The sequence below is a fragment of the Cornus florida genome, unplaced genomic scaffold, assembly GCF_030987335.1.
Source record: "Cornus florida cultivar Cherokee Brave unplaced genomic scaffold, ASM3098733v1 CherokeeBrave_3.0.0_Hap2_Chr02, whole genome shotgun sequence".
NCBI lineage: Eukaryota > Viridiplantae > Streptophyta > Magnoliopsida > Cornales > Cornaceae > Cornus > Cornus florida.
Window position 1 is genome coordinate 27,344,310 of NW_026775572.1, and position 72,089 is coordinate 27,416,398.

The following is a 72,089-nucleotide window of genomic DNA, read 5'->3' on the forward strand; positions in this document are numbered from 1 at the left end:
GCCTCCATCTCTATTCTCCTTCTCGACTCTGAACTTGCCCTCTTTCTCTCTCTCCCTCCCTCTCCAACTGCAAACTACAAAATCTAAAAGAATTAGAAGTTCAAAACCCATATATTGCAGTTTATCTAAGAATCAAAAGTTCAAAACCTATTACGTATATAAAAACCCATATCGGCATATCATTTCAGATTGTTCAAAAAATCAAATCCCATATCTTTCAGATTCCATCGCCCGCTGTTCTAATTCAGGTTCGCCGTTCGCAAGCTTCAGCCGCTGTCCCCTCCCCCCCTCACTCTACAACTGCTAACTTGTATGTATGGGTTTTGTTTTAATTTTTGAAAGTGACGGCGACGGCAGTGGATCAACTTTCTGGCTTGATCCCATTTGAGATTGGAAACTTGAAACTCTTGTGGATGCTAGATCTGTTAACTTGGCCGGCGGAGGTGGCAGAGGGACGGCAGCAAAGAGAGAAAAAGAAAGGAGAGAGGAGAGAGAAAGGAGAAATAATAATAATAATAATATATTTTTTTTATTTTGGGTTGGGTTCGGGTTGAGCCCAAGCCCAACCCGAACATGAGCCCGATTTGTGAATTTAAAACCCAAATTTCAAAATTTCTAGGTTGAGCTAGGTTAGTCCGCCCAAGTTATCTTCACTACATGCAACTTGAATCTCCTTCTTCACTGACAACTTCTTCACTTGCTCGAGAGAACAAAAAATGGGCAACATTGCATGGACAAAGATGGAAACTGCAGGCAAGGATATAAAATCATTCAATACATCAAATACATAACAAAAAAACACTCAGGTACCATACAAAATACAACATTAGTTTAAATTATTGAAAGAATCGAATTTTAGGGGGGGGGGGGCGGCCGGGGAACACCATTAGCTGCCCGCTTAGGTAGAACCGCCATGTTCAATGAGATCACGGTTTACCACGCACTTGGATGCTCTTCCTATCATCCACCAGTCATCTTTTACCATAAAGGACATGTTTGCTAATTTTGGGAAAATCATTGCACATAATCCTTAAAATTTATTTATTTTCCTGCATAAACACTTTTGATGTCATTCGCACCATTATGCATTATAACAAAAAATAAATGACAATGGGATGGAAGTACATTTGGAAGAGCAAATGCCAACTGCCTAGTCATAGGGAAAAATAAGGTTAAGTTTCTTTTTTCTACCAATCAACATGGATAAGACCATATTAATGGAGTGTGACAGATGAAACTTTGGAATTAATGATGCCTCGATAATACGTTCGAACATCTATATTTTAAAAAAAAACTCTTCCACAAATACATATAACAAACAATAACCACATTGGCCCTTAGTTTCAACACATGTTTTACTAAATTCTATAGCTTTCAAGTCCATCTTCAATTAATATGCAAATGCATTGGCCTTAAGGATTTGTCCTTGCAATCAGCCACCTCCCTGAATTGCACAAGCAAGATCAATATAAGAAAACGAAACTGACTGAGATAGGAAAGCACGATTCAAATTACAAAATGAAACTGAAAATCATGAATCAAATTACAAAACGCAACATAAAAGATTCATTTTCTTTCACTTGACAAGAACTAGTAAAAAGTTGTGGATAAAAGTTATTCAATACACCAACCATTTACAATGATAAAAAGAGCATATAAATGAGCTTTAATACAACATTATTCAAAGAGAAATAGTATAGTACGAAACACATCTATTTATCCTCCTAAAATTGTCAACCAAAACAAGTTACATTCTCCAAGAAGATCATCTAGCATACAAACACGCACATTAAGGTCCTTGGTATATCAGATCCTACTCAACAACAATAAAATTATGGACCAGTAAATAGACAAAATTTTCCAAGGCTTTCTTATGACATAGTAAATGTAAATTTGGAGTCTTACCAAAATACAAAAGGATATCAACGTACTTGTTTAATGTTCTGAACTTGATAGGTATATCTTCACTACATGAAAGAAGAATCTCCTTCATCACTAGACAATTCATCTTCCAATTTCTTCATGTGCTCGATATCTAAAAGAAAACAAAAAAGGATATATTTAAATAACGGGCAACATTGAATGGACAAAGATAGAAACTGCAGGCAAGGGTATAAAATCATTCAATACATGAAATACATAACAAAAAACTCATGCACCATACAAAAATACAACATTGATTCAAATTATTGAAATAATCGAATTTTACAATATGTATATTCATTTTTTCTTTCTTTTAATGTTGGGGCGTACAGAGAACGCCCATTCGCTACCCACAGAGGTAGAACCACCATGTTCAATGGCATAATGGCCTACTAAGCACTTGGATGCTCTTCCTATCATCCACCGGTCATCTTTTAACCCACATGTATGCTAATTTTGGGGAAAATCATTGCACATGATACTTAAAAATTATTCAATTTCCTGCATAAACACTTTTGATGTCATTCCCACCATTATGCATTATAACAAAAAATAAATAATAATGGGCTTGATCATTTGGAAGAGCAAATGCCAACAAGAAATAATAATGAAAGTTTCTTTTTTCTACCAATCAACATAGATAAGATCATATTAAAGGAGTGTGACACATCAAAGTTTGGAATTGATTTGGTCTCGATACATTTTTGAACATCTATATTTAAAAATAAAAAAAAATAAAAAGCTTCCACAAATACATATAACAACAATAACCACATTGGCCTTTACACAGCTTAGCATTTGCCTGGGTCGATGCAGCCTTAGTTTCATCACTATTTTTGCTAAATTCTACAGCTTTCAAGTCCATTTTCAATTGATCTGCACATGCATTGGCCTTACGGATCTCGTCCTTGCAATCAGCCACCTCCCTCAATATAAGAAAACAACGAAACTAACTAAAACAGAAAAACACGATTCAAATTACAAAATGAAACATAAAAACTTCATTTTCTTTCACTTGACAAGAACTAGTAATTAGACAAAATTAGTTTCCTGAATAGTAATAAGATGTAGAGAAGACTTGAGCAAATCAATAATCAACATGTGATGTCTTTTTATTTCTTTTTTTTCGATAAGTAAAATTACATTAAAAGCCACTCAAAGAGGAGCACACCCTAAGGATAAACTACACATAAAAATAAAAAATAAAAACAAACAAACTACACTGTACCCTCGAAGTATCCAAAATTTCAACAAAATTCTCTGCAGTCATAAAAAAAAGATAGAAAAATACCTGTTTAAGGCAGTGAACTTCATAGGTATATCATCAGGACAGAAAATATCAGGTATGTCCTTTGTCACTAGCTTCCACGCAGACAATTCAGCTACCAAATTCTTTTGAATTTCTGACGATTTAGATAACTCCATCCTCGCCTTCTCTCTCTCTTTCTCCTTCAGTGATTCGACGTTATCATTAGAATATTTTAACTTTCTTTGTAGCACTTCAGACTCCATAATTAAGTTCATGCAAGTCAAACTAACACTAGAAATTTAGTCAAAAAAAATTCTACAAAACAATAACAAACTAACTTATACGCCATGAGCAGTTGGTGTAAAGTCCACTATTTCAAATAACATACAATCAAAAAAATCTAAAATATAAATAGAATGGCATTTAACGGATCAACATCATATGACAATGTAGATAATGTTTTGAAAAGAAAAAACATATGGGCAAAACATCATATGACACAAGGAACATGAGCACAGTAACTCACATAAAGAAAATAAGATAGATTTATAGGGGAAAAAAAAAAAAACACACAACAGTTCAAATAAAAAATTATAGTACTTACCCTTAATTCAGCATTCGCCTTGGCCGATGCAGCCTTAGTTTCAGCACTTTTTTCACGAACTTCTGCAGCTTTCAAGTCCCTTGTCAATTCATTTGCATGTGCATTGGCCTCAGATCTCTTTCTTGCAATCAGCCACCTCCCTGAATTGCACAAGCAAGATCAATATAAGAAAACAACGAAACTGACTGAAACAGAAAGACATGATACAAATTACACGAAACACAAAAGCATCATTTTATTTCACTTGACAAGAACTAGTAAAAAGTTGTGGATAAAAGTTATTCAATACGCCAACCATTTACAATGACAAAAAGAACATAGAAATGAGCTTCAATACAACATTATTCAAAGATTATTCAAAGAGAAATAGTATAGTAGGAAACACATCTATTTATCATCCTAAAATTGTCAACCAAAACAGGTTGCATTCTCCAAGAAGATCATCTAACATACAAACACGCACATTAAGGTGCTTGGTATATCAGATCCTGCTCAACAAAAATAAGATTGTGGACCTGTAATTAGACAAAAATTTCCAAGGATTTCTTATAACATAGTAAATGTAAATTACCAAGGAAATATTTTAAATAACGGGCAACATTGCATGGACAAAGATGGAAACTGCAGGCAAGGATATAAAATCATTCAATACATCAAATACATAACAAAAAACTCATGCACCATACAAAATACAACATTAATTCAAATTATTAAAAGAATCGAATTTTACAATATGTATATTCATTTTTTCTTTCATTTAATGCTGGGGTGTACATAGAACGCCCATTAAATGCCCACTGAGGTAGAACCGCCATGTTCGAAAAAAATATTAAGCTAATTAAAGTTAAGCGACACTATACTTTCATTCATTCCTACCAGGAGATCAATAATTGTGTTTGTCCACAATGTTGCCTGCTTACACTATTTGTAGGTTTGGCTGAATGGACATGATACAAAACAAACATATTTGGAATTTGAGAATTATTGAAATGTTTGATTCAAAAGTTTTTCAATTGAGAGTCATAGTTTAATTCGTCCAAAACATGAAGTAAAAAAAGATTGATTAATTAATGCAAAAGATATTCAAATACATGATAAAGACAACAAATACAATGTAGCATCCTTAATTAACAAAAGAACAGTCCCAAAAACATACCTATCTTTTTCCAATTCCACTCGTTTCAGTGAGATTTTTTTCTTTCCCAACAAGTAAACCTAAAAATTGATTGATAAATAAATAATTAATTAATATTTTTGAAATATAGACATTAGAAGTTGAAGTATTTTTATTCATGGCTTAAGCTAGCTTAACAATAATAAGGATTTGTAACATAGTACTATGTAAGAAAGAGAACCATACAACTAAAGAACTTGCTCAAGATGATTTCAAATAGTACACAAAATCAGAAAAATAGATGTCATTATAGACCTTAAAAGACCAATTAAAGAAAGAAGAGCATGAATAGTAGTGTAGTTAACTACCTGAGGACTGAGGAGGCATATTGTTGGATGACCCTTTGATTGGTAGTCGTTAGAACCAAAACGTTAGTCTATGCCGTCCCAAAAAACATAGATCTATGAGTATAAACCAACGAGTTGAGAGAGAGACTGGTGCAGAACAGGTTTGGCAAAAAAACACAGAACTTCTACAAACTATGTCCTTCAAACGTCTACAAAAACCATATAAAATGCATAAATTCTTTAAAATATGATGACCTGAAACTCGTAAATCTGCCGAACCTGTAATGTGGACCAAAGTTTATCTTTCTTAAAAAAAAAAACCACAAAAAAACCAAGAATAAGAAACAAAAAAATAGAAACAAAAACAAAGATTAATCAAAGTATATTCTAAACATGCAATTGGAAAACAAAAACAAAAAATAAATAAAAATTGTCACGGGAAGCTTTTAGATAATGTGTCAGTATATTTAGAGAAAGATTGTGGATCCTAAGGTAGAACTATTTTGCAAACACATAATATGTACGTATATTCAGAGAAAAATTAAAGAGATGTGGAGAGTTCTAACTAGAACTCCAAGACATTGATCCACAAGATAGAGAGAGGTAAGGCAATAGAGTACACAAGAGAGTACATTCACAGGAATAGAATCACTGTAGGGAGAGGCGAGTGATTCAGCAGTAACTTCAGATCTATAAGTCTCTCTTTGTTGTTGATATCTAGAGATGAAAATAACACGAAAGTAAAAAATCAATAATAAATAAATTATGAATGCTAGATTTTGATAAGCATCTATATTGATGCATTTACTTGAAAATAATTGAACATGTAATAAATAGTCAAAATACAAAAGAAATGAATATAAATCAAGAGAAAGTCTATTAATCTGACAACTAGAAACTAATTAGTAGGAGGGAGTTTTTTATTTTGCATATGGTTCTCTTAATTTTTATATTATTTGTTTGCTTTAAAATAAAAAAATTGACTTCAATGAATTTGTTACATTTATCATCATTCATTTTTCTTGAGAAATAAAAATTAAATTCTAATTTCATTAGAGGGGTGATTAAATTATGCACCTGTCAAGGTCAATGAAGGAGAAGAATTGGGTAGAATAGGTGTTTGAATATAAAGATAATTAAATATTTATAAAAATATTAGCAATTTTTTTTAGTAAGACCTAAAATGGAGCAATTGTTAGGATAAAAATTTTAAACACTAATGCTGCGTTTGGTGTGCAAAAATGGAATGGAATGCAAGTGGGAATGAAATGGAATTGTTTGGTTGTAAATATGAAATGTGTAGGAATTGAATGATAATAACCAATCTAGTGTTTAGTTGGACCAATTTAAAATTTAGAATAGAATAAATTTCAAATTGAATTCTCCAAAATATCCCTCTTAGAAACAAATAAATTAAATTAACAAAATGAAATTCTTCTATAATTTTTTTTAAATAAAAGGTGGCAGTGGCGGTGGTAGATGGTGGTGACGATAGAAAGGTGTAGATGGTGGTGCTGGAAGGCGACGGTGGTGGCAATGGTGGAAGGTTGCGGCGGCAGTGTTGGTGGAAGGCGGTAGTGGTGTTGGTGGAAGGATATATGGTGTAGGTAGCGGTGGTTGAAGCGAATGAAGGTGACTGTGGTGGTGGTGGAAAGCAGTGGAGTTGGCGGCAGTGGAAAGCGTTGAAGGTGGTGGTGGTAGAAGGTAGTGGTGGTAGAAGGCGGTGGCGGTAGCGGCGGTGGAAGGCGGTGGCTCTGGTGGTGGCGGTGGTGGAAAGCGGTAGAGGTGGCCGTGGTGGTGGAAGAAGATGGCGGTGGCGGTGGTGAAATGCGGCAGCGGCGGTGGTGGTAAAAGGCGACGGCGGTGGTGGTAATAAAAGGTAATGGCGGTGAAATGCGGTAGCAGTGGTGAAAAGCGGTGGCAGTGGTGGAAGGTAACGATGGTGAAAGGCGGTGGCGATGTTGGTTGCGACAAAGGAATGTGGTGTTGGTGGTGAAAGGTGGTGGCAGTGGTAGTAGTGGAAAGCAGTGGGCGGTGGTGGTGGTGAAAGGTGGTGGTAATGGTGGTGGTGGTGAAAGGCGAAGGTGGTGGTAATGGTGGAAGGTAGTGGTGGTTTTTGGACTTCGAACATAAGAGTTTTTTGGGAAGTTGATTTTTAAAAAAATTTTACATGGGAATGGAATGACCATTCCATAGGTTTAGTTGTGGAATGAATTTTCATTCCAATGGAATGGCCATTCCCACTTTAAATTTCATACCAAATAAAGGAATGGTTGAAATGGGCATTTCATTCCATTCCATTCCTGCACACCAAACGTAGCATAAGGGAAATGAATGTGTGTGTATACGTACATACGTACATACATATATGAGATACAACTGATTAACGGGAAAGTGTCATGTGCTGATTAAATCACACGCACTCCCATTTTTTGAATCTCAGCATTCATAGCAGTCCAAAGTTCCAAACAGTCCCTTATTTACTTTTCATGAAAGAATCAGATTTGTATGTTTAATAATTACATGTCAACAGATCAAAAAAAAAATGTGAACAAATATATGTGATATAAAGCAATAGTAAAAGGGACGGATCCAGAAAATTAGGTGTGGGGGGCCGCGTAACAAGAAGAAGATAATAATAAATATATAAATCAAACCATTATAATAAGCAAAATAACTTTAACATTCATTCATAATTCCATTGATTACATTCACAATTGTCCTAGACGACTTTCCATATCTTGAAAACGTCATATGATAACTTCATTATCTAAGGTAATAGACATATCTTTTTCAATATAGGCTATCAAACTATCACTAATCCATTCATCTCTCATCTTGTTGCGCAATCAATTCTTCACGATTTTAGCAAAAAAAATGGTTATGATTTGCAATTTATAATTTGATCTCATCCATAAACAAGCAATACATTCAACTTGGGTCTTCAGTTGAACACACAATAGTGTGCCTGTGAATTGTGTATAACAGTTGAACACACAACAGTGTGTCTATGAGGCTGTGAAGTGTACGCTAAGAGCCTAGGCTTGTACTTTCAAATTCTGGCAAATTAGGACTCCTGATAGGAGAAATTAGAAGAAAATTAAGCTTGTTAGAATCTAGAAATTAGGAGAAAATTAAGCTTGTTAGAATCGGCGCACAATCGGCAAAACACATCTTATAGAAACAAAACAGAACAATAAAACTTATACTTTCAGGCCAAACTTTCAATTTATCATAGTAATCATATAATTCATATTCCCAAAAAAGAAAAAGAAAAAAAAAAATAAGAAACATACCTTAACTGAGTTGGGTGATCTACTAATCTCAGAAGTGAGAACTACGGCTGCAACTCGAGCGGGTTGGACACTCAACTCGGGCTCGGCCCAATGTACAAATCTTCAGCCCAAACCCGAGGATAATTAAAACTAGTGAGCCCAAGCCCAGCCCATACTTAATTTTTACAACGCGGGCTGAACTTGGGTTCTTAATTCAGGTTATATTTTCGGGTTTTCTTGGGCTTTTAAGTCGGGCTCTCAATTTGGTTCATATTTCTAACTGTATTAGTACTTTTCTTTTGAACCTGCTTTGTTGTATGAGTTTCAAACTTTGAATACAACGCCAAGAATAACAAGCCTCCTAACCAACATTAACAATAATGTTACTCCATTAATTTAAATTCCAATCAAAATCATAGAAGTTAACTTTAATAATAAATAAGTTCAAGGTTAACCAAAATAACAAGCCCTCAAAACCAACATTAATAATAACACTACAAAACAACAAAAGCATATAAAAGCAATAGTAGGTTAAGTTGCAAATGTGTTACAAACAATATGTTAATGCTAAGAAAGTATTAATTGAGAAATATATATATATATAATTAGGTGGTCAAAAAATTAGGTGAGTTGTTCATGCTAAGAAAGTATTCATTAAGTATTCATTTTTATAATCATAGGAACCCACCATTTTTACTTCAATAATAGCAAATTGTGTGTATATATAAATTTATCCATGTATAAATATGCAAGGCAAAACAATAACAGAGACAGATTGAACTCTCTAAAAGAAAGATGCACAAAAGGTATTATAGTTACAAAGAACAAATAAATAAATAAAAAATCAAAGTTAATGAACATGTCCACCAATTGCAAAAATTGAAGAACGATCAGAACTTTAGCTATGAAGGCGAAAAAAGAAATGAGAAACATCATGCTGAAGGTTTGGAAAAGAAAAGGGGATTTCTAAATAACCAAAAAATAAACAAATCTGCAGTACCGATGTCGATGATGGCAGGATGTCGATGACTGCAGAATGATGTTGATGACGGTAGGATGACGTAGAGGACGGCAGGACAACATCAATTGCAGAACGATGTCGATGACGGCAGGATGACGTCGACTGCAGAACGATGTCGAGGACAGCAGGACTACGTTGACTACAGAACGATGTTGATGACGGCAGGATGATGTCGAGGACGGCGGGACAGCGTCGACTGCAAAACCAAATCAATCGAATGAGAGGAAGGATTTGGAGGCGTTGGTAAGGATGATGTGCAGAGGGGAGTTCAGAACAATCCAGAAAATAGAGTTCCGCAAGGCACACCTACGACTGCTGCGAGATGGGTAGTAAGAATTTCGAGACCTAGAGAGCGGCGATATTCGCCCTCCTTCCACTATTTCTTGTTGTATGTATGGGTATCGGCGATTTGAAAGCAAGGGTGGATCCAGGATTTCTAAATGGGGTGGGCTAAATCAAAATATATCAACCAAAATCAACTGTTGTTTAATTCAATTTTAATTAACTAACAATGTTTCTTTAGACAATTGACTGATTAAGGCATAGAAAATCCTATTTGGGTAATTAATAAAAAAAAATTACCAATTTATTTCTGAACAATTCACCACTCAGCACCCTATCTCTTCTTTTGACCAATTTACTAATCCTATTTGAGAATCTACTAGTGGAAGCAGAGTGTGAGGTAGTTCATGGCAAGCCCCTTACAACACTATGGAATTCACTCAAAAGCATGCTTTTTGTAAGTATTTTAATTTTCAAGAAGTAGCTTTAGAGCTTTTACCCTATATTAAGTACTTTTGCTTGTCAAAGTTCTTGCTATTATTATTTTTTTTAGTTCTGAAAAGATTTCCATCTTCAAAAAGCTTGGCATGTTGATATAAATTGTTTCAGATTCAATCTCTGCATATTTTTAATGCAATTCAATCCAATTCAGACTCTTTTTTTTCTTTTCTTTTTTTCTTTTTTCACGCCCAGATTCAAATTTTCTTTTAGACATAATTGACAACCAAAAAAAAAAAAAAAAAAACAGAAATAGAAGTTATAGAAATAAAGAATATATAAATTTGTTTTGCTGAAATAAAATGTAGATTACGGTGATTACCTCAAAATGCAATGCAATGCAATGATTACCTCAAAATGCAATGCAAATTTTGTTATTTTATATTGTAAATATATATATATATATATATATATATATATATATATATATAAAAGATCATAAAAAATTTCACCAAATAGGATTTAGTTTGCAAAACAAGAATTACAGACCTTGATTAGTTGATCTATAACAAGAATTAGAGAATTACAGACCTTTTTTCTCCTTCAAGTGTGGTTACAGCAGCAAGAAGTGTCCCTCTTTCTCCTTCAATTAAGTGTCCTTTTTTCTCCTTCAAGTGTGGTTATAGCAGCAAGAAGTGTCCCTTTTTCTCCTTCAAGTGTCCTTCCTTCAAGTGTGGTTACAGCAGCAAGAAGTGACCCTTTTTCTCCTTCAAGTGTCCTTTTTTCTCCTTCTGTGCATGACTATAAGAGTGTGGACTAAATCAATGGGTTATACAACCTCAGAATAATAAATGTTCTAAATGGCATAATCCAGACAAAATAAAAAGTTTTAAGGTTGGGGTGGGCCATTAGCAAGCCACTGTGACCATAAAATTGAATGGGTTATTGACCTACTAAGCAGTTGCCTATCGTTCCTATCATCATGCACTCGGTGAAAAATAGAAGATAATAATATATACTCTTACTAACATTAATAGATAAATAAAAAAATAAATATACACCTTGGCAGCACAAAATGAATGATTTAAGTAAAACAAAATCTTTTACCCTTAGTAATTATACACCTAAGGGACATGTATATCTGTGTTTGATCCTTAGTAATTATTGATTTTCTGCCTAAATACTCTTAGGAAGAAAAAGAAAAAAAACCTAAAATAAAATTTAAAAATTGCTAAAAAATAAATAATAATGGACAGGAAGTTCATCTGGAAGAGCAAATACCAATAACCTAATTATAGGAAGGAAACAAGGCTAAATTTCATGTTTCCATTCGGTTCTATATCATAAATTATTACTATTTATTTTGAAAAAAAAGAAAGGAAAGAAGGCTAAATTTCATGTTTTGGCTCTATATCACAAATTATTACTATTTATTTTGAAAAAAAAAAAAAACCATTCTATAACTATATAATATAGTATCAACAACAATCAAACTTTTTAAATTGACTGCATAAATCTTATGTTTCCATTCCCTTCTATATTACAAATTATTACAAATACCTACCAAATTGAGAATTCTAACACTTTCTATTGCAAATTGCCCATCACCCACTATATGTAGATTTCCCACGTTACCCACCATATGATTCATCTATATATATATTACCTTGAAGAGATGTGAGATTTTGGTTGGAGCCACGTTATTTGCTCTTGCCCTCTGACAAACCTCACACTTGAACCCAATCCTTCCGAACAGTTTCGCCGTTCTTCTATATAGGGAGGTTGACTGGACTACAGGATCTCCCGTGTGATTCGCCATGGCTGTAATATGTTTTCTCCAGTAATATCAGGCAAGTGACACCAGGGGATGAAATATATTTTCTCCTGTAATATCAGGCAAAAGGGAGATCTTCCCGTGTGATTCGCAATGGACGAAATATATTTTCTTCTATATACGGAGGACAGAGGTTGACTGGACCAGGGAGATCTCAACGTAATTAAGATGACAAACACAGCGAAACAAGAACAAATCACGAAACACGACAAAAAAGTAAACATGCCACACACAATAAACATTATAAGATTGGGATCAGCTCTGTCCCACGTTGGATTTGTACTGGGTGATCTAAGGGTTAATAGATGCATGTGAAGCCACAAGTGACTAGTCCTTTTGAATATGGAACCAAACTATTATTTACATTAAGTTAACTTCTTCTAAACTTAACTCAACATAGCTCATAATAGGACTAATGGAGGAGATAAAAGCAAATAGCTACAAAAAAGCATAGAGAAGTAGAGGAAGGAGCAGATACAGATTTCAACCAAGAATCCCCCAAGATGCATTAAACCATTGATCTAAGCGTTCAGCAGGAGCTGTTAAAGGAGCAAGCTACACATGCACATTTCTGATCAGCAATGTCACCCAGAATTTTCAACAAAATGGTAATATGGGGAGAACTGTAGAAAAGTCTTCTGATTGTGCTACTACCTCTCACCTCACATCGGCAAATGGTTGACCTTGTAAAGAATTACAGTCTTGTTGCCTCAAAATTCAACTTGAATTTTTCCAGCCTTGCAACTAAGAAGAAAATTTATATGGCTGCTAAAATGGGCATTACCTTTTGGGAAAAAAAATAAAATCCCTCACACTAACTAAGCAAAGCAAGCAAATCATCTATCAATTGGGCTGTTCAATCATCGAAAGAAAGGATATTCCAAGAGTGGCAGGGCTTCTTGAATCCGGAAGACCATTCAATATGAAGGGATTTATGGGAAGTCCCTTGTTGATTATCCTATAAAATGAAGATGGCATTTGGTGAATGTGCTTTTGTGGTTTTTCCCAAGTAGTATACATGCAACGATTTCATGATGTTATTATACTTCATTCATTTGGTTGAGACCAAACACAGCCAAACAAAACATTATACATATAAAATCCCTAAGACCAAAAAAAATACCTTAATAAAACAGTAAGTGTAAAGCTAATATAGTGGCCTTGGTTTGTGGCAAACACCATACTTTCACTCCTACAAGATCAATGCTTGTGCCTCTACTTTATAGTCTTGGTTGAACGGACAAAATACAAAACAAACATATCTTATACTTGCACGTCGAAAAGTTTGAACCAAAAAATTTTCAAGAGTCATAGTTTTAATTTGTGCAAAATAATTAAAAAGGCCTGATTAATGAAATATTTCAAATATATGAGAAAAACAGGCAAAAACAACATGACATCCTTAATTATAAAAAGACCAGTCCCGGAAACATACCTATCTTTTTTCCGATACCACTCAATTCACTTGGACTTTTTCTCTTCCCAAGTAAACCTATAATTTGGGTGGGGGAATATTTATATATTTTTTAAAATATGGACATTAGTAGTTGAAGTATAATTAATCATGACTAAACTAATCACAATCATAAGGATACATAACATAGTACTAACATACAGGTAAACAACTTGCTCAATATGATTTTAAATAATACAGGAAATGGGAGGAACAAACATGTCATTATAGACCTTAAAACAACAATTAAAGAAAATAAAATAAAATCACAAATAATAGTTGAAATTAACTACCTGATGATTGAGGAGGCATATTGTGCAAGGACCCTTTGATTTAGGAGCTGTTAGAGCCAAAACCTTAATTGAGAGATGAAAGAGTTATCACAAGATCTCGAAGCCACAGTCAGAAGAAGATGGAGAGAGAAGAGAGTGAACAACGGCTGCGAGACAAAGAAAGAGAAAGGAGATAAGATTCCAACACAATCTTCGTTTATCACTTGCTTGGTCACAAAAATAAGACCACCTCTGCTTGGTTATAAATAAACCTAAAATTGCCATGAAATGGGTTTATTTTTCTTTTTCCTCTCATCTATATATATATTAATCCCAACTTTTTTTTTTTTTAGTTCTGAAAAGATTTCCATCTTCAAAAAGATTGGCATGTTGATAAAAATTGTTTCAGATTTAATCTCTGCAGATTCCTAATCCAATTCAGATTCTTCTTTTCTTTTTTTCTTTTTTCATGCCCAAATTCAAATTTTTTTGCAGACATAACTGACAACAAAAAAAAAAAAAAAAAAAAAAAAGACAGAAATAGAAGTTACAGAAATAAAAAAATATATATTTGTTTTGCTGAAATAAAAGGTAGATTACGGTGATTACCTCAAAATGCAATGCAAATTTTGTTACTATATATGGTTAAAAAAAAAATTATATAAAAAAGATCATAAAAAATTTCACCAAATAAAATTTAGTTTGCAAAACAAGAATTACAGACCTTGATTAGTTGATTTATAAAAAACATTAAAACAAACCCATACATACAAGTTAGCAGTTGCAGAGAGATTGGGGGGCAAGCTTGAGAGTTGAGAGACAGCGGCTGAAGCTTGCGAACGGCGAACCCGAACTGGAACAGCGGGCAATGGAAACTGAAAGATATGGGTTTTGATTTTTTGAACAATCTGAAATTTATATGCCTATATGGGTTTTGAACTTTTGATTATTACAGACAGATAGATAAACTGAAATATATGGGTTTTGAACTTCTGATTCTTCTAGATTTTGTAGTTTGCAGTTGCACACGGAGAGATAGTAAGTTCAGAGTTGAGAACGAGAGTAGAGATGGTGGCGATTGGGGAGGCCGAAATGATTTGCCCTAAATTTTTTTTTTTTTTTTTTTTTTTTTTTTTTTTCTCTGGTGGCCCACCGTCCATGAGCGTATAAATTTTGAGGCCTGGGCGACCCCTTTGTCGCCTTGGTCAGGGCCGATCCTCAGCTTATTTGGTGTGAGTCTTTATTTTAGTACGGTGGCTGAGTTGACTTGGTCTTTGTTGATTAGGCTAATTTTAGGGTGGGGCTAATAATATTAATAAAACAAAAAAAATATATATAATTGGGCGGTCAGCCCACCCCTACAAAACTGCAATTCACTTCGAGATTTAGGGTGGGTAAGAAAGAAGCCAAGAAGGTCCTCCTCGAACTTCTTTTTTACAAGGTGATTTATGTGGTATTTATTTTCTCATGTTTCTAAAACGAAAATCCAGAGAACACATTTGTAAAGACTTGATGAAGGATTAAGTGTTTTGACAGTAACAAAGATCTAAAGCTAAATTCTAACTTCATCTGGATTCCAAAGTTACTACTGTTTGAGTGGTTCTTCCGGTGCCAAAAAAGGTGGGAAGTCCCCATTCCAAGAACTAAAGTGCACATTGAATGGTAGAATTACTTAAAAAAAAAAACCCTTAAACGGGTAACTAAAGTCCTATCGTTAACAAAAATGGACACATGACATGTAAAAAATCTGCAAGCCTAATGATGCAAGCATGATATCACTAACAAAAATGGACACCGGACATGTAAAAAATTCTAACATAAAAGTTCTAGACAAAAATGGCCATTCCCACTAAATGAGTATAGCCAGCCTCGATTGGCCCCAGCCCCCTTCATGAGAGTTTTGGTGTGGAATTGTCAAGGTCTGGGGAATCCCTTGACAGTTTCCCAATTGAGGAGGTTAGTATCCCTCAACTCCCCACCTTTAATTTTTTTGTATGAAACTAAAAACGCCGGCGACCGAATTGAAAAAATTAGAGTTTTTAATACTCCTAATTTTAAAAGGGATATTCCTGGTATTTAATGGTATTTAATTTATTATTTAAGTGCATTTTATTTGATTATGTGTCATTATTTTTTTTATTAGGTGCTTAATTATTTCTTTTGTGGTAATTTAATTTATTTAAATGATATTTATTTTTAGTTATTTGATTGAAATTACTTGTTAGTATTTTAATTATTTAATTGGCATTAATGGTTTAAGTGTAATTGGTTTAATTATTCTATGTGTGTCTTATTTTATGTGTGTCTTATTTGGTTTAATTGGGTTTACTAATTATTATTTTATTTAATTAGATTATTTGTTAAGTATTTAATGGTGAATAGGGTAATTAGGTAAATACATCTAACTAGGGTTTTAATTACAGTATAAATTAGGGTTTTATATTATAGCCGTCGTAGGTTTCTACGTTAATTGGATGGGCCGGTTAGGATTGTGAGTTGGACTTAAATGAACCTAAGGTTTAGGAAAACTCTATAAGTATAAGGTAGACGTCTGTGTAGGGTTTTTTTAAACAAAGCACACGTTTTGTGGAAGTGGGAAGGAAAAACGCAGTTTTTCACATTCTGCCAAGGTTTGATCAAAGCTCCAATCCCGCTTCGTCCATGGTCCGATCGAGCTGAATTTTGGAGGAGAGGTTCACGACTCAGTGACGCACAATCTGAACGGTGGAGATCAGAGTTTGACCTCGGGAACAGTGATTCGTACTCGTGAACAGTAACTGGGTCGCACAGGTTTTTTCCATTCTGCCCAGATTTCATCAAACATCCGATCCCGCTTCGTCCGTGGTCTGATCGAGCTGAATTTTGGAGGAGAGGTTCACGACTCAGTGACGCACAATCTGAACGGTGCAGATCAGAGTTTGACCTCGGGAATAGTGTTTCGTACCCGTGAACAGTAACCGGGTTTTGGAACTCGCCGGGATTTTTTTTAAGAAGACGACGTTAAAACTTTGAACAAAAGTTTCTGAGGCAAGATTTTATCCTTACTCTTTCCTTTAGGCTTCATACTCTTTGCACTCTTAAATGATTCCAGGATTAATGAAGATTAAACCAAACTAAAATGATATCTGTTTTGCTATGAAATTGGTAGTTACAGTAGTGTTGTATGCTTGTTCAACCTAGACTAAGCATGTTTGTGGATGCATTGTGGTTCTGTGGTTCACGTTTTTCCTTACCACTGCTAGTATAAATTACTGGAAGGATGGGTCTAGATGATAGCTATCTTAACTTCTGTAATAGCAACTGTTGGAACTTAAATACTAGGAGGATTTGAGTTTAACACTAGATCGGTTTTGTGGAACACTATAATTTGAGCATGTCTACATACATACTGTGAATATTGTTTTGATGCTTACATTATCACAGTTAGTATCAACTGTGGAGGTTAGGATTTTGTGATACATACCCCACATATCTGTATGTCATTTGTAAGGTGTTAAATGGAAGTTTTAATTAATTCTATTTTTATATCAGACTAAAGGGAACAACTTAAATTGGGCATGTATATGTTGTTGTTGTGACCCTGTTTATCAATGCTTATTTTATCACTGCTAACATTGAATGTTGGATGTTGGAATTTAGTTGATATATACTTGATTTATTGGTATTATTGACTACTGGAGGATTGGAAAGTAGGCACCGGTATGGGACGGTGGCATACTAAGGATGGGTTTGGTTTTTAAAACAATACCATTACCCACCTACTTGGAATAAGGATGGGATTAACTAAAAGTTAAGTCTCGTGGATTTGTATTGTCATGGCAACTACTTGTTGAGCGGCAATACCAAGGATTTTGGATGGATTTTATATATGTACTGTTATGGTGCCTCGGTATGAGTTTGAGCCTCAGGACCGATGGCTAGGGAGCGTATATGCATCGGGATGTGTAGCTGGCTACGATGGTTGGAGGTGTACCCTGTTTAGGTATAGGTACATATGCCCACTTCGTGTGCGTTTTAACATGTTACCTCTATTCAGGTTGAGACCGGCCTGTAGTCCAGTGAGAGTTCTTTAGTGTGACTATATATATATTTACGGACTATTAGCTATTGTTGAATTGTTTAGGATGTACATGCGTATCGGGCCTCTGTTTGGATTGAAGTAGTATAGAATTTGCGCGTGGGCCTGACCCACTTCTATTTTTCAGGTACACGACAGTTCCAGGCTTAGACGTGTTCGTGCTGAGTAGAGGTCTCTATTCACTCTTCCGACGATGTAGGGCTCTTTCTATAGTTTTATTTCTGGACGTTTATTACATTTGTTTTATCTTCCGTTTGGATGTTTAATAGGGGTCCACTAGAGATGGATTCCCAAGTTATAAACTGATGGAGTTTTGGAGTTTGGGTTTGATGGATTTTAATAATTATAATATTTTGCGGATTCTATTTTTAGTTCCTTCCGGCTTTAATTTCATTTCTTAATTTATTTTGTATTCCGTATTCATTATAAAATATTAATTGTTTGATATTCCCTCGGGTTTGGGCCTGGGCCTGATCAACCCGTGTCTCGGATCCGAGGGGTATCACAGAGTTTCATTAGGTTAGTATGAATCTTTTGTTGTGCCCTCTGTCGGTAAAGCCGGAAGGTTGGCTCTTCTTTTCTCCCACGAATGGCAAATTTCAATTATAGATTTTTCCGAATTCCAGATTACATGTCAAGTGACTGGTGGCCGAGGTGATCAACCTTGATTTTTTACTGGGATTTACGGTTCTTGTCTTGAAAAAGAACGTGCTTATCAGTGGCGCTATATTCACAGTTTAATGTTCCAGTTAGGCCCGCGATGGATTTTGATGGGCGACTTTAATGCTCTGTTACACAAGGATGAGAAACGAGGAGGCCGTTCTAAAACCAGATGAATGTTGAAAGAGTTCAAGTTGTTCCTTGATGATTGTGCTCTAATGGATCTTCGGTTTAAAGGTTTTCCGTTTACATGGCGTAATAAGAGAGAAATGGGTAAACTCATCTTGGCTCGTCTTGATCGGGCTTTGTGCACTACTCAGTGGATTCAATCGTTTCCTAGATGTATGCTTCATCACTTATTAGTTCATGGTTCGAACCATAATGCTATCATACTGTGTCTGAATAATTCTATTTCCCATTCCAGACCAGCTTTTTTCTTCGACACTCGATGGGTTAAGGAAAATAATTTTAAGCAGACTGTTGAGTCTGCCTAGAATTCTTCTGGAGTTGGCCCTCCATTACACTCTATTTCTTATAAATTGGTTCAATGCAAGACTGATCTTATATCCTGGAGCCGTGGCCGATGCACCAATGCTCGAACCCGTATTAATTTCCTCGAAGCCAGATTGAAATTCTTGAAAGAGCAAGTCCATGATTTTGACAAGGCTGAATGCTTCAGATTAGCGAAGGAATTGGGTTGTGCTTGGCGTGATGAAGAGTTGTACTGGCTGTAGAAATCTATAATTGCTTGGTTGGAGTACGGGGACAAAAATACCAAGTATTTTCACAGAAGACTTAGATTTGGAGACGGAAAAATGAAATTATTGGGTTAGAAGACTCTACTGGTACATGGAAAGATTCTAAAGATGATATTCGGAAAGTTATGGAAGATTATTTTCACAACCTCTTCTCTTCCCATCTGGTTGGTGATGACTCTCAATTTTGGACTTCTATTCCTTCTAAGGTTTCGTCAGATATGAATTGGGATCTGTTGAAATATGGCACTTTAGAGGAGTTTTGCGATGCTTTAGCAAGAATGGGGTCATATAAGGCGCCAGGGCCTAATGGTTTTACTCCGTTGTTCTTTAAAACAAATTGGGATGCTATGAAGTTTGATCTTCTCCAAGGTTTTAATTCTTTCTTACATGGTGGTTTGCTTCCAATTAATTTGAAGGAAACTAATTTGGTTCTCATCCCAAAGGTGCATCATCCTACCCAAATGTCTCATTTTCGGCCTATATCCCTTTGTAATATGGTGTATAGATTATTTTCTAAAACTCTTGCCAACTGACTCAAAGTTTTTCTGCCCCTTCTCATCAGTGACTCCTAAAGTGCTTTTGTTCCTCATCGACTTATTCATGAGGATATTCTTCTGGCCCATGATCTTTTGCATGTTCTAAAATCTAAAAAGGACGGATATTCTTGTTCTCTTGCTATTAAGCTGGACATGGCTAAAGCATATGACCGAGTTAATTGGTCCTTTGTTTGTAATTTCATGAGTCATTTGGGTTTCAGTTAAAGGTGGGTGGACTTGATGAAAGAATGTATTAGTACTGTATCTTTTTTAGTGCTATTGAATGGTGAAAGGGGGGATACTCTTGTCCCTTTTAGAGGCTTGCATCAGGGAGATCCTCTCTCCCCCTTCCTTTTTCTCTTCTGTACTAAAGGGCTGTCTCTTTTATTTCATCAATTGGAAAATAGGAAAAAGTTAAATGGTTTGAAAATGGCTCGAGGGTGTCTTCTTATTTCTCACTTGTTGTTTGCAGACGATGCGCTTCTCTTCTATAAAGTAAAGATTTCTGAGGTTCGTGGCATTAAATCCATTTTGGATAGATATGCAAACCTAATGGGCCAACTGGTTAATTTTGATAAGTCCTCTATTTATGTTTCTCCTAATACTGATCTGGACTTGAAAGCTATGTGTCGACAGATCCTGTGCATTCACAATGTTGATTGGCATAATAAATATCTTGGGAATCCCTTAATCTTAGGACGATCCAAAGTTACTTCTCTAAATTTCATTTCCGATCGGGTTTCATCCAAAGTTAAGCTTCTCAAAGGAAATTTGCTTTCCAAAGCGGGTAGGGAAGTATTGCTGAAAGCTGTGCTCAATGCTCTCTCGACGTATGCCATGCAATGTCTTAAATTCCCTAAGCAGAATTGTAAGGATTTGACGAGCAAGCTTCTCAATTTCTGGTGGAGTGGGGAGGAAAAATCACATAAGATTAAATGGGTTAGTTGGTCTACTCTTTGTAATTCCAAAGTGTCTGGAAGTTTGGGCTTTAAAAATATTGAGGCTTTTAACTTGGCTTTGCTTGCAAAGATGGCATGGCGCATGGAGGTCGGAAATGAGTCTCTTCTTTTTAAATCTTTTAAGCAAAAGTATTTCAAAAGCTGCACTTTCGTTGATGCCCCATATAAAGCTAAAGCTTCTTGGGCTCAAAGAGGTATTTGTTCAGCTCAGGATATTATCAAAAAAGGGATGAAATGGTGAGTTGGAGATGGCACAACGGTTAACTGTTGGCATGACAATTGGCTCCCGGATTCTTTAAATAGTTCAATTACTTCTCAACAACGGGATACTCCCTTTTCCTCTGTAGCTGATTTAATTATCCACTCTTTTCATCGCTGGAATTCTGAGTTGGTGCAGCGGTTCTTTAATACATGAGATCGGGCTTTAATTCTTCAAATCCCTCTTAGTGTTGTGGGAGGGAAAGATTGCAAGGTTATAATACCCCTAATTTAAAAAGGATAGTCTCGGTATATTTTTAATTCTTTTATTTGCATTTTTAATTTATTTAATTGATGTTTTGATTATATGTTTTAATTTATTTTTAATTTATTATGATTAATTGATGATTTGATTATATGTTTAATTTAATTAAGTGGTTAAATGTCATTTATTGGCTTATTTTAATTTACATGTTTTAATTGAATTATTTGTATTTGTTTATGTGTACTTTGTGTAGCTTAATTATTAGGAACTAAATCATTTAAATGTTTGTTTTATTTTATTTTAAATTTTTATTTAAGGATGGACTCGGACTGTAATAATGGATCAACCGTTTGGGTCTCATAGACTACATGGATAGAAGATTAAATGTGTACGGTTTTATCCATGGAATAGTTATATATATATATGTGTGTGTGTGTGTGTGTGTGTGTATGTATATGTATATGATATCACGTTGGATTAAGGTGCCGATGTATATAATATTATTTATATTATATTTTCTTTTCCTTCTCTTTAAGTAATTAGAATTAGGTTAAAGTATTATTGCCTATAAATATATCATATTATGTCTGCTAAGGGTTAGAAACCCTATTCACGTATACTTAGAGGCCGAAAAATATACAGAAGGGTTTGAGAGAAAAACAGAGAGAGAACAGGGCTAGGGTTTTGGCCAAAGTCAAATACCAGACCAAGGAGGAAGAAGGGGAGGCTGTGCGTAGGTTAGAACAGTACAGTAGAGAGCTTTGACGACAACAAGAGTCACCGAAAAATCTAAGAGGAAGAAAATTAAGTTTCAATCTGAAACTGAAGACAAGTTCTTTCTCTTACTCCTTCCCTTAGACTTGTGTTCTGTGCATGCCTAGGTAATCTCCAGGATTTCATCGGACATTAAAATTGGTTTTATATGAGTGTTAATTCAGAGTTGATGCTTTATTTTGTATTTTTAATTGAAATTAATTTATCGTATCAATTGTTTCAGTATATGTGTTTTAATTGTTGTTAATGATGCATATTGGGTTTATATGAATTTCTTGGTTAATTCGGGACTTAGTTCAGACTCTTAGGACCATCAACAACGGAGAATAGATGGATTGGAACTCGTCGGAGATGAGGAAGATGATGCAGAACAGGGAGAGAGCCGGCTCCCAAGGGGTGAGAGCCGGCTCCCAAAAGGGAATTATTTTGATGACTCGCAAAGGGAGAGAGCCAGCTCCATGAAGTTGAGAGCCTGCTCCATCAAGACGAGAGCTTGCTCTCACAAGAACAGAGTTTGCTCTCAAGTGGACAGAGCTTGCTCCATCGCTGTTACTTTAATAATTTGGGATTTTCGGCTATTGTTTTAAGGTTTGGGATGTTCCAGAGCTGTATAGGATATTATGGATGATTTAAATGACTACAGTGAGCATGTTAAATACCAAGATTGCATAATTAATAATTATATGCTATGGAACGATGAACAATATGAAATTTTAATTAAATTTACATATCGTTAATGGATGGTTTAATTGCCTAGTATTATTCTAGCAATCTAAATTGATGATATATGATTTTAATCATGCATTGACAGTATAATATGATCATGCTATTATCTGATTTTATTATGCTTGTTTCTGGAATTAATTGATGTTTTATTTTAATTATTTCATCAATTATTGGACTGTATGGATGTAATGCACCGGTATGGGACGGTGGCATTCTAGGGACGGATTAACTAAAAAAGTTAAATCCTACCTATTTTTGTATAAAGGAATGAATTAACCATAGAATTAAGTCCTCCTTATTTATGTCAGGCCACCTATTAGATGGATGACATTTTTTTTATCTTATGCTTATACGGACTTTATATATATGATTATGGTACCGTAATATGAGCTTGAGTCTCAAGATCATAGTTAGGGTGCGTATGTCGCCTACGATAGATAATTGGACATAGTTGATATACCCTGGTAGGTCTAGGTATACATGCCCACCTTAGGTGCGATTTGCATGTTATCTTCTATTTAGGCTGAGACAGACCTATGGGCTAGCGAGCGTTCTATAGTGTGTATTTATACATATATGGACTATTTAGCTATTGCTGAGTTATCTAGGATATATATGTGTATCGGGTCTTTGTTCCGATTGTAGTAGATTAGAACTTGTTCGTGGGCCTGACCCAATCTTATTTTCCAGGTGTTCGTCAGTTCAAGGTTTAGAGTTTATTCGTGCTGAATAGAGACAGTCACTCACTCTTCCGACTACGTAGGATTTTTCTTCATGTTTAGTTTTGGATTTTCTGTAGTTCAATTTATTTGCTTTTCCAACTTGGGATATTATTAGGGGTCCACTAGATGGATTCCCAAGTTGTAATAGTATTGGAGGTTTTTGAGTTATTGGATTATTTAATTAATTTTTCAAGGATTATTATTTAGATTCTTTTCAACTTAATTATTTATTCTTTATTCTTTTTGTACTCATGCTTGTTTATATACTTAATTGTTTGGTATTCCTCGGATCTATGCTCGGACTTGATCACCCGTAGCTCTAGAATCGAGAGGTATCACAATTGGTATCAGAGCACTCCAGGTTTACGTGTCCTTAGGAGTGTCTTTCGTTATATGACTTCCGTGTTGCGTTTCTTAAAAGTTAGAGTCATATTATGATTCGTTGTACTCTATTTACGGTTCGTTAAGAGGAGCTAATGTCAAGTATATTATGTAATTATGGAATGGGTGACGCTAGGAAGAGAATGGGGTTCAAGGCGAAAGCGATAAAAACCCATAAAAGTAAATGAGTATGTTATCGATTTATTTGTCAGAAGGCAGAATTAAGGATCGCAGGTTTAGTCCTAGTTGACGCTACTTTAAGGTATAAACTAATGAATGATTTAAGAGTATGTTTTAGGTCACCGCATATCGGGACCAACACAACTTCAATTATTCTCATAAATGAGACAAACAAGGAGTAGTAGTCTGAAAAGGATCCTAATGGAGAAGATTTCAATGTATCCAAGAAAGAGGGTATTAAATCTTGAAGATGAAAGATTGCACGAGGGTGATCTTATTTGCTAGTGATATAGCAAATGATATTAGTAGAATTGGCGTTAATCAATTTACCTATAGTTAAACTTTCCTATCATTTCTAAAAGAGATATATAATAGGTACTTTCCAGGAGTTTAGGGATCGGATGGAGTTCTTATCAGAACAAAATGTATGATTTTATATCACATATAGGAAAGCATTGGTATTAAGTTGCGACATTCTAACTCGCTTTATAAAGCCAAGTTAGACAGTTTACATTTCGCATATAATTGCTTTTAAGACTGTGTTTTAAATGATATGTTTCAAGGATTGGATGATTACCTATGAAACTATAAAAGAAGATTTTGTGGAACAATTTTAAAAGTTGATTTCAGAGGAGATTTTTTTTTTTTTTTTCCCAAGGAAGAATGATGTCTTAAGTAGGAGTATATTTTGTTGTTTTGTGTTTGACTTACGTGTTATATTTTAGTTGTTATTTGGGATTTTTTTTTTTTTTTTTAGTATGTGATTTAGTTAGGGATAGAAGTATGTGATCAGCCAACTATTGTTTTATACCATGGAGTCATAACGTTATTTACGCTAGGATTATGAGCATGTGGTTATAGGATATGGTAGACATACATAAATTTAGCCAATCTATTGGATCTGGACATGCATCATTATGGTATGTTGTTTGGGATAGGGATAGTTAAACCATCACTACGAGTCAAATAGTCTAGAATGATTAGTTTAATATACTTTACGTTAGGTCTGGATTCGTATTTTTTTTCAACACCATGAAAATGGTAGTTGTTAATATTTCAGTATTCGTGAGGTTGTGGTAAATAAAAACCACTACAAGGACACGATAGTTTATCAGAGTTGTCGGAGTTGCAGAACATCTTTTTGGAAATTCCAGAAGTTGTCACCAAGTCAGAAAGAGGATTCTGTATTGGTTTAGGTACTTATTGGAATGACACTGATTGAGGATAATGGACTAAATAAATCTTCATCAGTCTATTCTTAATCAAGAATTTTATTCATGAGAGCATGTCATTTGGAGGAGTTGCCGTTGTTGCGCATAGAGGAGGAAACAAAGTTTCTTCACTACATAAATAATATGGAATTTTTTTTTTAGGTCATAATTTGCAACAATTAGCTATTGCTAGGACATTTATGACTTATCTGGAGGATGGAAGGGTTCCATATTATTTTCAAGTTAGACAAGAAGTTTGTTTGACACTTATTTGTGTTAAAGAAGCAGAATGTGTCAAAGACAAGATGGTAAGACCGATCACTTATTTAATAAGAAGAGGTGCACGGTGTGTGTGAAAAAATTATAGCTAGTTGACTTTTGAAGAATATAATTACCGGTTAATTTTCATTATCAGTAAGTTTATCACGAATCAGTGGTACATGGATTCAGTTGCAGAGTTTACTTTTGAAGATGCTCCAATTTAAATAATGGGTGTAGACGAAAGCTGGAGGTACCAGACTAACAATACTTTCTATAAACAAATTGGAAAGAGGATGCAAGGACTGAGGTTCACAACTCTTAGTTCTTTATTCATCCAGGTGGAAATATGATGCTTCACGGTAGAAGCAGATATTTGGAAGACAGACAGGAGGAGGGACATAGTGATTTTGTCTCAAATTCTAATATTTATTAGATAGTTGAGATGGACCATCAGAGATCACCGGATCCTTGTAACAATTTCCTATACTGAAGTGGAAATGAGAGAGCATTTTTCACGAATTTAGTTGAGGGATTGCTGATTTTACACAAGGGTCAGGATTCTGGTTGGGATATTGATTGACTGATAAATTAAATCAGCTTAATTCTGATCTATTTTGAACTGGTAGTACATCAGTTCATATGAATAGAACGGATCACGAGATAACTTAAATGGATAGAAGTGGTGATTCACACTTTGCATTAAGTTCTGTCTGGTGGAAGCGAATATGGAAGTGGATGCTCTCAACAACCGATATGATATTAAAAATCTTTTGGTTAGTTGTTGAGTTATCAGTTGAATTTATAGCATACGTAATAATGACACTTACTATTACTAAGGTAATTAAGGAGGCCAACTTAGAATACCGAAGCTAACTTTGGAGGAGGTATTACCTTACTTAGATAAAGTTTAAGGTACTGAAGGAGGTTTAGTCGATTCTGTAACTGGTGTAACGGAGGTCGGAGTGACTGAAATGTAAAACTCATAATGTTACAATGCACTTAGATGGTTTTAAGGTACATCGAGACATCAACTGTCAGCTTTGGGGAAAAGGAATGGGTAGGGACATGTATAACATTGTCTCTAAATGCATCGCCTGTTTAAAAATAAATAAATAACTTTATAATCGGATATCATTGGAGATTTTTGTCTCTTCCTATATCAAAATGGGAGTAGGACTAATAAGGAGTGGATGGTTGGTAGAAATTATTGATATTAATTGGAAATTTTTCCATATGAGATAAGAATGATGGATTGAGTAAGTTCGCTTATGAACATTAATTGGAATAATGTTCACTTTGGAGTCTTATATCAGTTCTACTTCGCATTGAAAATGGAGTACGTTATAGCATGTGGATATCCATTATAAAAGTGTTATTTCGAAGGAATTTTCTGAAGATATTAGAGCAACAATTTTGTTTCATATCTCTAGACTGAGGATTGGATTAAGAAATTATATTTGATCTTGGAGGATATGCTTGGGATACATATCCTAGGTTTTCATGGATAATTGGAAGTGATTACTTCACTTTTTTTTTTTTTTTTTTTTTTTTATCTGAAATATTGTTGGCACAAAGAGGATAGTATGACAATGGTTGAAGTTTGGTATATTACATAGTGCAGACCTCTCACCTGTTAGTCTGAAATGGAAGCGCAGGTTATATGATAAGACCTTGACTTCATTTAAGGATACATCAGAGAACAATACTCTCCTTTGTAATGGATTGCGTGCAGTTAATTTGGCGGCGGCAGTAGGATTTTGTAAATAGTTGAACTCGTGTACTAGAGTTTTCTATCAAGAAACAGTTGATTGGGATGTCTTCCATATAGGAAGCAATGTGCGTTTTGGAGGAAGGTCAGTTTTTACGTATTAAATTGATTTTTCATTTATTGTGTTTATCAATTGAGGCAATAGCCTATAGATTAGCGTTACCAATTTGTTGGCGCTGGAAGCATAGGAATTTTGTGCGTATATCCTATGGAACTTGGAGGAATAGGCATCTTTATCCTTAACTAAATATTGGGTAAGATCGAGTTGTTGTTAAATACAACCTAGGAGTTGTACATTTATTATGTTTCTTAAATATAAGAACTTTGATATTTTTGGATGCATTGGAATTCAGTGGAGCTCATACACAAAGGCTGAGTCCACACGAGAACGGAAATGAATTTTAAAAGAAAATGATTCAGAGTTTTGTGAATTCTGAGGACGGAATTTCTTTTGTTAGAGGGGAAGAATGTAATACCCCTAATTTTAAAAAGATAGTCTCGATATATTTTTAATTTTTTTATTTGTATTTTTAATTTATTTAATTGATGTTTTGATTATATGTTTTAATTTATTTTTAATTTATTTAATTGATTAATTGATGATTTGATTATATGTTTAATTTAATTAAGTGGTTAAATGTAATTTATTGGCTTATTTGAATTTTCATGTTTTAATTGAATTATTTGTATTTGCCTATGTGTACTTTGTGTAGCTTAATTGTTAGGAACTAAATCATTTAAATGTTTATTTTATTTTATTTTAAATTTTTATTTAAGGATAGACTTGGATAGTAGTAATGGACCAACCGTTTGGGTCTCATGGATTACTTGGATAGGAGATTAAATGGGTACAATTTTATCCATGAATAGTTATACATATATATATGGGTATACATGTATATAATAGTTACATTAATTGTTTTTTTAGTTTATGCTATATATTGTATAATTATAAAGGTTTATATATATATATATATATATATATGATATAACGTTGGATTAGGGTGCCGATGCATATAATATGTATTTATATTATATTTTCTTTTCCTTCTCTTTAAGTAATTAGAATTAGGTTAAAGTATTATTGCCTATAAATATATCATACTATGTCTGCCAAGGGTAAGAAACCCTATTCACGTATACTTAGAGGCTGAAAAATATACAGAGGGGTTTTAGAGAAAAACAGAGAGAGAACAGGGCTAGGGTTTTGGCCAAAGTCCAAGACCAGACCAAGAAGGAAGAAGTGGAGGTTGTGCGTAGGTTAGAACAGTACAACAGAGAGTTTTGACGGCAACTAGAGTCACCAGAAAATCTAGGAGGAAGAAAATTAAGTTTCAATCTGAAACTGAAGGCAAGTTCTTTCTCTTACTCCTTCCCTTAGACTTGTGTTCTATGCATGCCTAGGTAATCTCCAAGATTTAATCGGACATTAAAATTGGTTTTATATGAGTGTTAATTCAGAATTTATACTTTATTTTGTGTTTTTAATTGAAATTGATTTATCGTATCATTTGTTTCAGCATATGTGTTTTAATTGTTGTTAATGATGCATATTGGGTTTATATGAATTTCTGGGTTAATTCGGGACTTAGTTCAGACTCTTAGGACCATCAACAATGGAGAATAGATGGATTGGAACTCTTCGGAGATGAGGAAGATGATGCAGAACAGGGAGAGAGCCGGCTCCCAAGGGGTGAGAGTCGGCTCCCAAAAGGGAATTATTTTGATGACTCGTAGAGGGAGGAGCAGGCTCCATGAAGTTAAGAGCCTACTCCATTAAGACGAGAGCTTGCTCTCATAAGGACAAAGCTTGTTCCCACGAGGATAGAGCTTGCTCTCAAGTGGACAGAGCTTGCTCTCAAGGGACATAGCTTGCTTCCTAATTTGAGAGCTTGCTTCATCGCTGCTACTTAAATAATTTGGGATTTTAGGCTATTGTTTTGAGGTTTGGGATGTTCCAGGACTGTGTGGGATATTATGGGTGATTTAAATGACTACAGTGAGTATGTTAAATACCCAGATTGCATAATTAATAATTATATGCTATGGAACGATGAACATTATGAAATTTTAATTAAATTTACATATTGTTAATGGATGGTTTAATTGCCTAGTATTATTCAAGCAATCTAAATTGATGATATATGATTTTAATTATGCATTGACAGTATAATATGATTATACTATTATCTGATTTTATTGTGCTTATTTCTGGAATTAATTAATGTTTTATTTTAATTATTTCATCAATTATTGGACTGTATGGATGTAATGCACCGGTATGGAACAGTGACATTCTAGGGACGGATTAACCATAGAATTTAAATCCTACCTATTTTTGTATAAAGGAATGGATTAACCATAGAGTTAAGTCCTCCTTATTTATGTCAGGCCACCTATCAGATGGATGACATTTTTTTTATCTTATGCTTATACAGACTTTATATATATGGTTATGGTACTGTAATATGAGCTTGAGTCTCAAGATCATAGTTATGGTGCGTATATCGTCTAGGATAGATAATTGGACATAGTTGATGTACCCTGGTAGGTCTAGGTATACATGCCCACTTTAGGTGCGATTTGCATGTTACCTTCTATTTAGGCTGAGACAGACCTATGGGTTAGCGAGCGTTCTATAGTGTGTATTTATACATATATGGATTATTTAGCTATTGCTGAGTTATCTAGGATATATATGTGTATCGGGTCTCTGTTCGGATTATAATAGAGTAGAACTTGTTCGTGGGCCTGACCCACTCTTATTTTTCAGGTGTTCGTCAGTTCAAGGTTTAGAGCTTGTTCATGCTGAATAGAGACAGTCACTCACTCTTCCAACTACGTAGGATTTTTCTTCATGTTTAGTTTTGGATTTTCTGCAGTTCAGTTTATTTGTTTTTCCATCTTGGGATATTAGTAGGGGTCCACTGGATGGATTCCCAAGTTGTAATAGTATTGAAGGTTTTTGAGTTATTGGATTATTTAATTAAGTTTTCAAGGATTATTATTTCTATTTTTTTCAGCTTAATTATTTATTATTTATTCTTTTTGTACTCATGCTTGTTTATATACTTAATTGTTTGGTATCTCTCGGATCTATGCTCGGACTTGATTACCCGTGGCTCTAGAATCGAGGGGTATCACAAAGGTATGGGGGGCGTCCCTGGATGGAGCTTTTTCAATTCGCAGTGCATACAAGATTACTCTCTATTCTTAATTTGCAATCAAAGGCAGCCCCATCTGAGAGTTGCAGTTTGAGGCAGCAAAAATTGATTTGTGGCGCACCGTTTGGTCCATTAATTCTCCTAAAAAAATTCAGCTTTTTCTTTGGCAAAGCTTGCATGATCGTATTCCTGTGAATTCTTTGCTCTCTATTTGGGGGATTGATACAATTTCTTCGTGTCCATACTGTGACTCTGCAATCGAAACAATCGACCATCTTCTTTGTACCTGTCCTTTTGCAAGCTTGGTCTGGTTTTTTTGCCCTCTGCGTATGGATTTTCGAGGGACACGTCCCTCCTTTTGGCTTAAGAGGTGGATTGCGCTTACAGAGCAGTGGTCTCGGTCTAAGAATATGCAGGAATGTGTGAGTTTTGCTTCTTTCATATGTTGGACTATTTGGAAATGTCGCAAAGATCTTTTCTTTGCTAATCGTCAATAGGATCCTTTTGAAGCAGCTCAGAAAGCACATCGCAACTTTATTGAATTCCAAGAGATTTCGCACCAATCTTGTCTTCTATCACTTTCCTCTCCTTCTGTGGCTCCTGTTTCTTTAAAGTGGTGTGCTCCGGCAAGAGGCTATCTTAAGCTGAATTTTGATGCCGCTTTTAACTTCTCTCGGCTACTCTGTGGAGGAGGTTTGATATTGCGTAATGATGTGGGTCGTCCCATCCGGGTGGCCTCTTTCTTTTTCTCCCATGTGAGTGGCCCGTATATTGTTGAAGGCTTAATTCTTCGTGAATGCCTTTCTCTTCTCAAAGTGTGGGGTTATGAAAATGTTGTGGTGGAAGGGGATTGTCAGCTGGTGATGCGTCTCTTATCCTCTGTTGTGGCTTTAAGTGTAATTTTTAATGATGTTATTTCTATTCTTAAAGCTTGTAAGGGGGCTTCTTTGGCTTGGGTGCCTCGCGAAGGCAATGGGGTGGCTCATTTGCTTGGTAAAAAAGCTTTAGTAGTCGAATGTGGTGATTTAGAGTGGAGGGTATGGCCCCAGTGGCTATTAGACGCTCTACTTCCTGATTGTATTTGTTTTCCTTCTTAATCTATCGTTGCTTTGCATAAAAAAAAAACTAAATGAGTATATGGTTTAAATTTACCCTAATTAATAACACACCACAGCCCGAGAAAATGGGTTAGGTTTTTGGGGGCACAAAGTTTACAAATTATATACCTAAATGTGTGAAAAATATTCATTTCTAAGGGTATTTTTTTAAAAAATTAAATTTTACGAAGGCACAAAATAATATTTTACAAATATTATACCTACATGTATAATAATTTCAATGGCCAGCTTGGGCCCGAGGGGCACCCTTGGGCCCAAGCTGGCTCCGTCCCTGAACTACTTACGTGAATAATTTATAAAAAGGTTAATTGCTCCGACACCTCCTTCAAATTTATCTTTATTGCTCACGCATTAAATTAGTGGGGAAAAAAAAAAAAAAAAGTCTAAACCATCCCTCAAGTTTGATTAAATTTGCCCTGACACCCCTTCTTAATTGATAATTAGTTTAAAAAGTCAAAATCAACTAATTAAAAAAATATAATACTAAAACTAACCTTTCCCGATTTAAGTCATTTTAATTTAGACACAAATATCAACCTAAATTAGCTTAGATATATCATTTTAATTTACGCATAAGCATGAATCAAAGAAGTGCACATACCATACATTTAAGAATCTGAAATACACCCATGATTGGGCATTACATTTAAGAATCTGAGATACACCCATGATTGGGCATTTCACTGAAAATTCAAAAAACATCTAGTGTTCTCAATCTGATTTCGTTAATTAATCCAATGAAGTTATTTTGAAATTGATTAATATTATAAATATATATATATATATATATATATATATATATATATATATATATTTAAATCAATCCAATGAAATTATACATTGAACGTAGAGACCACTGAAAAAAAAAAACCCTTAAACGGGCAACTAAAGTCCTATCCAATGCATTGGAGGGCAGGTAATAGCCCCTTTGTATTACTCAAAACACGTGCATCAATATCACAAGACACCTTCACAAAAACTGCATACTGAAACTTGCCAAACATTTCATACATCCGTTTCTTATCTACCATGCATGGCCAAAATTCAAATTACAGGAAACCCGGTCTGACCCAATAATTACAACTGATACAATTACAATTGAACAATGTTAATCTCATCATATGAGAATTACATTATAACGCGTGGTGACCATTTGAAGTAGCTTCAAAACAACGAATTGCCAATTATACCTGCACAGGAAGCCCAAAGACAACATTACATACATCATCATCAAAATGATTAAAGCGAAACTATAAAGAACAATCGGGCAACAATATACGAGTTCATTTGGAAAAAAACATAGAACTCAAGATCACAGAAAATCTCATATCACCTATATAGAGTATATCCAAAGTCAGCAGCACTAGCTCATCAAAGAAACGTCCAATAAGCTCTTATATTAGTACACTGTACAAATCATCTTTTTTTTTTTTTTTTCCTAGTTGGGAAACTCACACACACAGCCTACACTGCACAAATCATCTTCATATAACTATGTAAAGTTCCATGCCTTCTATAATTACTTTGTCCATCCTGAATTGGTCCGAGGTTACCTTGTCTTATCATATAAGAATGTGAATATATCAATGCCTTCTTAAATACTTCGACCCTCATGAATTAGTTCCGAGCTTACCTTGTCCTCGGTTTCATAAGAGAATGACATTGTGCTCTTTAGTGGACTTAGCATTTCTGTTCCTTTTAAGACTTGTGAAGATTGTTCCTGTCCAAAATCAATAAAAATACAGGCATATTAATTAAGTAATGTTGTAATGTGCACAACAACTTGATTAGGAAGCCTTAATTATACTATAACCTAGTTCCCTATTAAAGCTAGCTTAGGTTTATCCGATCCAATTAAATCTGCTAACAAGTCCTTAAAACTATACTTTGGTTGATTGGTCTTTTCTTTCCTACATCAACCCACATCGTCATCTAGAACCACATAGCTCCTCACTCAAATTTTTGTTTTTTTTTTGAGAAGTAAATAAGCACATAGCTCCTCACTCAAGGTCAATAAATCAACCAAAAGACACTCTCATGTATTAACCGTTGGTAATATCTCAAAGCTTAAACATGTACACTTGTACCAAGTTGAAGTGTCATCCGAATCATACTTTCATCCATACAGAAAATAGCTCTTGTTGGGCATCCCTTGATCAGCAATTGAAATGGTCACCCTCTCCTACTAATACGAACAGTTAGTTTCAATAGATATAATCTTTAAAGTTCCACATCTAAGAGCAGTGGCAAAAAGCTTGGAGTGGATACTAGAAACAGCTTAACATTCATAAATTCAAAGTTTTGGAGCCCCACAACACATTTAATTAATGTAAATTTGAATTCAGAAAAAAGTAGCCAATAACTTATTACAAAACAGCATGACAAGTTCAATCTCAGTGATATGTTTGTTTTTTCATTTTCTTAAGCTAATTAGAAATTTTTTTTATACCAAAAACAGAAAAAAATTGCAAATCTATCAAACAAAAACATGCCCTAGTTCAAAACCCATAAATAGATGCCAAAGTTCAAAACCCATCGCCTAAAGTGACAGGGAGAATATGAGAGAGAGAGAGAGAGAGAGGACAAGAGGAAAGCACGATTAGGGGTGAGACAAAAAATAATGGAGCAGAACAATATCTAAAATTTACAATAACCCTCAAATCAAGTCTGATTAATTCTCTCACATAAAAGGGTGTTATAGACAACAAACCAAAAAGCGACTTTACCCAGTTCTGATCCCGCCACAGCAGGGTCCTGAAGAGGAAGGACTCGAGACAGACCTAACTTTTGATATTTAACAAAGTGGATGCTCTAAGACTTGAAATTGGGCCAGTGGCACTGATGTTCAAGCATTCTATAGCTGAACTAGGCAACGGCCTCATCCACCGTTCTAGGCACAACCTAGAAATCAGATCATAGACAACCAAATAAGGGAAACAAACTAAAACATGAAACTTAAGGGAAAAATACCAAATAAATTCAAAACCCTAAAAATAATTATATGAAAAAAGCCTTGCCGATTTGTCTATGCATGAAGTAGACAACAATGCCAAGAGTACCATTGTGGCAAAGCAGTGATTAGGCTATCAAGGACATTTATAATCTGATCTCTAGGTTGCGCAACCTAGAATGGTGGATGAGTAGGCACTAGTGCTGATGATCGATGAAGCAGTTCCACTTATGGACACACCAGATGGGAAATAAGGTGACAAATCCTCCACATTGAAAGTAGACTAATCCCCATATCTAATAGTATGTAAATTAATTATGCATTGCCTACTAGCTTACAAAGATATGATAAGGTTCAATGGCTAGGGCATGCAGTTTTTTGAAAGAGATTTTAGAATAACACTCTGACAGTACACATACCAGAACAAAATCTCCTTCATTGAACTCTTGATCCCTACAATACTTAATAAATAAAAAACTCTTGATCCCTAAGTTTATGATTTTCAAAATAAAGATGAGGGAATAATAAGGTCAACAGGCTGATGAAGGGAAAATCTAATTACTATATGCAAACTCCGATGTTACTTTCCATGATTGATTTCAATTATTGATTAAGGTTCTTCCCCAAATTTCTTCTTCTTCCCTCTATTCTCCATCTCTCTCTTTCATTATAAATCACTACCATTTTGGCCAAAAAACATGTGTATTACAATTCTCTATTAAGAAAATCTGGGATAGTGGTTCCAGAGAAAGAATTCCCCACGGCACATATTAGTATTAAAGCACCATAAAAAAACACTGTCCCAACTAAGAATTTTACTTTTTCAATATGAGAGGCCAAAAGTGAATGGAACAGTGGGACAAGCATAAATGCAATCAACCTTATAACTATCATAATAGTGAAAACACAAACTTTTCGTATGTTATGCCAAAAAACACTTCACCGGTTATACATTCAAGTTTGTATCAAGAGAATGGGTCTACATCCTGCCAAAGTAATAAGAAAACTTCATCGAAAACTTCAGCATCTCACTTGAAATAGCATTTGAATGAATAGTAAACCAAGATCAAGTTCACTTAACCCTTCATACTTCATCCTTCTAACCTATCAAGCCACTTCGTGAGGCAAGATCTTCTTTCACGGTTTAGTACACAAAAGCACTTGTACCTCAAATTTTTCAAAGCCTTTTCCTTGAGTTCTCAAAATCTGAAAATAGAAATTGTTCTAAGAGAAGATTATTCTGTTAAAGTGGACCTTTTTTAACTCCATTTTCATAGAACAGTTTTTAAATATTAGTTAATCAAACAAATTTTTAAACAGAACTCAAATTTGGGATAAATGCAAAAGAATATCTGAGTTTCTCGTTTTGTCACCTAAATATCCCCTTGTGAAATCAGGGTTTTCATCAAACTCAATGTTCTTCCTGTGTTTAGACTTCCCCTCACCAATTTAGTTTCATCAATACTATGTTATCAGCATGCAACAATCACCACAGTTCAAACTTCATAAAGGATGCTACATCACCTGTGCTTCTAGTTCTTCTTCTTCGACCATCAAGCTATCTTCTTTAAAGCTGTTTCTTCATTGTTTTGGTGAAAGTAAATAAACTACAACACCTAATTTAGGTATGATATGGTAGCCTAAATTTTGTCTACCTTCTCCAAGAAGGCGTGATCTGATGGAAACAATTTCTAAATTTATCTGTTTGTATAGAAGTAACTACAAGCAGGAGTGAGGTTTCTATTGTTTTATAGGAGCAGCTTCATTTTTTAATACTGTGCCATTAGAACTTAATAAATACTTGAACAGTGTCCTTAGATGTTTTGGCTAAGAATTCTGTATTTAGGTTATTCTTTTTTCAGTTGAAGACAACCTTTTGTTACACAGCCCCTTGTAATATTGACATGAGCACCTTCTTTGCATGATTTTCTACCTGTTCTACTAAACTTCAAATATTCCTTAATTTAAGTGCTCATTTGAGCAATTTTTTATAAACTAACATCACAATGAAAAATCAAATTAAGCTGATATTTAAATGCTGGTCCCGACTCTAAATTCCAACCCTGGAATCCAGCAAGAGAATAAGAACATTGTCCAGACATTGTATTCAAATCATATTCCTGATTTGAAAAGCACACGCACACAAACTTGTCCCCAGGGAATACTAGTAAAATCATCATGACTGATATTTCAATTTATCTATTACATTTCAACTTCTCCATTATGCATAGTATTTCATGTGAAATAACTAAAAAAGAGGTGGGTGTTTTAATATGAGATGCAAAAAACAACGAAACTGAATGGACTATGGAGAACAAATATCTACAGTGACAGTCATTTTGAGGGATTCTTGAAGTGAACCTTAGTTAGAAACTTGGAAATGGTGGCGTTCTCTAAATTCAAGAATCTACATGCACCTTCTATTGATAAAAGCCAAAACAATGGACATGAGTCCTCAGTATGTAAAAAGAACACAGCCAAAACTGAAAGAAACAAGCCAACATATCCCCAAGAAATGATGAGAAATTAAGACCATTTTTAAATTAGATCAATATGAGATTGGCAATCCAGTATAAAAGATCAAATTTATTTAAAAATTCGTGGACTCAAGAAGAAAAAAAAAATTGCAGTCAAGGAACTTGAGACTTAAATTATTGCAATTGTGTGTTGTCATTGTCATAGCACTTTCAATTGATCAAAAATATAAAGCTCTAAAGAAACAAAAGGGTTCGTGCAAACAACAGTTCACACTTTACAGAGCTGAATAAGGTTAGCACCACTGAAAAATACATATCCAATAAAGTCGCTACCAAATCTGAAATGACCTATCATTCATTTTTTTTTTTAATAAGTGAAATGACCTATCATTCATGCTTTTAACTATTGTAAACAGAAAAACGTAAATAGTCAGTAGTCGCACCTCAACTACATCAAACTGATTTACATCTGGTAGACAGGCTCAATCCCGAAGGCCAAGTTCAAGCTCGAGCTCATCATCCTCTTCAAACAACTTTAAAAGACGGGCATACTGTTCCTCACGCTTTTTCTTTTGATATAATTTGAAAAGAAAAAATGATAAAAGCACAACTGCCACCAGCAGAAGACATATGATGATTATCTTGGATGCAGTGCCACTACTAGAAGTAGATGGAGCATCAACCTTTTTCTCATTTTTGGAACTTGATGAATCATTTGAGAAGCCTGAAAAGACAAAATGTCAGAGAAACCAACTAGATTACAAAAGGAGAGAAATTTAAAAAACTTTTTGGACATAAGTCTGCCATTTTTTAGCATGTCAAGCACTGTTTTCAAAGAAAAACCAAAACCAAGTACAACTAAGACCAATAGCAGTTCATTATTTTTTAACTATAACGAAGCAGAACTGCCCAGTTAAATTTTTAGTGTTGTTCAATGTCATTGCATAAAGTCAATATAGCCAGACATTATCCACCTATTTGATGTTGAAAAAATAAACACTTGCAACCAGATAATATTGCACAAAATAGATATGTCAATGCTTTTGACACATACTTGAACTTTTTACAACTTAAAGACTCAAAATGATAGTCAAATTTGTAATATTTGCATGAGTCCTGCAATATACAATTCAATTATGTTATTGCTGATCACTCATGAATCGTCTCATATCATTCCCAAGTTCAAAATAATTACCAATGCTAAATGCTTTTTAATATTGAAATTCTGATAATGAGATTATGCGAATTATAATTGATATTAATGGATGCCTGTCAAAGCAATGATATATGAGATTATCATAAGAAAATATTATAAACAAACAAAAAGAGAAAAGAGAGAGAATGACGATATTATGTGAATTTCTCCCAAACAGTTGCTTTACCAAGAGCAATACCATGAAGTATAGATGGGAAACTCATAAGTCCATATTAGAATTTAAACCAACTCACCACAACAAAGCCTTTTGTCAACTGTTTGTGGTCAGCTACACAAATTTTGTTTCGTCATTGTCTCACGCTTAAGGCCATTACCTCAGTTAAACCACATGATATCATTTATTGCCTAACCATCTCAAGCCATGTTAGTTTTGGTCTTCCCTTTCACCTAGCATTGCCCAGAAAAGGACCATCTCATTCAACTAGTGCAATTATTGGTTATCGTTGCATATTGATAAACCATCTCCCGATTAAAAATTAAAATACAAAAAATTAATACATTGATGTCTAAATAGAATAGTGTTAGCTTACACCTCATATACTCATTTCAATATACACATGAACATAAATGATGCAAGTACATAAAACCACATTTAAATATACACATGCATGACGTGCTTGACTGTGTGTGCGTGTTTTTGTGTGTGCATTCACAAAAAATTTTATTTGTTTACTTTTTTTATAAAGATAAGTAGCACGTCAACGTGACATACTATGAAAAACTTATAGACATCTTTTTCCCTCTCTCTATGGTTATATATGCCATTCTATTTGTTGCCACATCCATAGCATAATTTGTGCCCATTAGTTCTTGCAAAAACTAACATAATTAATGCATCGTCTATTGAAAATTTGAAACACTAGAAAGCTATTAGTGATTACACTAAGTTGCAATCAGTTAATTTTAGTTATTTTCAAATTGCTATGTATAGATGACATATGACTTGGTGTTAGAGGGTTCTTTTCTCGCATCATGGGGACGGTCTTGGCCTTATAAGGGCCTGTATGCAGCACTACCAAAAAAACTAAAACTTTTGGGTCATATGGCAACCGCCTGGCCCGTCACAAGTGGTATTAGAATAGGCTCAATCCTTGATCAGGTTTCATGTCAAGCACTACCACCCAGGTCCTCCTACCGTTAGAGGAAACCAGCAAGTAGGGTGGTTCGTCGAGTTCAGATGCGAGAGAATGATAGAGGGTTCTTGTCCCACATAGGATCCGGATGGGGAAGGTCTTAGGCTTACCAGAGCGGGTAGCAGCTTAAGCTTTTGGGTCAAATGGCAAGCACCCTACACTTGTAGATGTGAATCAAGATTCCTCCTAGTTTCTGCTTTTTTTCATTATTTTCGTGACTAATTAAATATCAGATTGAAAAATGTAAAATACTAAGATCAATCTAAAACCTAAACAATAACGCGCCCAATAATATTTGACAAAAGAAATCAAATTTTATTAAATGAAAAGAACAAATAAAACAAATTCACATGCTATTTAAAGACAAATAGGAACAAAAACTAATTCAATATGAACACACAAACAATCCAAACAGATCCATCAAGGAAATTAAAGTCCTCAAATTAAAGTCGCAAGATCAATGTCAATTTGATTGCAATGCATGTATACAACGGTGGAAAAGATTGGTAGAGATCTGAGAAACGAACCTGTAAGGAATTGTAGAGAAATTGAGGAGAATAGTAGTAGGAAGCGCAGCGATACCAGACCTGAGATCTCAGTCATCTCTCTCTAAACTCCCTCTCTCTAAAACTCCCTCCCCGAAAATACCGCTCTTTGGTTTTTTTTTTTTTGTCAACAAAACTACGCTACCGAGTCGATAACAAGAAAGAAGCCACGGGTTTCAAGTTTCAACTATTTGTGTAGGTTTGCCTTATATTTTTCTCTCTCACCTTCGTTCAAGTCTTTGAACGACAACGAGTCTAGTGACTATTGTGTGGGTGGGAAAGCCCAATGGCACGTTTGGTCGCGGTAGGTTAATAGGTTGGATTTGAGATTGAGTAGTGAAAAAAAAAAAATATATATATATATATATATAAGAGACTTGTCAAACAACTTCTACCTAATTTGGGTTTAATTCGGCTCGCATCATCTGCATAATTTTGATTATAAAAAATATAGAATATCCTCATAATTAATAATCCAAAACATTATAAAAATGAGTGAAAATAAAAATTAATTAGTCATATATTTTTCTTATAACTAATTGAAAATTATATTTTATAAGTAATCATACATATTTTAAACACTTCTAATCCAACTCTACATTTATTACATTTTAATCCAACTCTACATTTATTACACGTCGGGGTGCACGAGCTTGTGGGCGAGGAGTCATAATGGGCAAAATTAACTCGGGGAACCTCCAAATCGAAATCCGTCTCGAGCAAAACACTTCTTAGGCTTCTAAGAAGCTCGCATAAAATTTCCGAACCCAAACTCCAAACTTCATTTTTTAGCATACGATGCCCACGTGCACGCGGGGGTGCTTGAGCGTACGGGCGAGGAGTCATAATGGGCCAAAACTAACTCGTGGGACCTCCAAATCGAAGAAGTCGGGGTTTGTTGCACGTATTAGCTCTAGAATTACTACGGTTATCCGAGTAGCAGGTAACATGAAACAAACTATAACTGATTTAATGAGCCATTCGCAGTCACCTGTGATCCATGTGACGTGGTTGTCGCGGAGCATGGCTCATGGGCGTGCACTTGTTCTCTCGGGTGCGGAACACATTGCGGGCATGGGGGCTCGTCCCTCTATCTGCCCACGTAGAAGCGTTTTGTACGACAGTCATGCCCGCCTTGACCTTACGGCTCATGCGGTGCTGGCGTCGCGCGAGTCATCAGCTCACGTTGACTACGTCCCTGCCCTTTGTACACACCGCCCATCGCTCCTACCGATTGAATGGTCCGGTGAAGTGTTCGGATCGCGGTGTCGTGGGCGGTTCGCTACCGGTGACGTCGCGAGAAGTCCACTGAACCTTATCATTTAGAGGAAGGAGAAGTCGTAACAAGGATCGTTCGTCTGACTTGGGTATAGGGGCGAAAGACTAATCGAACCGTCTAGTAGCTGGTTCCCTCCGAAGTTTCCCTCAGGATAGCTAGAGCCCGGACGAGTTCTATCGGGTAAAGCCAATGATTAGAGAAATTATTACATGATTCTAAGCTAATTATTAATTAACACGTAAATAAATATAGTGATCGGCCGAGATGATCATTTGATCATATAATAATTTTTCATATTAAAATACACTCAAAGCCGTCCTAACAGAGTATCATAGACAAAATTGCCAGCTCGTGATTGGTTTTGCGGAATGTTCCTCCCTTTCTCACAATGCCAAAGACACTCAACCAAACAACCATCTAGTTTTTCAACCTCCTTTTGAGAATGTTCGTCGTTTTCTTTTGTTAATTACATCCTTACCCCTCCAGCACTAGGGTCGTGATAATGTCCCAGAGCTCTAGTTGTCTCTTACACCCATTGTGACTTGTGCAACTAAATTTGCTATAGCGGATGGCACTGCTGTCAACGACTGTGCCACAATAATTGGGCGGGCAACAGGGTTATTACAGATCCCATGTTTACTCTTCGACCAATATGTAGAAATCTAGACCAAAAACCGACACTACCAAGGGCACTTGTGGCAACGATCACCCACTCATGTATGAATGCAATATACCGCTATATAACCATTAACGACCATACCAAACCAAACAGTCAAACACTTCTGGAAGTGTTCGAACTTCACTTCTAGAAGGGTTCGGAAACAAAATGTCTTTTCTTACCGGTTTAGGAACTTAAGAGACAGACACATGCATATAGAAATATACACTAGTACCAAAAAAATTCATTCAACGGATTCAGCAGATTAATTATCACTCATTTTCTTTTCAGACCTTATCAAAAACCTTGGTTCTGAGGTGAGGAATCATAATATGCCATACCAATCAAAACAATGAGATTACCAAAAATTTCTCATACCAAATCAGGTGACTGAAGAACATAATACACAATGAGATGACAGAAAAGATGATATAATGACACTTAACAATAAGACTTATGCTATGTCTATAATATAATAAATAAGATGGCCAAAAAAAGGATTGTGATGTGCATCTGAAACACAAAAGCTATGTTTCATCTGTTTGAAACAGGAACAAACTCTGCTACTAAAAACACAAGAATATATGATAAAGAGCACAACCATTTGTTGTGATGAGATTATCATCACTTGAAGCACTTAGCGTCCAAAAGTGCCTCCCCTTCAAAAGGCTCCTGATCTTCAATCATTTGGCTGACACGTTCTTTCTGGGCTTCATCTGAGATGTCAACTTTCTTCCAATCGTAGAGCTCCATGTCGTAGCACTCATCAAGTACAAACTGAGGAATTTCTGGGCCACGAAACAGCCACAACCCCTTCACCTTGTATGGGGGTTCTGAGCCGATCACCAGCATCTTCCCAAAGGCATACTTGCGGGCCAGATCCATACGTTGAAGAAATCCACCTACCTTGTTCAGAGTTACGAAGGAGACAGTATTCTCTTCATTATACTTGTAATCACAAAACCAGAGAGAGTATCCCTCGGGGTCATACATGTCCCAGAAACCTGCAACGACCAGACGGCACAAGACAAGAATATTAAAGACTACTAATCCCATCACAATATTAGCATGTAAAGGTGAAAAACAACAGGTGACAATAATTCTCTGTATATATCAATGTGCAACAAATAGGATGCAATTTACCCAAGTATGAAATTCGCTTGACATTCGGGAAATTAGCATAAAATTTTCGCATTTTCTTTGTTTAGCTTTATCCACTAGCTGGTAAATGTTCTGATGCATTTGTTGTGTAGCTGCCTGGAATCCATTTGACTTCCTCTCTTACAGTGGCAGTGGTGACTGGTGAACCAGGCTCATCATTTTCGGTTCTTAGCAGGGCTATCATATTCCTATTTTTAGTCTTAATATCATAGAAGATGCAAATGTTGCCTGCTCCTTTTTGCCATCTATTGTTCTTTTATTGTTCTATTGGATATCCATGGCTTGTTTTTTGGGTTTTAGCTTCCGGAAATTGGTTTATGTATTTACAAGGGGATTCTCTCAGTACTAGTTTCCTTGACTTAAAATTGACCTCGTCATGTGCCAGATATGAATGTTTAGTGAATTTCATACTTGTGACAAGACTAGCATCCTATTTCATACTTGGGAAGTGAAGGTGCACTACCTAAAGAGATTACTAGAATATAATTGAAATGGATAGGAAATACCTTTTATTGCAACCTCACGGAAGTTGGTCTTTGTATTTGAGTAGAGCCTTTTCCACTCATCCAGTATCATCTTACTCGGTGGCAGCAAATCAAGGGGATTCCTAGGTTTCGGCTTTGGTGCCTCTTCTTCCTCAACAGCTTCTACTTTGGGCTTTGCTGGCTCCTTGACTTCTTTCTTTGGTTCATCCTTAGGCTTTGATTTAGCAGCTTCTTTTGGCCGAGAAGGTTTTTTTGCAGCAGGAACAGGAGGAACTGTTTCTGCCTGCTTTACCTCCCCCAATATCTTACTAAACTTTTGTTGATTGACCATGGTCCAGAAGTATCTCTCGACGTGAGGGAACTCCGAAGTGAAGCTCTTAGTCATGATCCGACTGAATCCCATTAACAAGTTACATGTCATGATAATGTCAGCCAATGTCACAGCATGCCCAACCAGGTAAGTATTGGAAGCAAGATGTGTGTTCAATGCCCCAAGAGATCTCTTAAGCGCAGAAATTGCAGCTTCCTCAGCCTTCACGCAGAAACAATGAGTACAATTTAAAATGAAAAGGAACTAGTTCAAAGCAAAACAAACAAAAGTGCATTTATGTACGAAACTTCAAACTAAGTTGAGTTGGATGATAATGTCTTGTGCAAAATAATGTCATGAACTGTCTGTATTTTTTCTTCACGCTGATTACACAGATCTCTAAGTAAAGGAGATCATCATTGTTTCCAATATAATAGGATGCATTTTGGATAACCAATTGAAATGGAGATCCTCAATATTACACCCAAAACACTGGCAGCAAAGATCCATCCCCACAACTCCATTTGCAAGAATATAATCATAACCTCTTTGTACTAAAAAGTTAGAATATCATCTCATATGATCCCAGAACTACAATGTTGTTTGATAAACAAATTTACCACTTAAAAACGAACATGTAAAGTGATTTTGCAATAAAAAAGTAAAAAAGTAACTTAACTTAAACGGAATCAACATTTTAAGTGAATATAGCATCACTTATAACTTGTCATTAAATACGCCGATTTTGAGATGCCAATGAACCGAGCTATTTGTGAACAACTCGAGCTCAGCTCATGTTTGTTTGCTTAGTAAGCGGAACAAGCTCGAGCTCGTTTATTAAATGAGACACAAGCTCAAACAATGCTAGGCTCGGCTGGTTTGTGTTCGTGAACAGAGCTCGTTTTAGAAGCCTGGTTTGCGTTAGTGAACAGATCTCAAAGTTCAAATGAGATACTCAAGGAGGGAGGGGATTCGAAAGAGATAGCCCCAGATTTTTAGGCCCATTAGGCCACATCATTAAAACACAACCGTCTACATTATATCCTCACATCCAAACAATTCATTTTATTTCCTCATAACCAAACAGTCTTTCAACGGGGTAAGTTGTCCTTCTAGATTCTACCATCAAACGTTGATCTATCTAATTCGCTTTTGCTCTCCCTCGTCCATTCCCAAACCCTAGCTCTCTCACTGATCTCTCCTATCATTTCTTATTCTCTCTCCTGATCTGAACAACATTTTTATATCTCTGATCGTTCATTGTTGCAGACTACACTCTCACTCTCTCTCTCTTACTGTTCAAATCAAAGATCAGTCGTTTTTTTGAACTATCTCTGTGTAGACCGTTCTCTTGTACAAAATTGTAACAGAAAGATCGTAGATCAAAGGCAGCGGTGGCGATTTCCAATGGCTATGTTAAAATATATCTCTATATATTTATATTTATATTCAAAATATCTCTAAATGCATCATCTTTGAGTTTATAATTTTCTTCCACATTAAACAAAAAATGTGTAAACTAATTGCGTAGATTTTTTAAAAAACCAAGCTCGAGTAGACCGTTCTCTTGTACAAAATTGTAACAGAAAGATCGTAGATCGAAGACAGCAGTGGCGATTTCCAATGGCTATGTTAAAATATATCTCTATATATTTATATTTATATTCAAAATATGTCTAAATGCATCATCTTTGAGTTTATAATTTTCTTCCACATTAAACAAAAAATGTGTAAACTAACTGTGTAGATTTTTTTAAAAACCAAGCTCGAGCTGAGCTGAGCCGAGCCTGAGCTTTGATGAAAAATGGTAAGCCCAGCTCAAGCAAGCTTGGCTAGGCAGAACTCATCAAAACGCAAACCAAGCTCAAACACTCTACCAAACTTCGTGACCCAGCCAGAACGTCCCAAAACTCACCTCGGCCTTAATGTTTTTATTAAACCAGACAAATTATATCCTCAGTAGAAATTAAATATAATATATTCAACACTTCAAATCTTCACAAGGTCAATTTTCAGTTTTATCAAACAGCAACCATGTTTAAATGGAGTGAGTTGGAGAAAAATGGAAAGAATCAAATAAAAAATTCATCTTCTATTTGGCTTGAACAAAAATAAGTAGAAGATAAGGAGAGTTGAAAAGATAATCCTTACTGTTTTAATTTCTTTCATAAGTGTATCTAGAAGTACATGAGAAACTATAACAGTGAAGAGTTTCTTTGAAATTCCCATCCACGACATTTTGCAAAATGGAAGAGCAATACTGTCAATAACTAAGAAGAATAAAAATATCTCCATTCTTTAGTACCAGAAAACAACTTTCTTTTCATCATCTCTCTTCTCATTTTTGTCCTCCCCAAAAACTGGCTTCCCAACAGAGTGTACTATATATATAATCATATGGTAGTCATACAGGAGTAATTTAGAATGATGTGAAATGATAGATTTATTCCAATTTTGATATGTACTAAATGAAAACATTTCTAGCTACATAGAACACTTGATCATAGTGATACAGTTCAATTCCATGCCACGTTCAAACATCGATTGTATGAATCAAAAAAATAGCAAAAATGATAAAACAAGAAAAAACAGAAGAAATAACTAACCGGGGGAAGGTAAACACCAAGTCCCATTCTTGGATAAAACCACTTCAAAATATTGACATCTATCTCTAATGATGCAAAGTCAATCCACTGCTCAACATGGGCCTAAAATTACGAAAACAAACAATAGCATAAGCATAAATGATACTCAAAGGAGAAATATACATCAAGGAAGGCAGAAGTTCTTACACATTCTATTTGTGAAGAACCATTTAGGGGATTGTTAGGCTTCAAGTGAGAAACTGTAGCAACCAATACAACGTCATAAGCATCACTCTTACGGTCAAAAGAGAAAGAGAAGCCAAAATATAATCTCACCATAACGTGCTATAGCATTGCTCTCAAAAATGGGACCATCAGGAGTTTCCAATACAGGAATCTAGACATCAATAACAAAACTATTAAATAACCTAAATAAAACATAACATCTGGTAGCTCAAAATAATTTCTCTGTATGTACAAGCATACCTTCCCAATAGGATTCATCTTAAGGAACTCGGGGGTTTTATTCGTCACACCCAACTCAAAATTCGGTGCCAGCTCAACACTGACACCACTGTACTCTGCAGCAATAAGCCCCTTGAAACCATTTTTGTTTCCCTTCCCCGCATGCAAAACCTACAAAATACATAAAATACATATATTACTAAAGGAAGACCACCAAATGGTCATTCATTTGATTATAGCATGCTAGAGAGTCCACTGAACATAAAATCCTTTGCTCAAATGGAACCAAAACATAATTAACTTTCCAATAAAGACGCTTGCAAAAACTTGATAGTCATGTTTGAAAATATACTGGTTGATGAAACAAGAGGGCTTGTTAATCTCGGAGTCATATCGAAAATGTTCCTTTAATATACAGTTTACAGTTGCACTCTAGGTAGCAATAATATTGCAACCCATACTCAATATCCGTCTCAATTTCACATTCGTGACTCAAGTTTATCCTTCAAGACTTCAGTACGCTCATTAATAAAATCATATGAATTAAACAAGCCAAGCTTAAGCTTAAGCTCTAAACACTATTGCTGAAAAACCCCAGTTAGGCTCATGACAAAGTCAGGGTAATTCAAACATAGAGCTTGAAGAGGCATAAAGAAATCAAATCAAATTCTTGACAAGTTCTCCTTACTAGATCCCTCTTCATTGAGGATATTGTTGTTTTCTTGGCCTCTTCGAAGGATTTATTAAATCTATCAAATTATTTACCAAAAAAAAATAACACCAGTTAGATCGATTCATCAAAATCAAGTCAAATTTAAGTAAGAGATTTTGAGTAGAAATCGATTGCCTCGAAAGGAACCATTTAGACGAAATGTCAACAAAACATAAAAAATAATCACAGAGAAAGATGATGAAATAAACCAATTCCTTCATAAATACATTCATGGTTACGTTTTTCACACTAACAAGCTATACAAAAATTGAATGAACCACCAAACTCGAAAATCTTCCAAACAGACCTCAATTCAATCTACTAAATCAAATCATGGTAGTGTATAGACACAGTACATAAATCTAACTACAAAACGGTAATATCAATAGGCACATAATGAACAACTCACTAGAGCCATTGTTTAACGGAGAAAACGTTCGCCTTTTGATTCAGATCTGAACACAATCACAAAAACACAAATACGAACATGTTAAAACAAATCGATATAATATTGAGAATTTATGAAGAACTTAAGTTATATCGTGTGCTGATGTTCATATGTATAGATATATAGTTATATGTAGAGAAAAAAAACCTCAAGAGTACGAGCGTTCTCCGTGAAGCAGGAACGTGGCGTGGTGAGTGTTAGCTAGAGAGAGGAAGAGAAAGATGAGTGAAGCAAGGCTAGGGTTTTTGTGAGCGAGTGGCCAAAAAGGTACATGCCTTGACGAATCGGATCTGTATTTTTTTACTTTTGGGTTTAAATGACCCGAACTGATATTGGCCTCGGCCACTTGGGGTTATGGCTTTAAAAGTTTGAAATTGGGCTTGTATGGTTCGAAGCAACCTTGACCAGACTATGGACAATAGGGACATGGATGCAGAAAATGGGCTAGCTCAGAGTTAAATATAAAAATCTTGGAATTAATCTAGATATATGTACAGAATACGAATCAAAGGAAAAGAGTTAGAATTGAACTTGCCTGATTTTCAGATTGACAACTTAAACCTCCTCTTCCTTGTTTTAGCCCTTTTTTTTATCAAAACCTTCTTCAGTCTCTCTACTATTTTGTACGTTAATAGAGTTTTCTAACCTTTTACAAACTCATACACATATATATAGACATCTATATAATCCTATTCCCAATCCAACTTTAAGTTAAGTAAAATAAAGGAAAAAAAAGAAAATATAAAATCCTATTCTCAATCCAACTTACCTTAATTAAAATAAAAATAAAAAATATAAATATAAATATACCAAATCTATTACATATATTTAATTATAATATATTTAGTTATAATATATATAATTCTAACTTTCTATAAAAATAATAATAACAATACATATAATTCTAACTTTCCATAAAAATATTGTTTTCTTGATTTGAAACGTGATCTTCAAATTACAATAGACTAATTTTAATGTTGCACCAAAGTTAATCCTCAAAAAAACAATACAATTGTGTTACAAAAAGTAGTCGTGAGAAATATTTTATCAGAAGTGTAGAGTTGCACCGATAAATCGGTAGGAATCGAAGTGGACTGACAATTTGGGTCTGATTCCAAGGACCTGGAATCACAGTTCAGTTATTCATTATTATAAATGCTAATGCAAGTTTAAAGGCATTATATAATCTATTTTCTTATTTCTTATGATTATTATTATTATTCAACCAAATGGAATTTCAAAGCATATATAATCTATTTTTTATTACTCATTATGCAAATTAAAAAATAAAAATCTCCCTGATTGCAATAAATTTGTTTAAAAACAGTATTTCCTGTTGCTTTGTTTGAGGAGTAAGATATTATTCTATTACTGCCCAATGTTGTATAAAGTTTATACTTGTACTTGCCTGATATCAAATTGACAATGAATTTGTTCCACAATATATGTGTGTGTGTATTAGAAAAGTAAAGAGAACATGACAATTCTGATTTTAGTTTCAATTTTTAAAGAACTGTTGGGAACGGTTCAGTTCCAAATTAGTCAAGAATAGTATGAAACTGGTGATGGACGGTATGCACTCCTGTACTTACATTTCTATATGAACATATAATATATATAATTGTTTTGACTATTATTTTTTGATTTAGTCTTGTAATATGACTAATGCATGCACTTTGAATTTTAAATTGGAGATAATTTAATATAAATTTTGAACTAAACTTTTTCTGCCCCAAATTTAAAGGACCAATTCGATCATTCAAACAGTGAAACTTTCAAAATGAAATATCAATCTAATATAAATTGTATTCAATTAGTGACCTATTTGGTTAGTTTTGTGAAAATATTTTTCAATATCTCATGAAAAATAAATTTAATTTTAGAGAATCAGAAAATACTACTATCGGAAATAATTCCTTTTTTAAACAGAATTTTCACACAGACACACACACACACATATATATATCAACTAAACAAATTTTTGTATTGTATTTTTTTTCTTTTTAATCTTCTGGAAGCAAATTACCGTTACAATAATGCCGAAAGTAATAGAAGAATATCTTGGAAGTCATATTTGATAAATGGGAAATACCAATTAACCCCTCATACTTTCCAAAACTTTTAACTTCCAAAAACAAAAACAAAAAAACAAACCCACGTTCAATTTGTTCAAAGGCAAGACAGGTTCATTAATCTGGATGGTATTATTTATCTACTCCTGGAGAGTTAATCTGGTCCATTAAAACTTTCTCCACGCAAACTGTAGTGCCAATTGAATATAATAAAAGTGTTAAAAAGATAGTTATCCAAAAAAAACATAATAATTATATCAATTATCAGCGTACCTGACTGTGAAGAAAAGTTACAATCAACAATTTTTGTACTTTTATATATTAGCTTCACGGGGAAACGGGATGAAATAAATATTTTATATTATAAATGAACTTTAGACAAATATGAAAATAAAAAATTTTAAAAACAAATAATAATAATCTATTATATAAATCACGAGTAAATGTTAGCTTCACAAACTTAGAGAAAATAAGTTAAGTAAATTAATTAATTAATTAAAAAAAAAGTTGAAAAGAAATAAACAAACAAACGCCTCAAAATATACCATTTATATTATTGGCGGCCTTGAAGGTCAAGATTGAAATATATTCATTTTATTGGATGTAAATGATTTGCATTACCTGCAAGTCAAAAGAATAATATGGATGTATGGATGTTAATTTAAAAAATAATTTCTTTTGGTAGCACTCGTGTCAATATTATTCTCACTGGATATCAATTGATTTCAACCGACTTTTTTTTTTTATTTTTTTTTATGATAAGTAAACACACACACATTTTTTGCTCATGCCGGGATTCGAACCCCTCCCCTCTTCTTTGAAGATGGGGAGATTATACCATTGGACCAAAGGCCCTTTGGTCCATCCAACACTATTTGATAATCAAGTAATGATAGATTTGGTACTATCATAAAAATGTATGGTATTTTTCTATTTCTAAACATTTCATAATTTTTTACTATGTTTTTTTAATGCCATAATGCTCCAACACTTTGTCCTTTTAGAGAAGTTCTCGGACATGTTTTTAAAAGAAGAAGAAAATAAATAAATAAATAATTAAAAAAAAGAAATCATTCTTGTCAAACTCCAGGACAAATGAGGTTGATTTTTAGCAAATTATTAGACATGATGGCAAAACTTAAAAAAATAAAAATAAAAATAAAAATAAAATAAAAAAAATCTTAGAAGGGTAGGTGCAAAGAATCTTTACCCTATTATAATATTTACATTGCCAATTTAAAATCTTAATACAAACACTACAGAAGGTGCTACTAATCTCACTGGTAATGTCCACCCTAAATCCATTCGATCATTGCTCAATACACGCGAGTCCATGCTCCAATGCTTTTTTTCCTACTCAATTCTCACCTGTTTTAGGCAATTTCAACAGAGAAAATAGAACGTAAAGTGCTTGATAATTTATACACGTACATAAGAATTTTAATATAAAAATAAAAATAAAAGGTGTTTTTTCAAGGTCCATGGACCATTGAACATAATTGAATCTATAACTTGGGGATCTTAGAAGTTAGAAGAATAAATGGCCTTTGTTGTCCATTAGAATATCGGAGAACCGAATAAATGGCCTTTGTTCTTTTTCAAGAGTATAATTAAAAAGCAAATCTAGCTAGCATAATGCATTTTTAAGTTTTTCACACAACCCAAATTATATATATAAAAAAAAATTATAACACAAAAAATCAAAATGCGTCATTTAAAACAAAAATTAGGAGAATATTATTTTGAGACGAAATAAAAGTATACACATACTCAATTATAATTCATAGTAAGAAATGACATTTAAACATTTTAACAAAAATATATTTAAATGATGAGAAAAAATATATATGCATTACTATGTAAAAAGCAGGTATAGTAAGTTCATTATACTTAAGAATTAGAATAAATAGGTAGGAGAAAAATCAAACAAAAATATTGAATTTAAAAGCAAACAAATTCAAAATTATAATTAGCTGATAAACTAAAGGTGTTCAAAAGAACAATGCAATCATGGTAGAGAGAGAGTCGATTTGAACAAAGATTGAAGAATAATCATTCAAAAGCTTGAGTTTCAAGTTAAAACATATAAATTTCGTTTTTTTAATTTTTCCTTTACATATTTAATACTCTTATTTTAAGGATATTTAAATTAATATTTATCTCTATTAAGTGGGTATTTCAAAAGATGTAACTCATCTAATGAAATGATAATATGTTTATGATTCATTAAAATTTTATTTTTGTATTTATAAAAAAATTAAAAAATGCTTAGAAATTAGGAGAGGGACTTACACTATACATACATATATATATATATATATGGAGTGAGAGATAATATTCCTTGCAAGTTACAAAAGACTGTTATCCGAAATATGGTCTAAGTATACCATATACTATAGTATTATTTATTTAAATATTATCTGTAAATATAAAATAATATAATGCTTATATATATAAATATTATAAAATAATAATCTATATATATAATTACTTATAATGTATAGTTTAATAAAATAAAATAAAAAATTATAAATAAAGGAACTTGATTAAAAGTCGAGGCTAGAATTTGATTCTATGTCCTTAAGACAGATTCGTCCTGCTATGGTGCTTATGGACTCAGTGGCGTCTATCTCCCAGGATACAACGACTTGTCTTCCTTCGGTAGTAGCACTGCAAACCAAAGAAATAGGCGAACCGGCTCGGTGTAGTACTCTCTGACTCAAACTCAGACTCTGAGTGACTGACTAAGGCTCGAACCCAAATACTAAGGCTCGAACACACAGACTAAAGAGTGAAGGAAGAAGAAGAAAATTCAGAAGAAGAGAATAATTCTCTGAATTTGGTGTGATTTGCAAATGATCCAAATGGGGTATTTATAGGTAGTAAGGTGCCTTTTCGGTTGGGTGCAACCATGGGTTATGATGGTTCAGAAAAAGGTGTAACCCTTTAAAAAAACTAAAAAGTGGTTTTTTGAATTTAAAAGGTGTAACCCCTTAGAAAAACTAAAAAATTGTTTTTTTAATTTAAAAGGTGTAACCCTTTAGAAAAACTAAAAAGTAGTTTTTTTAATTCAAAAAATCAACCACCCAAAAAACCCACCCATTTGTAAAACCCATTTAAATAAGCCCAACCCAAAAATAGGCCCAATCTAAAATTCCATTTAATAAAATGAATAATCCGGAATTTACAATTAGGCCCAAGCCCAAGCCCAAATCCAAGCCCAAGCTTGACTTATTTAAACTTCAATTGGTTTCAACATTTTTTCCATTTAGGCTTTTCAAACACCTCACTTTGGATCTAATTTCTCATTCACCTAGAAACGGATTTGAGAAAGTAAATATACCACGTTCATCTTCTTGCGGAGAGTAACGGCTGGTCTATAGATCCGCAAAAAATTCTTAGCAGAATCTATTCCAAATTTCATCCAAAGTTTTTGTTTTGTATACCCCGTTTCCAACAATCCCCCACATGAATGGAAATTAGCGTCAATTGCAAATAAAAAAGAGATACAGACACTAGAGAGAGTACTATTAGAAAGTAACTGCATCGAGATAGGTAGTTTTTGGGCTTGAACCTTCCCTAGTGTATTACTATCGGATTTACTGGCTAACCAGTGAACATGATGTCTTGAACTGTTCAGCCGTTGATGTAAACCAAGACAATAGCAAACACACAATTCCTTCCCGCACAAAGTTAGTTCTCACGGTTGTGTTCATATGGCCCTGAACAACTCCTGGTACTTCACGAGCGCTCTAGAAAACTTAGCCTTAGAAGTTCTCATAGAAGCGGCCCTACTTCACACTCATATAGGTGACTTCTTATTAAGAGTATCCTACTATACCCCACTTGAATTTTCAAGATATAAGAGTCATTAAAAGCATAGCTTATCCTACTCATCGCTATAAGTAGCACTGTCTCATCATAGAAATTGGTAGAAGATTAATTCTTCCCAGTGCTTCTGGTGAGCCATTCAGAATTTCTGTTGTCCCTTTGAACCTAGATCTTGGGATCTCCAGTCAACTAGGTTGGGTTTTCATTAAGATGACTCGTTAGATCTCGGCTTTAATCCCATTCCCCTCGATGAACTATACACTTGCTCTCTTGTCAAACCTTTTGTAAACGGATCCGCTAAATTATCTTTTGACCTGATATAATCTATTGAGATTATCCCACTTGAGAGCAATTGTTTAACGGTATTATGTCGTCGACGTATATATCGAGACTTACCGTTATACATATTACTTTGTGCCATTCCAATTGCTGATTGACTATCGCAATGTATACATATAGCAGGCACAGGTTTAGGCCAATTTAGAATATCTTCTAAGAAATTACGAAGCCACTCAGCTTCTTCACCAGCTTTATCCAAAGCAATAAATTCATATTCCACAGTGGATCTGGCAATACAAGTTTGTTTTGAAGATTTCCAAGATATGACACCTCCTCCAATAGTAAAGACATAGCCACTTGTGGATTTAGAATCATTTGTATCTGATATCCAATTAGCATCACTGTATCCTTCAAGTACTGCTGAATATCTAGAATAATGTAATCAATAACTTATGGTATATCTTAAATACCTTAGAACCCTGATTATTGCAGTCCAATGGTTCTTTCCTGGGTTACTTGTATATCTACTCAATTTATTAACTGAGTATGCTATGTCTGGTCGTGTGCAATTCATCAAATACATTAAGCTTCCTATAATGCGAGAATACTCAAGTTGTGATATGCTAGGACCCGTATTTTTCGATATATGAAGATTTACATCAACAGGAGTCTTTACAAGACTACTATCTTCCTTATTAAACTTTTCTAATATTTTCTCAATATAGTGAGATTGAGATAATACTAGACCATCTAATGTTCTAGAAATCTTGATTCCTAGTATGACATCAGCTATGCTTAAATCTTTCATATCAAAATTTTTGGTCAACATTTTTTTAGTAGTTTTGATTATAACATCATTACTACCCATTATTAGCATATCATCCACGTATAGGCACACAATGACATATCCATTTTGAGTGTTTTTCACATAAACACATTTATCACACTCATTAATTTTAAAACCATTTGACAACATCACTTTGTCAAATTTTTCATGCCATTGTTTAGGTGCTTGTTTCAATCCATATAAGGATTTTACAAGCTTGCACACCTTCTTTTCTTTTCCTGGAACTATAAAACCTTCAGGTTGTTCCATATAGATTTCCTCCTCTAATTCACCATTCAAGAAGGCTGTCTTAACATCTATTTGATGTATTTCTAAATTTTGCAATGCTGCAATAGCTAATAACAATCTAATGGATGTTATTCTTGTGACTGGTGAATATGTATCAAAATAATCCAAGCCTTCCTTTTGCCTGTATCCCTTAGCAACAAGTCGGGCTTTATATTTATCAATTGAACCATCAGGCTTCATCTTCCTCTTGAAAATCCACTTATACCCTAAAGGTTTAGTACCAGGAGGAAAATCCACCAGCTCCCAAGTATGATTTTGCATGATGGATTCAATTTCACTATTTATGGCTTCTTTCCATAAAGGAGCTTCAGGAGAAGACATAGCTTCCTTATAACTTTGTGGCTCATTCTCCAATATATATGTCAGAAAATCAGGACCAAATGACTTAGACATTCTAGCTCTTTTGCTACGCCTAGGTTCTTCCTTATTTTCATCATCTATAGACTCTTGGTCTATATTCTCTTGTATATTGCTATTAGCAATATCATGATTTCTTTTAAGAGGATTTTTACAAGGAAATATATCCTCAAAAAAATAAGCATTCCTTGACTCAATAATTGTATTGACATGGATGTCAGGATTGTCTGATTTATGCACAATGAAACGATATGCACTACTATTCTGTGCATAGCCTATGAAAATACCATCAAAGGTTTTTGGTTATATCTTAACTTTCTTAGGAGTAGGAACCACAACCTTAGCTAAACACCCCCACACTTTTAAGAATTTATAGGAAGGTTTTTGACCTTTCCATAATTCATAAGGTGTCACATTTGTTTTCTTTTGAGGTATTTTGTTAAGAACATAATTAGCAGAGAGCAAAGCTTCCCCCCACAAATTCTGGGTTAAACCAGAACTTATAAACATAGCATTCATCATTTCTTTTAAGGTACGGTTTTTGCGTTCAGCAACACCGTTCTGTTGTGGTGAATAAGGAGCGGTAGTTTGGTGAATAATACCATGTTCTGAGTAAATGTCAGTGAATGGTACTTCGTATTCCCCACCTCTATCACTTCTAAACACATTTATCTTTTTGCCAAGTTGATTCTCAACCTCATTCTTATAATGTTTAAACATTTCCAAGGCTTCATCTTTACTTCTTAACAAGTATACATAGCAGTATCTTGTGCAATCATCAATAAAAGTAATGAAATACTTTTTCCCACCTCTAGTTGGCACAGATTTAAAGTCACAGATATCACTGTGAATTAATCCTAGAGGTTCAGTACTCCGCTCTATAGAGTGAAATGAGGTTCTAGTCAATTTTGCTTCTACACATGTTTGACATTTTTTATTTAAATCAATACTAAATTTAGGTATGGACTCTATGTTAATTAATTTACGAATCGTATCATAATTAACATGTCCTAACCTACCATGCCACACATCAGATGATTTAATCATATAAGCAGAAGAAGCATTAGCTTTATCATTATTATTATTAGCTTTGGGTACAACAGTCATTACATTGAACTTAAATAGTCCATTACTTAGATACCCTTTGCCCACATACACCCCATTCTTAGTCAGCACAAACTTGTCAGATACAAAGACCAGCTTGAACCCATTTTTGCTTAGAAGTGACCCATAGACCAAGTTCTTCCTAATGTCTGGTACATGCAACACATTATTAAAAGTGAGTTCTTTCCCTGAGGTCATTAGTAGCTTGATCTTTCCTTGTCCTTCAACCTTTGCAGTAGAAGAGTTCCCCATGTAGAGTTATTCTTCATTATCTATAGCTTTATAGGTAGTGAACATCTTCTTTTCAGAGCAAACATGACGAGTAGCTCCTGTGTCCACCCACCATTCTCTATTGTTGCTCACCAGGTTGATTTCAGAAATCACAGCTGAAAGATTTAGCTCTGACACATCAGCAGTCAACTTATCTTCCTCAGTAATATGCACCTCAGTGGTCTTTTTCTTGGTGTTGTGTTGTGCTTTGCAGCTACGACAATCTTTAGCTCGGTGTCCTAGCTTGCCGCATATGAAGCACTTCCCAGTGAACCTCTTGTAGTTTCCTTGGCTGGGACCTTCGCCAGAGTACTTCCTTTTCTTATTCTTCTGTCCAACTTTCACTACATTTGCCTTTAACACTATTGAAGAATTCCCGACTTTCTTTTCAGATGAGCGGTTATCTTCTTCAATTCTTAGCTTGACAATCAGGTCTTCGAGCCCCATTTCCTTGCGCTTATGCTTCAAGTAATTTTTGAAATCTTTCCAAGTAGGTGGCAGCTTTTCAATGATTGAAGCTACTTGAAAGGATTCACTCAATGTCATCTTCTCAGCATGTATCTCATGTAGGATCAGCTGGAGCTCCTGCACTTGGCTCATGACTGTCTTGGAGTCTATCATTTTGAAGTCCAGAAATCGTCCGACCACGAACTTCTTCAAGCCAGCATCCTCTATTTTATACTTTTTGTCTAGTGACTCCCAGAGCTCTTTAGCAGTATTTATTGGACTGTACACATTATATAAAGTGTTGTCCAATCCATTGAGGATGTAGTTCTTGCATAGGAAGTCTCCATGCTTCCATGTATCAACAGCTCCTAGCTTGGTAATGTCAGTCTCACCCTCATCTAGCACTGGGGCAGTTTCAGTTAGATACTTGCTTAGATTCAGAGTTGTAAGGTAGAACATCATTTTTTGTTGCCACCTTTTAAACTTCGCCCCATTGAATTTTTCGAGCTTCTCCCCACGACTGACGGGAACATTAGGCATAGTAGTACTCATACTTGTCATTTGTCTGATATTAAATTTACAGACCACAGTCAAATTTACAGAAATAAAATACAACAATATTTAAATAATTAAACTATAGTATAATATGAATCTGTCTTAAGATTGTTATCCAAAATATGGTCTAAGTATACCATATACTATAGTATTATTTATTTAAATATTATCTGTAAATATAAAATAATATAATGCTTATATATATAAATATTATAAAATAATAATCTATATATATAATTACTTATAATGTATGGTTTAATAAAATAAAATAAAAAATTATAAATAAAGGAACCTGATTAAAAGTCGAGGCTAGAATTTGATTCTATGTCCTTAAGACAGATTCGCCCTGCTATGGTGCTTACGGACTCAGTGACGTCTATCTCCTAGAATACAACGACTTGTCTTCCTTCGGTAGTAGCACTGCAAACCAAAGGAATAGGCGAACTGGCTCGGTGTAGTACTCTCTGACTCGACCTCGGACTCAGAGTGACTGACTAAGGCTCGAACCTAAATACTAAGGCTCGAACACACAGACTAAAGAGAGAAGGAAGAAAAAGAAGAAAATTCAGAAGAAGAGAAGAATTCTCTAAATTTGGTGTGATTTGCAAATGATCCAAAGGGGGGTATTTATAGGTAGTAAGGTGCCTTTTCGGGTGGGTGCAACCATAGGTTATGATGGTTCGGAAAAAGGTGTAACCCTTTGAAAAAACTAAAAAAGTGATTTTTTTAATTTCAAAGGTGTAACCCTTTAGAAAAACTAAAAAAATATTTTTTTAATTTAAAAGGTGTAACCCTTTAGAAAAACTAAAAAGTAGTTTTTTTAATTCAAAAAACCAATCACCCAAAAAACCCACCCATTTGTAAAACCTATTTTAATAAGCCCAACTCAAAAATAGGCCCAATCTAAAATTCCATTTAATAAAAGGAATAATCCGGAATTTACAATTAGGCCCAAGCACAAGCCCAAATCCAAGCCCAAGCTTGACTTATTTAAACTTCAATTGGTTTCAACATTTTTTCCATTTAGGCTTTTCAAACACCTCACTTTGGATCTAATTTCTCATTCACCCAGAAACGGATTTGAGAAAGTAAATATACCACGTTCATCTTCTTGCGGAGAGTAACGGCTGGTCTATAGATCCGCAAAAAATTCTTAGCAGAATCTATTCCAAATTTCATTCAAAGTTTTTGTTTTGTATACCCCGTTTCCAACAAAGACCCCAGCCAAATCCCCCATGTGAAGTTTAATTACATGAACCATCAAATTTTCAGCCTAAAGTAGACCTCTATATATGGAGTTATGGAGCTTTTTTATTTCTTATTTTTTATTTATACATTTAATGTAATGTTATTTAGGTTTAGCTACAACGGGTCACATGCATAAACTTTCATGAGCACTCAATTAGACATAATTTTTCAGGTGTGGTGTGGTTTTTTGTTTTATAAATATATAAATATTATTAATTGAATAAAAAACTTTGGATTATATTCTCAAAGTTTCTCTACTGCTAATGAAAAAACTATCATAAGAAGACAAACAGTGAATGCCTTCAACTGATAATGGATTTAGACAGGGCAGAGCCGGTGTGTGCCTTGTGGGGGTGGGGTGCCACCGATAGATAGGGGGCAGAACCGATGTGTGCCGTGTGGGTTGGGGGTGTCGCAAGCCTCGCCCGGCCCGGCCTACAATATATAGAAACTTTTTATTTAATTTATATATATACATATAAATTTTTATATAATGTCCCCTTAAAATTTTTAGTTTCTAAATTATTTGTTACTTTCTTTTTTTTCTTTTTCTATTTTACTGTTCAAATTCTTTTTTTAAAAAAGGTTAAATTTTCTTTCTATAATCAAACTCCAATATTTCATTTCTTTTATATTTTTATATTTTTTATTCTTAAAATTTTTCCTTTTGCTACTTCCCTGCCCGCCTACTACAATATATAGAAACTTTTTATTTTATTTTTACATATATAGTAAATTTCTATGTAATACTCCTTCTAAAATTGTTAGTTTTTAAATTATCTCTTACTCTTCTCCTTCTTTTTTTTTTTTCTCTCAAATTCTTTTAATTTCCCTAAAAAAAAGGTTAAACTTCCCTTCTCTAACCAAACTCTAATTCTTTTCCTTTCAAAGATTTCATTTTTCTTTTAGGCTCTGTGTTTGGAAATAAAATATTTTTTTAATTTTCTAGTGTTTCTCCTAAAATATTTAGGAAGAAAAAAAAATATTAAAATTTAACAAAATTAATTTATCTATAAATTTTCGACAAGTTATTTTATATGTCCCGCCCGATGAACTCGACCTCAATCTCGACGTAAACCTTTATCAAATATATATATATATATTTTACGTCAAAACAAACAGGAAGGTTACTTTTTTTTTTTTTCCCTACTTCTTAAGATTCTTCCTTTTGCTACTTTCTTTTCTACTTCTTAATTTTACTACTTGATTTGAACAATCTATTTTTGTCATATTAATTTTTTATTTTTTATTACCACTATGCCCCCTAACCCTAAGTTGAAATCAACATGTACATGATTTTAAAATTTGAAAAAACTGCATGATAAATACACATGTAGAATCTCGTCACTCAAAACTTAAAAGGGATTAAACAACACCAACCAACAAAGAACAATGGATTAATTCATACTGTTCTTAGTTCATGCCTTATTTCATCACAATCAACATATATTGGTGACTTTTCTTGAAACATGTTCTCTTATATATGTCATATTTTAATGAATTAAATTTGTCAACCTCTTTTAAAGTCCATTTATTATTTGTTTGAACCATCATGCCAGCTTGATGCCTCGTATTTGTTTTATTTTTGTCTTGTTTTTTGAAGGCTTTGTTAATTTGTTTGTATTTTCTCAATTGTATTAATATTATAATAAATATTAAAGGACTAGTCAAATGTAGACCCTCGTGATTATAGATATTAATTCTTTAGATATTAAAAAATCAGCTCATTGAATTAACATTCCATCTTGATTTTAGTTTATGAATCTACGCTTCCAAAATTAAAGTCAAAAGAGGAAGCATCAAAATGATATTTTTATTTACTTCGTAGTAAAGCACTGTTCATATATATATATATATATATATATATTTCTTTCTAAAATAATATTTTAAATAAATTATTCAAATTTTCAAACTTGCAATACTTTTTACTAAACATGCTTTCATGTTTGTGTTTCTAAAAGCAGAAGCAATGTTTCTGCTTCGGATTGATGCAAAAGCATAAAATAACATTGATTATCAAACGGCACAATTTTTTTAAAAAAATTATAATTAGGAATCTAGGACTGTAAATTGCAATATATATGTGTATACACGCATCACACTCTTATTATTGTTGAAAAAGGTTTTCATAAATAGCAAATTCAAAATTTAAAAATCCCAAAATATCCGGGGTACTTTTGGACATCCCATACCATAATCCAAGGGGGTACTTTGGACATCAAATTTCTGTTCAGCCCATTATACACCATCATTTTTTATCTAGAGAGAGAGAGTTACGCGTCTATTTTGTATCTATATATTTTTCTCCTCCAGCGACCGATCCCGAAGGGCGTGTTTGTGTGTGTGGTGTTCAGAAATGGCGAGGAGACCGGATGAGGAATACGATTACTTGTTCAAGGTCGTTTTAATCGGCGATTCGGGCGTCGGAAAATCCAACCTACTCTCCCGATTCACCAGAAACGAGTTCTGCTTGGAGTCCAAATCCACCATCGGCGTCGAATTCGCCACCCGCACCCTCCAGGTCACTATCTTTCTCTCTATCTCAAACTTTCTCTCTCTATAAGTAACTTTCCCGTCATTTTCTCCATTGTTGTGATCTTTGTCATTCTTCATTGTTGTAATCGAACTGTGCATAGATGATAGATCTTTCTGTTTACTCACTGTCTTTTTACTTTCTCTCTCTAGAATTTCGCTTCTCGATCTCTGTTTCACTTGTTGGATTTGAATTTCGGCATCACTTTTTTTTATAGTAGATTTCAGATTTTCGTTTAAAAATTGTAAATTTTCATTTGATTTCATTATCTTGAGTTGTGTATTATAGATCTGGATTTACTATCAACACACACATGTGTGTATATATAAATGTCATGTATTGTGGTTGATCTGTTTTCTTGAAGTACTACTACATTATTGTGTCTGGCCGAAAAGTTTTGTGCTCTTATTTATTTATTATTTTTTGAAGTTGATGCAAACAAATGATTGATTTATAAATAAATCTAAATACTGGTCTTAATGAAATTGCAGCATACTTTGCTTAATTTTACACTAACTAACTAGCCCCATTTTTTTTTGTTGAGACATTATTACATAGGTACCACTACATGGTCTGGGCGAATCACATGCGGCCACAGTTGCATACATGACCGCATGTGATTGGCCGGGACTATGTAGTTTCAGAACATGTAAAAATTTCTCCTTGGGAAATTTTTGGCTGTTGTAAAGGTGTTTGGGCAACCTGTAGAAAAATGATTATATCATAATTTGGTTTACTAAGCATTCAAATTTTGAATTTAGTTTGCAATGCTTGTAGGGAATAAATTGTCGTAAATATTACTTCTTGTGTTGAATGATTCAAGAGGTTGTTAATTTGCATCACATCTTAGGAAATGATAAAGTAAATAGCGACTTGAACCTACAACTGTCATTGTTGATATGAAGATATCTGCCTGTTGACACTCCAGTTAATGCATCCCTTTTCCTACCAAGTAAATTGGCTACTGCTTTCAATGTGCAGTTGAAATTACTGTCCTTAATATCTGAACCACATTTCTTGAATTGTGGTAGTTTTTTTCACGAGTCACGACTGCTCATGTGTATAAGGATTTATGCCGCCTTTCATTTATTTTATAGGTGCTTCCATAGTGAAGGTATGAAATTTGCTTAACAAGTGACTCTAAGTGTTTTCAGGCGTCTGCTTGAATACTTTTTGTTGATTACTTTTATTTGTTCAGGTTGAAGGAAGAACCGTGAAGGCTCAGATTTGGGACACAGCAGGGCAGGAGCGGTACAGAGCAATAACCAGTGCCTATTATAGGGGTGCGTTGGGAGCTCTTCTGGTTTATGACACAACAAAACCGACAACTTTTGAAAATGTTAGCCGGTGGTTGAAGGAGCTGAGGGACCATGCAGACTCCAACATTGTGATCATGCTCATCGGAAACAAGACTGATTTGAAGCACCTCAGAGCGGTTGCTACAGAGGATGCTCAAGGCTTTGCTGAGAAAGAAGGCCTTTCATTCATTGAAACTTCAGCATTGGAGGCAACAAATGTTGAGAAGGCTTTCCAGACTATTCTTTCAGAGATATATCGGATAATTAGTAAGAAGTCGCTTTCTTCAGACGAGCCAGCACCTGCTAGCATAAAAGAGGGTAAGACTCTTGTTGTTGGAGGACCAGAGACGAACACGAAGAAGCCTTGCTGCTCTTCTTCTTAAAGATTATTCATTTCAATTTTCGTCCATACGGTCATCTCTTCTCCTTACTTCTGTTTTTGTTTGTTTTGTCATTGTTTTCTATTTTGTTTATTTTTTTCTTTGGATCTGTTGGTTTGTATCTCCTCCTATTTCTATGTTATATCAAACTTAGTTCGGCATTTTTTTGTTGGGATGGTTAAGTTAAGCCTTCATTTGTAGATGTATTTGCGTGCAATATATTCTAGGTTTCATTGTATGAGCAAAAGAAGATTGAGGGTACAATTGTATGGTGCAATTTGAAGTGCAACCGGAGTTTGTATCCATTTTAATTGGAGATTTCTATTGAATTAGAAGTGCAATTTACTGTGTTTTTGTTTTGGTGTGAACTATTTTTGTGGTAAAATGAAATTTACATGCTGATTGGTGTTCAGATCAAGTTATGAAGATATTTTTTCAGAAAAAAATTGTTATATTAGGATACTTCTGACCCCAATTTTTAAGGATTCCAAACCCAGGTTCATCCCATTACAATTTTCCACTATATACAATATACATCCTAGTCTCTTTGCATTTGGGAGTGCAAGGAATTTTGGAATTGTATAAACTAAATTTCCTCTAATTCTAAAGTAGTAAAGTTTAGAGAGGGTGGAAGGCAATATTTGCCCTAGTTTACTTGTTTTGATCAAATCCAGGCAATTTTAGCCCTAGTTTACTTGCTAGTTAAGAAGGGGCCATTAACAAAACGTGAACGGCTGTAACAAGCTAAAGAAATGCTTGGCTTAAACCCTAGATCTATTATGTCTAAGGTTTTGGAGATGGTGATGTATGTAGGATTTTGTATAGATCAATGTCGAAGAGGTGCACAGTAAGTGAACATTGGGTGAGTAAAATAATTTGTCAAATTCAAATCGGCAATTCATTTTTATTTAAAAAGGGTTAAAACATCATTTTAAATATTTTATACAATCAAGAACAAGAAGAATTCGTAGGAGTCAATTGGAATATGCCATTAGAAGTACTAATACCTTTGGTTCTTTCTTTTTAATCTGCCTTGACCGTATTACTCCAGATACCGAGAGGAGAGGTATCTGAAATAGAAGAGAGGTACAAGATGTTGTCCTGTACTTTTCAGTGCTTTGCAAAACCATTTTGCGTTGGAAAACACCTTATTTCAAAGATGCAACACCATTCCTTCACACCCTTGATGTAAAAATAAGCAACTGTGCTGCAAGTTCAGAAGTAGGGATGTTGCATACTTGATGTAAAATGTTTTATTTATTTATTTATTTACACGTTTACTTTTGCCCGTGTTTGAGTTCGAACCCTTTCCCCTACTGTACTAGAGATTCTCTTTTTGAGGATGGAGAGGTTATACCATTGGACTAGAGATCATTTGGTAAGGCGTTGCACTTTCAAGATCTTTACAGAGTAGGATCTGCTTCTGTTGTGACATTTAAGATTTCATTTCTTCTAGTTGCTTTACTCCGGGGGAAACTCTTGTCCAGGGGAGAACACTGTCCATGAACACATTGGACCTTGAGAATAGATTCTTATATGCTAAGCAGAAATGTACAAGAAAATGTTAATGGGCCAACGTCTAATGGTCTTACTGTCCTGTTTTCTTTTGATTGTGTGTTTTGTAGTGCCTGCATGTGTGCGCGCGCGTTTTTTAGTCCGTGTGTGTGTGTGTAACAACTTTTTTTCATGGAAATGATTAACTGAGGGGCCTCAAAACATATTGAGAGTTGGAAGATGAAGAGAGCCAGAACTAACTAAAGAAGTTGCAGACTACTTTCTTTAAATGCAAAATCTAGCAATCTTCATATAATAACAAGGGCTGCGATACAGAACCTTTGGACTAATCGGACTTCATTTATGTGAGGGAGGATGACGTCATTAATTATGATAATGTCATTCACTCACATAAAATAGTCGACTCCTTGTCATTTTACTTTTTGGAAGGGCTTTTTCCTGAAAGCACCAAAATAGTTATGTAAACAATAACATACCTGAAAGGCAGCTCCAAATACATGGATAACCTAACTTCCACTGATTAACAAAAAATGCCGCATGCCATATGTATAGATGAAAACTATCCTCCGCCATCCACCATTAAAGATGGTTTTGTCTCTAGTTTCTACAATTCAATACAGTCGGCGGCGGCAGCCATTTCATAATCCTGATTGTTCAACATCGTATTGATTTCTATCAGAGGGTAAATAAAACGTCGGACACCCTGGAGCCAGTTCCATATTATTTGTTCCTAAACCTCAGAAGAACTTGATTTGTTGAAGCAGCATCACCAATGGATCTTTGCTTTGAAGAAAAAGAAATTGAAGATAACAGCATCACTGTTGAGCTCATAGGAAAAACTTACTACTTCGCACCAGTACAAGAATTTCGCACTGCTCCAAATTATGTATACTCTAACAAACATGCATCACTCTAGTTACAAATTATTTTGTTGCACCCGATCCAACCATAGCAGTTCATATTCTCACAACTTCAACATATTATTTCATCCCCCTCTCCTTTGGGGCAACCACCAAGAAAAGACTAATAATTAAGCCAGACAACTGCTTATACTTCAAGTGTCCAAAAGATGCATCATTCTATCCTAATTTCCTCTTTCAATCTTTTGCTACTCATTTATTGATCTTCTATTTGGTCGCTGAATTGCGGACAAATATAGAACCAAAAATGAATTTATGCGGATGGTGGTTTTCCTAAGCATTAAAAACTAGGGTTGGGGGCTTACTGATGTTCCACATTCCCATTTTGTAAGCAATCAAACTCAGGTGAATTATGCCACATTAGTTGCATGCCGACAAAGAGAATGACACAACCCATATATTGGGACCCCTCAAAGATAATCTGGAATGCCATTTTGTGATAGTTAAGAACTCTTTTTTCATATAAACAGGAAAGGGAAACTGCAGATAAAGAGGCTAGAGTTGGAAACATAATTATGTGAAAATCCACATAAACTAATTTAGTCAAATGATGTTTTACTACGTTGCTTACCATCCTTAAAAAAGAACTGAAAATACAATAGCAGTAGTTAACCACAGCAGTTGCTCTTTTGCTGGATCGGCTGTCCCTGCATTTGAACATGGCCTGTTGACTTGTTATCACTTGGCTGGTTACCCATTCTGCAGAATTATTAAACAATAGAACAAAATTAAAGAACTACTAAAATTTAGTTTTAATACACAAAGATCAGAGTCAAGGGCGACTGAAAAGAAACAAAATTAATCTGGGATACTACTGATTACAGGCCCAGACTAAGCAAAGACCATCAATAATGTCAGAAGGTGTTGGTGTACCAAGAGCTGTAGCCTAGTGGTACTTCCTCACCTTCCAAAGTAGAAGGTCGAGGGTTCAAGTCCCCTTCGGGGTAAAGTCGGCGTGTGAGTAAGTTTCTTGCCAAGGTGGATAAAAAGGTGTTGGCTGTGCCAGTTGCATACAAGATAATCATAAAAGAAATTAGGAAACCTGAGAAGAGGAGTAGAATAGTTCATCAAGTCATGGTTCATTTAACTTTGGGATTCTAAAGTCTGAGCAAATAACACAATGAACCTATGTAGAAAGCATTGAAATTTTATAATGATTCCATTTCACTTGCCTTCACAACTTGAGGCTTCTATGATATCATTTGCCTATCTTGTTAGAGTAGTTTTTAGGGCCACTATTTAGTATTTGAAGTAAAATTAGAAACCTTAGAGAGGTTATGCTAAGAATATCTGAGAAGATTGGGGAAGTTCCCGATTTTCAACCAAGAAGCAACTATTAGCATGTGTGAATTGGTAAAAGACCATATTATATGGAACAATAGAAACATGGAAAAATTTCATTAGTGGCTTTACTTCTTCTTTATCTCGCCAGCCATGGTTAAGAAAGCCTGCTCCACATTAATGGAGTCTTTTGCACTAGTCTCGAGGAAAGGTATCCCAAGCTCATCTGCGTATGCCTGCAGTTCATTCACATTCAGGACGATGGAATCAAATTAGACCGGAATAAGGAGTATGATGTGCTTGTGTGTGTGTGAGAGAGAGATTGGTATGTCCTCAAGTTTACTGACATAGCAACTAATAGGCATCTGCCACTAGATTGTCATTGTATTAAATCAGCACAAAATATCTCCCCAAGAAAGTAATGAAAAAAGTTTTATCATTTTCACTTGCAAATAAGTTTATCGCAAACATCATCTTATGCCTAATGACCAACAGACATAACTACCCAGATACAAACAACATCTTAAAAGCCATGAAGGGCATACGATCAGACAAGCCTGAGATGCAAAATATGAAAACTTTTACTTCTCAAGTAGGAAGCTCTTTGAGTCTTGAGGCTTTTATGCACGTGAGTAAAATTAAGGAACTTATCAAAAGAAATAAAATAAAAAATCCTTTCGTGATTCTATCTATTAGTTAAGGGGAAAAAATTTATTCATATCTTAAGCAGTTAATTTTTTCAAATTTTTGGAAGCTTTTTGCAACTTCAAGTATATCCAAAAAGGATGTTGAGGGATTTGCAGATAATTCTCTGCAACTTTTCCAATCAACCATAGCAGCATAAAGGAAAAACTTCCAAACTGAATTACCACAAAAAAACCAACCCTAAAAGATGTTTGAGGTAATGACATCATCTAAATTTATAATGCCAGTACTTATTCAAGTGTGAGAACAGAAGGTAAGCACCACTATACTAAAATGTAATGCGGAAAGCAAATCTATAAGACAACAATAAAACAGCAAAGTCATGACAAATTAGCAACCAAATTAGGAGGAAACCTGTTAACTTCAAACATATTATATGTCCCCTTTTATACAGAAAACACATATATTGAATTTTACACTTCTTCTTCAATTTGAATTTATCTTAGCTTTTTAATATACATATTCAATTCCATTCCAAATTATTGGTTCAATTTTATATTTTACTTTTTATTACACTTAAGACAGGATAAACAGAGTAAACTGACACTAGAGAGCTGAAAGCAAGAATTAGCTGTCCAACTAACCACTAAGCATGCAATCAATTTGATGAAATGTACACATTAACATACATATAGAAATCTGGAGAAAAAAAAATATAAACTTGGATTATGATATTACTGGAACATTTGGCTACATTGTCCATAGAGATACTAATTAAGGATAAAAATTCCCCAGAGTTTGAACATAATTGTGGAGCAGAAACTCGGTATCAAATAATAAAATAAATGAAGCTATATTAGTTTAGAAAAATAAAGCAGCTTTACCTTTGCTGTTTGTGTGTCCACGACCTTGTTTTCAACTAAATCACATTTATTCCCAACTAAAAGCTTGCATACAGTGTCATTTGCATATCTATCAATCTCATTCAACCATTGCTTAACATTGTTGAAGCTCTCCATCTCAGTGACATCATAGACAATCTGTTGCAAATCTCAGTTCATGTAAAATTCTTTGTAAGCTCAAATGAAAAAGGGTACTTGGAATCATCATCATAAGCTTTATTGCCACTACCAACATTATATAAAAGAAAGTGAGTTCCATAAGTAGTGACTTCCTTTGACCCAAGTAGACGATAGAAGTTATTTAACTTGGGTAGAGTTCCAACTTGTGAAGCCTAGACTAGAAAACCGCATATAATTTTTTTTTTTTTTTTGATCAGGTAAGTAACTCACAAGCACTTCACCCACATCGGGGCTCAAACCCCTCCCCTCCTCTTTGAGAATGGGGTGGTTATACCATTGCGCTTGAGGCCCTTTGGTAGAAAACTACATATAATGAACCCTGATATGAATACCTTTCTTTTGATAGATAAAACAGAGTGCTGACATGAATAATCGATAAGCATTCAAGCTTGTTAAATAGTATAAGCAAAGGGAACATGAAGTGAAAGGATTTTTGGGTTCAGTAAAATGCTGTCAAGCTGGTCATCTGAATATAAACAGACGAAAAATAAGTAAATAAGCTACACTCGGAGTAGTTGATAAGTGATAAGCATGCATAATTGCATTTGGAAGCAGTAAATTGCATGTAAGCCAGCATAGACTTTGTTTCTTATCCAATGCAATGATAAAATCACTATAAACAAAGGACCAGATATTTATTAATATCAAAGAAAATTCTGGATATAGAATACAATATTTCTTACGATGATCCCATGTGCTCCACGGTAATAACTGCTAGTTATAGTACGGAACCGCTCCTGTCCAGCAGTATCCCACTAAACAAATAGACAATAAGACATAACATCAATACTCAATAAAGCTTTTTCACACTATTAGTGATACACAGTTATTATCCTGCCAACATTCTCCACCATAAAAATGCAACCATAAAAGAGAAACAAGGGCAAAAGTATAATTGTAGAATTCAAACGTTTTCTCCGAAGTAATTAATTCTGAGTTGACTCTGAAATTAGGCCACATGACTGACACAGGTAACAAGTGACTATATCAATGATCTTCATTCTCATCAATTGCAAGCTGCATTAAAGACTTAACAAGGAATCCTATTTTCATCTTTGTGTAACACAATACGATTTTAACAGAAAAACAAAGAAAGTAGGTCTCTATTTTCTATAAAACTTGCTACTTAAGGAACTCAGTTCCACCAGACAAACGACAGATAGAAAAATTCATCAGTTGCAAGAGAAATTTGACATTCTTATTCAAGGAACATGGTAACTTCGGTTCAAGCTATCAGTTCCACCAGACAAATGACAGATAGAAAAATCCATCAGTTGCAAGAGAAATTTGACATACTTATTCAATTTTCTAAGAGGATTTGCACATAAGAACAGGGTTCACATATTTTTAATTCAACTGAGTTTTGCTATGCCCTTTTGCATACCGAGAAATTTACAGGGAGAAGTCGTAGTCAATAATTGGACGCAATTGGTTTGATTAGATATAATATGATTTTTCAATAGTCCATGAATTTACGGAGATTAAAAAAATAAAAAATAAAATGAACCTTCATAAATCATTACCGTCTTACTTGAATTGACAAATGTTAACATTTTAGTGTCCGTTAGTCCCACCAGGAATTTTGTTTGAAAATATTTGACGAAAATAACAATATTTTTAAAGCTCCATTTACATAATTGGACAATTCATCATAAAGCTAAACTCTCTCCAATTAACAAAAGGTGATTATTTTTTTTCCACAGCAGTTAGTTGAGAACAAATACAGTTGCACCTAAACATTAAACAATTTTTTTTTGCACTATTAATTTAACATACCCAAGACCCAAAAGAGCCAACAGTAGTAAAACTTCACCAAATATGAAGACAAAAGAAAAGAAACCCTCAACCAAAGTCTGCATAACTTTATACAACATATATGGAGTCTTTACTCACAATCTGCAGCTTGATTGTCTTTCCCTCCAGCTCTACAGTCCTAATTTTCTGAAGATCACCAGAAAGTTCAAATATCTTAATTAAAAACCTAAACATGTGAAAGATAACCTAAGAACAGAATGCACAATATATATATATATATATATATATATAAATATGTATATATATATAGAGAGAGAAAATATAAAGAGAGACTCACGAAATCAACCCCGATTGTACTGATGTAACTATCGACATATGAATCGTCCTTAAATTAACAAACAATACAAAAAAATTACCAAAAATGCTCATTCCTGAAAAGTTAACTACAACATTTAATAATCCAAAGAGGAAAAGAATTAAATATAAAAATGCGTGTGTAGTGTGTGAGAGAGAGAGAACTCACAGCAAACCTAAGAAGAATACACGATTTTCCGACGGAGGAGTCTCCGATTAACAAAAGCTTGAACAAATAATCGCTATATGCAAAAAAGGTAAAAGATTAAAATATAAAAATAAAAATAAAAATAAAGAAGAAAATGATAACGAAATGCGTTGCAGAGAGAGAGAGGAGAGAGAATCATACTATTCGTTGCTCATTGTTTCTGGTCGAAAATGATATTTTCGGAGAAGTCCTTTTTATCCGTGGAGCTTTCCTTTCGAGGCTCTGGCGACTGGTGAGTGAAAGAGATTTGTTTGTCAATAAGAGAAGAGAGAGAGAGAGAGAGAGAGAGAGAGAGAGAAGGAAAAGTGCTTCCCCACTTGACCAAGGCACTTTCTCTCTCTACGTGTTTGTATAATTATATATTAGTACATGGTAAAAATTATCCTTCATTACTGTACTATATGATCATCTCGAGGCTCAACATAAATCTTATCTGGAACTTATTTGAGAAATATGTTAATAATTCACACACACACACACACACACACACACACACGCAAAGTTGCATACAATATACTTTTGGAAAAAAAGACAACACAATTATTATTATTATTATACTCCGTACTATTTTTGAGTTAAAAGAAAGGGATAATTACTAATACATGAACGTTATTCTAAAATGAAAATAAAGTGTCGATTTTTTTTAAAATGATTGACCTAGAGAATATTTCTCTAAAATGGATTCCACTTTATGCTTTATATCACAAAAGAACTTATAATACTAAAATGACCCAACGTAATATGTTAATAGAACAAAAGTCTTAGATTATAGAAAGGTTTTTGGAACAAAATATTTAATATTTTTCTTTTCTTTTTAATTAAAAT

At 34.4% G+C, this 72,089-nt stretch overlaps 5 protein-coding genes and 1 long non-coding RNA gene across 34 annotated transcripts; 2 read left to right on the forward strand and 4 right to left on the reverse strand.

The window, feature by feature from the left end:
• Positions 1-1,101: 1,101 nt before the first annotated feature.
• On the reverse strand, positions 1,102-15,049 carry LOC132294431 (mitotic spindle checkpoint protein MAD1-like). Of its 22 annotated transcripts, none has more exons than XR_009478070.1 (11): positions 14,584-15,047; positions 13,834-13,979; positions 13,523-13,579; positions 11,920-12,137; positions 10,845-11,054; positions 9,513-9,729; positions 5,259-5,954; positions 4,933-4,991; positions 3,777-3,916; positions 3,215-3,372; positions 1,698-2,035 (listed from the first exon to the last, which is right to left on the reverse strand). XR_009478070.1 is itself a non-coding variant. In XM_059792285.1 (9 exons), exons 6-9 carry the CDS (start codon positions 5,275-5,277, stop codon positions 2,642-2,644), a joined length of 525 nt encoding a protein of 174 aa, XP_059648268.1. In that variant the 5' UTR covers positions 5,278-5,446; positions 10,845-11,054; positions 11,920-12,137; positions 13,523-13,579; positions 13,834-13,979; positions 14,584-15,044; the 3' UTR covers positions 2,062-2,641. The 22 variants fall into 22 exon arrangements, 9 of the variants coding, with proteins under 9 accessions (XP_059648274.1, XP_059648266.1, XP_059648273.1 ...); XR_009478074.1 differs by having other exon boundaries at positions 5,259-5,326; positions 14,584-15,038; XR_009478071.1 differs by having other exon boundaries at positions 5,259-5,446; positions 14,584-15,038.
• Positions 15,050-19,433: 4,384 nt separating this feature from the next.
• On the forward strand, positions 19,434-31,550 carry LOC132295912 (uncharacterized). The gene is made up of 4 exons (XM_059794174.1): positions 19,434-19,677; positions 20,317-21,040; positions 30,626-30,875; positions 30,951-31,550. Exons 1-4 carry the CDS (start codon positions 19,434-19,436, stop codon positions 31,548-31,550), a joined length of 1,818 nt encoding a protein of 605 aa, XP_059650157.1.
• Positions 31,551-32,498: 948 nt separating this feature from the next.
• LOC132294433 (uncharacterized) lies at positions 32,499-40,162 on the reverse strand. Of its 8 annotated transcripts, none has more exons than XR_009478083.1 (5): positions 39,875-40,162; positions 37,442-37,722; positions 33,619-33,753; positions 33,205-33,291; positions 32,499-32,761 (listed from the first exon to the last, which is right to left on the reverse strand). It is a non-coding gene; the product is annotated as an uncharacterized LOC132294433 (long non-coding RNA). The 8 variants fall into 8 exon arrangements; XR_009478082.1 differs by having other exon boundaries at positions 33,619-33,756; XR_009478085.1 differs by having other exon boundaries at positions 33,659-33,753; positions 39,875-40,160.
• A 2,102-nt stretch (positions 40,163-42,264) lies between these two features.
• Positions 42,265-48,299, reverse strand: LOC132294434 (elongation factor 1-gamma-like). The gene is made up of 8 exons (XM_059792294.1): positions 48,143-48,299; positions 47,957-48,002; positions 46,857-47,006; positions 46,707-46,767; positions 46,578-46,630; positions 46,392-46,493; positions 43,497-44,007; positions 42,265-42,833 (listed from the first exon to the last, which is right to left on the reverse strand). The coding sequence occupies exons 2-8, from the start codon at positions 47,963-47,965 to the stop codon at positions 42,454-42,456; spliced, it is 1,266 nt and encodes a 421-aa protein (XP_059648277.1). The 5' UTR covers positions 47,966-48,002; positions 48,143-48,299; the 3' UTR covers positions 42,265-42,453.
• A 13,234-nt stretch (positions 48,300-61,533) lies between these two features.
• On the forward strand, positions 61,534-63,858 carry LOC132294435 (ras-related protein RABA2a). Its single transcript, XM_059792295.1, has 2 exons — positions 61,534-61,814; positions 63,025-63,858. The coding sequence occupies exons 1-2, from the start codon at positions 61,650-61,652 to the stop codon at positions 63,505-63,507; spliced, it is 648 nt and encodes a 215-aa protein (XP_059648278.1). The 5' UTR covers positions 61,534-61,649; the 3' UTR covers positions 63,508-63,858.
• Positions 63,859-66,371: 2,513 nt separating this feature from the next.
• On the reverse strand, positions 66,372-71,565 carry LOC132294436 (ras-related protein RABD1). The gene is made up of 8 exons (XM_059792296.1): positions 71,406-71,565; positions 71,226-71,298; positions 71,040-71,087; positions 70,841-70,888; positions 69,631-69,702; positions 68,750-68,905; positions 67,353-67,456; positions 66,372-66,638 (listed from the first exon to the last, which is right to left on the reverse strand). Exons 1-8 carry the CDS (start codon positions 71,417-71,419, stop codon positions 66,548-66,550), a joined length of 606 nt encoding a protein of 201 aa, XP_059648279.1. The 5' UTR covers positions 71,420-71,565; the 3' UTR covers positions 66,372-66,547.
• Between the last annotated feature and the right edge of the window lie 524 nt (positions 71,566-72,089).

Excerpts from the sequence above, each read along its gene's own strand:
- LOC132295912 (XM_059794174.1), top strand. The coding sequence starts at position 19,434 with ATGGAAGATTATTTTCACAACCTCTTCTCTTCCCATCTGGTTGGTGAT. Across the intron at positions 21,041-30,625 it reads ATCAAAAAAGGGATGAAATG|CTTGCATGATCGTATTCCTG; the intron begins GTGAGTTGGAGA and ends TCTTTGGCAAAG. Across the intron at positions 30,876-30,950 it reads CTAAGAATATGCAGGAATGT|GATCCTTTTGAAGCAGCTCA; the intron begins GTGAGTTTTGCT and ends AATCGTCAATAG.
- LOC132294434 (XM_059792294.1), bottom strand. Across the intron at positions 46,494-46,577 it reads GTTCTTCACAAATAGAATGT|GCCCATGTTGAGCAGTGGAT; the intron begins GTAAGAACTTCT and ends TCGTAATTTTAG. Across the intron at positions 42,834-43,496 it reads CCGTGAGGTTGCAATAAAAG|GTTTCTGGGACATGTATGAC; the intron begins GTATTTCCTATC and ends TGGTCGTTGCAG.
- LOC132294431 (XM_059792283.1), bottom strand. Across the intron at positions 3,373-3,776 it reads AGGCGAATGCTGAATTAAGG|GAGAAAGAGAGAGAGAAGGC; the intron begins GTAAGTACTATA and ends GAATCACTGAAG. Across the intron at positions 2,850-3,214 it reads AAGTTCACTGCCTTAAACAG|GGAGGTGGCTGATTGCAAGG; the intron begins GTATTTTTCTAT and ends TCTTATATTGAG.
- LOC132294435 (XM_059792295.1), top strand. The coding sequence starts at position 61,650 with ATGGCGAGGAGACCGGATGAGGAATACGATTACTTGTTCAAGGTCGTT. Across the intron at positions 61,815-63,024 it reads TCGCCACCCGCACCCTCCAG|GTTGAAGGAAGAACCGTGAA; the intron begins GTCACTATCTTT and ends TTATTTGTTCAG.
- LOC132294436 (XM_059792296.1), bottom strand. Across the intron at positions 71,088-71,225 it reads GTATTCTTCTTAGGTTTGCT|GACGATTCATATGTCGATAG; the intron begins GTGAGTTCTCTC and ends TGTTAATTTAAG. Across the intron at positions 69,703-70,840 it reads AGACAATCAAGCTGCAGATT|TGGGATACTGCTGGACAGGA; the intron begins GTGAGTAAAGAC and ends CTATTTGTTTAG.